The sequence below is a fragment of the Dreissena polymorpha genome, chromosome 7 (genome assembly GCF_020536995.1).
Source record: "Dreissena polymorpha isolate Duluth1 chromosome 7, UMN_Dpol_1.0, whole genome shotgun sequence".
Classification (NCBI taxonomy): domain Eukaryota; kingdom Metazoa; phylum Mollusca; class Bivalvia; order Myida; family Dreissenidae; genus Dreissena; species Dreissena polymorpha.
The window spans coordinates 102529822-102594909 of record NC_068361.1 but is presented as its reverse complement, the minus strand read 5'-3'; the positions used below and the strand labels follow the sequence as shown (position 1 = coordinate 102594909).

At 35.5% G+C, this 65088-nt stretch overlaps 2 protein-coding genes across 4 annotated transcripts; one reads left to right on the top strand and one right to left on the bottom strand.

The window, feature by feature from the left end:
- Positions 1-22467: 22467 nt before the first annotated feature.
- LOC127839987 (uncharacterized) lies at positions 22468-45934 on the top strand. The gene is made up of 11 exons (XM_052368377.1): positions 22468-22482; positions 24206-24319; positions 24661-24768; positions 33617-33851; positions 34060-34229; positions 39396-39549; positions 42022-42135; positions 43441-43460; positions 43596-43917; positions 44045-44587; positions 44794-45934. The coding sequence occupies exons 1-11, from the start codon at positions 22468-22470 to the stop codon at positions 45075-45077; spliced, it is 2079 nt and encodes a 692-aa protein (XP_052224337.1). The 3' UTR covers positions 45078-45934.
- A 3367-nt stretch (positions 45935-49301) lies between these two features.
- On the bottom strand, positions 49302-64050 carry LOC127837099 (zeta-crystallin-like). Of its 3 annotated transcripts, none has more exons than XM_052363940.1 (9): positions 63968-64050; positions 62609-62725; positions 60956-61108; positions 60152-60315; positions 58483-58540; positions 57730-57879; positions 53547-53648; positions 53056-53151; positions 49302-51181 (listed from the first exon to the last, which is right to left on the bottom strand). In XM_052363940.1, exons 2-9 carry the CDS (start codon positions 62714-62716, stop codon positions 51020-51022), a joined length of 993 nt encoding a protein of 330 aa, XP_052219900.1. In that variant the 5' UTR covers positions 62717-62725; positions 63968-64050; the 3' UTR covers positions 49302-51019. The 3 variants fall into 3 exon arrangements, with proteins under 3 accessions (XP_052219900.1, XP_052219901.1, XP_052219902.1); XM_052363941.1 differs by lacking the exon at positions 63968-64050 and adding an exon at positions 63631-63961; XM_052363942.1 differs by lacking the exon at positions 62609-62725 and having other exon boundaries at positions 63968-64021.
- Positions 64051-65088: the final 1038 nt, after the last annotated feature.

Below are 65088 nucleotides of genomic sequence, written 5' to 3'. Positions count from 1 at the left end.
GACACCTTAAAAAGAAAACATCAATTATTTAATAAAGTTTGGTGTCTTACTCTTTATACAATGGAATATATTGCAATGGGTATAAACTGTTTATTGAAGTCTGATCCCCCCCCCTCCCTTCTCTGGTCAAACTCCCATTGGAGTTCTTTATAAATTGGAGTTAAACGGGGATCCCCCGTCAAACTCCCATTGGGGTTTAATTTAAATGGGGGATTGACGGGGTCCCCCGTGAAAACTCCGTTGGAGTTTAATGGATATGGGAGATAGACGGGATCCCCCGTCAAAACCCCACGGGCGAAGAAAATCTACAAACACTTTATTTTCTTATTAAAGTACATATTTCTTACAATTATAACTTAAACATGTGTATTTGTAAACATTGAAACAGAAAACAAAGCATAATATTTAAATTACATTTTTTGTAAAATATAGGTAAAATTCTCCCGTCTGGAAAAAACACCCGTTGGAGAATTGCAATTCTTAACGGGGGAGCCAAAACCCCGTTGGGATCCAACGGGGGATGGGGATCCAACGGGGGATGGCAACTTTATCATCAAATAACTCTACTTTCCAAAAACATTTTAACTCTTTTTTTTCAATTATATGTATTTACTCAATGCCCCCTACAAATATGCAAATTTTCATAACACTTGTTCAATTAATAAAAAAAATAAGTTTGCAAATAATCTGGATTTGCAAACTTAATCTGGATACTGTTCTGTGTTAGTCTCACATTCTTTAACATATCCTTGTTATGGAAAGGCCTAGAGTGAAAAAGAAGGGGGCAGCATAGCACTCTCTTATTGGTTCATCCCTCCTGCCCCCCATGGTTGGTCAAAACCAATAATACGAAACAAATGCTGAAATTTTATACATTTTTAGCTCACCTCAGCACTACGAGCACATGTTGAGCTATTTATTCCCCCGGTAGGGTGGCATATAGCAGTTGAACTGTCCGTCAGTGTGTCAGTCAGTATGTCCGTCCGTCCGAAAAAAAATTAACGTTTTCCAAAACTTTTGCAATATTGAAGATAGCAACTTGATATTTGACATGCATGTGTATCTCATGAAGCTGCACATTTTGAGTGGTGAAACGTCAGGTCATCCTTCAAGGTCAAAGGTCAAAAAAAATAATTCAAGGGAAATAACAAGGTTTTAAGGGAGATAATTTCTATTTTATATCTTTTGGTCTGTACAGATCAATTTCACAAGGGAAGTAATATTTTTTTAAAGGATATAATAAAACCAAATTTTAAGGTCACAGTCTTACTTAAAAGTAAAAAAAATACAATCCAAGGAAAGTAATAAGCTATACAAGGGAGATAATTTCTAAATCTGCCTTATGATATATTTAAATTTTATTTCAAAACGCAATAGGGGGCATTGTGTTTCTGACGAATACATCTCTTGTTCAATCACCTTTTGTTTGTCGTTGGTAATGCGTCATCATAATTACCTCGTGAACCTTCCCTTTCAGGCCACATTTATTGTCCAATCTTCCTGAAACTTGGTAAAAAAATGTGTCCCTATTATATTTTTACCAAGTTTGAAACTAAGTTGCCAGAGGTCAAGATTTAAGTCACTAGGTAAAATTAAAGAAAAGGTTTGTGAACTCCTTAGTTTCATGGCTTAATCTTTAAGAAACTTGGTTAGAATCTTGACAATATCTAGGCCGAGTTCAAATCTGGGTCAGCGAGTCGAAAAACCGGGTCAACTGTTTAAATTTTACCAAAATCTTGTGACTACTATAGTGGCCACATTTATGACCCAATCTTGATGAAATATTATTTTTGAAAATACCTAGTCCAAATCATGTGTATATCCAAAAACTGGGTCACTAGGTCCAGTTTTGATTATTTGGTTACCTCAAACTCAGGTGAGCAATTCAGGGCCATACTTGTTAAACAACGAGTATATTTCTTGATCACCACCTAAATTATAAGTGTTTAGAATAAGGAATTCCCTAGAAATATTTAATAATTACGTCAACTTTTATGTTGTATGTTCAATTTATGTGCTTTTTCTTTTACAACGATATATTTCTTGTTCTGTCTACATAATAAGTTATATCTTTTCTCAAAAATTCATCAACTACACTTATGAATAAACACTCACTTTGGAAACAAAAAATGGACACAAAAATTATGTTTTATGTTTTGTCAAACTGAAAGAAAAACAATTCTGAATATTGACATATAATGGACTATTTTCTCCTTCTTAAATGAAGTACTGGTATGTTTCATTCGAAATAAAGAAGTATATTTGTTAAGAAATGTTCTTTAGAAGAGTAAATAGACTTTTGTTTGTTACACAAATGTAATATTAATCACAGGCAGCAGTATCATAAATTTGCCCCCCCCCTGGGGACCCTACCCCCCCCCCCCACTTTAATTTTAATATTCAATTAAATCTGACTTTCTCGCTATATGTCACTTGGTGTTTCATCTACACATGTACACCATTTTAATTTTATAACGCGTCATCTGGTTGGTTGTTCTCAATGTGTTGGCCAATGATATGGCCTTTTAGAATCGAGCATTCGATCGACAAAATATGACAGCAAAACACAGTCATGTAGCAAGAAAGTCGAATTTAATTGAATATTAAAGTTATTAGCCGAGCAGGTGATCGGTTAGAAGTGTAATCTCGTTGCTTTTACTGTCTTTAACGAATCCAGTTGCATTTTGTCGGCAACTGCATTGGGAACATGTGTGTTTTCGGTGAAAAAGGTCACGTCCAGTGTTCCACAATCTTTCAGCAATAGGCATATAGTACGTTTCATACCTTGAGTATATATAATACATATACGAGGGTTATTTTTTCATTCTGTGTATTTTTGTCAATATTCGTTGTTGAAAGTCAAACCATACACAATAGGTGTACATTTAACAATCTGGAACACCTGGGGTAAGCTCGGGGTGGGGGGGGGGTAGGGTCCCGGGGGGGGGGGGAATATTTATGATACTGCTGCCTGAGATATTAATCAGCAAAAGCAAAAGAATCATGAACAATACTTGTTCCTTTTTTGGGTGGATTATTTTATGATGTGCATTTGTCTTTTTTTCATCAGGACATAATAGGTGTATTGTCCGACCCAGACATGATTGAAAAATAATCCAGTGTGAGAAAGCAACAAACAGAAACCGCAGGAAAAGTTGTACTGGGCAATATGTCTAAAGCCAAAAAGACTTAATTCAAGCCAACAACAAAAAAAGAAATTTAATCAAATACATGTTGGGGCTAGGGTGTTAAAGTTCAATGCTTTGAGGGCGGCGAGAAACGCCAAAGGAAATCTTGAAAGTAATTACACTGGACCATATGTTGTAGACAATATTAAAGGGAATATTGCAACACTAAAAACAATGAGTGGACAGGTTTTGAAGTCTGGAGTGTCCCTCAATAACTTAAAAATATTTGTGGAATCAGCAGTGGAATCAGCAGAAAAATGCTTAAAGCTTCAAACAGGAGTCGGCAGAGTAAATACAATACAATGTATTTGCAGTTTTACAGAAAAGCTAAGTGTTTGTCCAGTCAGCTCCTTCATTAATGAGGCTTTAAAACTAAATCAAGGTCAAATACACTTAATACTAAAAAGTAAAGATGGGCACTAAAATTTTGTGTGTAGATGGTTTACCTGCATAAATAATTTGGAATTGCATATTTATTAAAATTATAGAACAACAAAGTAAATGTTGAAAATGGTTCATGATAGTTCTATGTATATTGTTAAATCACTCATTTTAGGGCAATTATAATTTTTTGTTTAAAAAGGCAATCTTACTCAACATTTGCGGATTTTAGGTGATATTGATACTGATTTTAAGGTGATGCCATGTTTTATAGTTAACTTGAATGTACAGATATTTTTCAATTCATTGCTTTGTAACTGAATTTATGTATTTTTTACCACCTTCCTGTAACTTTTAATTTAGTGTTTTGTTGGAAATAGAGATTTTCATGTTAAAAGGTATGCATTATTCAAGATAGATTAAATCAAAGACAAATGTTGATAAGTGCACATTGATAATATTTCATTCACAATGTGTGTTGTTTCCTATCCTTCACACGAATCAGTAATTATGTAAGAAACAAAAATTTGTTTGCAGCTGGTTGTAACTGCATGTGTAATTTCTATTCAAAATGATGGTTTTAATAACATGTGATTCAATTAGAAATGCATTTCTCATTTTGACCAGTTAATAATGGATAATCAGAGGATATAAAAAAAATCATCAATTTACATAATGAAGTATTAATAACACCATGTTATTCGGGTACAGACAACATTTATTAATTTATATGAATCCAGGTTTTTTTTTTTAAGTTGTGGGGGAAGGGGCCTTTAGCCCTTATGTGGGGAAAATTTTACGCGGGATTTTCCACTTTGGGGAAAAATTGTGCGCGTGGGAATTTTCGCGGCGTTCACCTTTTTGGGGGATTTGTTTACTTACTCTCTCATTATTACAATACATTTGTACATGTTTGCACTATATTCATTGTTTTTTATGCCCCCCTTCGAAGAAGAGGGAGTATATTGCTTTGCTCATGTCGGTCTGTCGGTCGGTCGGTCTGTCGGTCCGTCCACCAGGTGGTTGTCAGACGATAACTCAAGAACACTTGGGCCTAGGATCATGAAACTTTATAGGTACATTGATCATGACTCGCAGATGACCCCTATTGATTTTGAGGTCACTAGGTCAAAGGTAAAGGTCACGGTGGCATGAATTAGTAAAATGGTTTTTGAATGATAACTCAAGAACGCGTAGGCCTAGGATCATGAAACTTCATGGGTAGATTGATCATGACTTGCAGATGACCCCTATTGATTTTGAGGTCACTAGGTCAAAGGTCAAGGTCACGGTGACCCGAAATAGTAAAATAGTTTCCGGATGATAACTCAAGAACGCATACGCATAGGATCATGAACCTTCATGGGTAGATTGATCATGACTTGCAGATGACCCCTATTGATTTTGAGGTCACTAGGTCAAAGGTCAAGGTCACGGTGACCCGAAATAGTAAAATGATTTTCGGATGATAACTCAAGAACGCTTTTGCCTAGGATCATGACACTTCATAGGTTCATTGATCATGACCCGCAGATGACCCCTATTGATTTTCAGGTCACTAGGTCAAAGGTCAAGGACACAGTGACAAAAATCGTATTCACACAATGGCTGCCACTACAACGGACAGCCCATATGGGGGGCATGCATGTTTTACAAACAGCCCTTGTTCATAATTTATTACGTTTTGTAAGATTAAATTGAAATAGAATTGAGATATTATAATCATGAGACTCATCTTTCTATTAAAAAAAATAAAAAATTTTTTTTTTTTTTGTAGGGGGAATTTTTGGTTCTGAAAGGGGAAAAAAACAGCCTAGTTTGGTGGGGGAAGACGCCGATATTTGGCGTCTGTTATATAAGGTAAAAAAAAACTGGAATCATAATTACTATATGTGCTCATGCATACATGTTGATTATTGTTGATGTCTTAATAAACCAATAGTATATTATCAATATGTGTTGTTGCTCGAAAATATGTTTTTGTAGCAGGAAGTGCTTTGGGCTCGATTAATGTGAGAACTCCACAAAATATTAATAAAATCCTTCTGTGCCTTTTATTTCTGAAAACAGAAGTAGCCAGTTGGTATTACACATCTAAACAAGTACAGCACAATGAAACTTAAAGGTTCTATAAATAAATCCTAATTTTTTTATAACATCTTATCCACACACAAAATATTGATGATTGTGGTGCTCAAATCGCAAAACCAACTGTTTGGCAAAAATAATGCACATGGTTAGATTATGATAAGTGCCAGAAAAAAAATTCTGGAGATAATAATTGATATGATAATCATAGCTTGACAGAATCACAATTGACCTAAATATTTATTTATGTGGTGATGTATTTTTCAATGAGTGCCTTAAGATTCCAAGAACATATTGACTTAAAATAAATAATACCGATGGTGGAAATGACTTATTATTTCATGTTCATGAACCGGTTTTAAAATACTTTTTAGACTTATCTACTAGGCGGTTAGGACTTTTAGACCACCTCAAAAGGTGATAAACTTCAACTATATTTGACCTAGGTCAGTAACCGACTTAAGAATATTATGCATACATAATACTGATGACTGATGAGTCTGTTGTGTCTTATATTATCAATGCTGCTATTTAAAATGTTAAGTCCATTTCAACCTTAATAATAACAAGCAAATTCATTAAATTGATATCCCCCGCAAAATAAATTTTGATTATTGATGGATGCAGAACTTACAGAAAGGTTTATTTGAAGGGTTGTACCCTTTCTCACTTATTTAAAAACTACAACATAAAAAAACAATGGGCAATAAATCTTATTTAATAAAGTGAAGGGTTATGGTTCTATTTATGAGATATAGCCCTGAAAAGTTACATCATACAAAAACAATAACAAGAAAGGGCAATAACTGTTATGTAAGAAAGTATACGGTTATGGCTATTGTGCATTGATAATTATACATCCATGAAGTTTCATGTTAAAATTTTGTATAGTATCTGAAATATAGCCCTAGTAACATCATACTGTAATATGTAATAGTTATGATATTATCAATTAAATCTACTTACATATGTTTTATTAACTCCAGATACTTGCTTACAATCCATTGTTTATCACAATTCAGTAATTCCAATTCAAAAATACGCTCCATGTTTGTTTACTATGACGCTGTCAGCCAGCTGTGTAGGAATACGACCTACATTTTCAATTGCACAATATAATTAGTTTTTCCTAACTATTGTTCTCCAAACTTAATGGCTTTCACTTGTATTATTAATCTAAGGATGCATTTGTGTATTGCATTTTGTTAAAGTTATGTTCCAGTTGCAAATGCTTTGGAACTATTTTGTTACGCGTAGAAAGCCTATGCATCATATAGTTTCAAGTTTCGATTGTATTATTAAAATGTTTAACAGAATTTAAATGTAGAACATTTCTGCCTGATATTATGTATTAATGTAATGTGTTTTAATACAAATTGCTTTTTATAATGTAACAACTCATATTATTGACTTACTTTGTTGATTTAGGATTCCGAAATGCTGTTTAGGAAAATGGCTCTTTGTAAACTTGTTTTATTGGTTAAGGAATTCCTAAGTGCACGTTGATTGGTTGGGACGCCTAAGTTTCGGAATCCTTAAGCATCTTCACTATAAATAGCGCGCAGCATCACGGATTCTTCACCTCGGTCAATGACTCAAAATCCACGTCATTTAAAAGTCGGAAACCTACCACTTTAAGCTAAAGCCATCATAATGGTAGGGAATAGTTCTGTAAACTCTTAAGTATTCTTTTAAGTTATTTAAAATATTAATCAAGTAACGGTGATGCTGCGCACCTTCATCATACTTATAGTAATTTATTCGTAAACCAAACTTCTTAAGTCGCGTTCTACGATTTGAATTTATTTGTTAAACCTTAACTCGGTCGTTTGTTCTATCCTGACAACTTAGAAGTGTCTAAGTATTACAATACCAAACCAACAAAAAAATAACTCTTATTTCAGAAAGCGACGGGTTATGGTTCTTGTGCATGGCACCTCTCCTCAGCAATATTTATACACACATAAAGTTTCATGTTGAAAACTTATATTGAGTTTCTGAGAAGCCCTGAAAAGTTTGTGAGGGACTGCACTGACAGACAGGCAGACGGTACATTTTAGTATACTTAGTGTACCCAAGGTACAGTTAAGTATACGGAAGAGTACCCGGGGTACTTTTAAGCAGTACCCGAGCAAAACCACCAATGTCCAATGGAGCTTATTGACTAAACAAATGATGATAGTGGTAACTTTGATTGTATGAAATATATTATAATACAATAATTTTCTGGAATTGAGTGTACATGTGAATTAGCTAAAATAATGATAAAAACAGCGTTTAGGATTATACATTTCTGGAATTGAATTTTGTTTATAATCAGTTTTTAACATTTTTTATCCGACAAAAAAGATGTCCGAAAATAACTGCAAGGTTTTAAAACGCGAAATGAAGTTGAATATAAACAACCATTCGTAAAATATTATTTTTCATCAATCTCACATTTTTCACGGCGACTGATCTGAGCAATCTCACGGGGGTACTGTGAGAATCGTCAGGTTTCCGGTTTAAGACCAGTTCATTGTTATTGTTTTGATTCCTGATTTTCTTGCATGCGCAATGCACTGGTAGTCAAAAGCATTGCTTACAGCTTACGCAAAGCATATGGATAACGAGACTTGTTTAGTCAATAAATCGAAAAGAAACTAAAAAAACAACACCTAAATAATATTTTAAAAAATATTATATTTAGTGCCAAAAGAATGCATTAACACATTTATTTGCATTTTAAAAGAAAGCGTTATAAGCATCAAAGTAATTAAGATTGTCTGAAGACTGAACGACAGACAATTCGACACAACAAAGAGCTCTATGCATTAGCCGTATAATTATTTGCAAAAAAGCTCCAATACAAATAATGATACATCTAATTATAAAATTTTAGTTATCAATTGCATGCGTAAACTAGAGTAATAAAAAATTAGTGAAAGCTAGAATGTGTCAGTGTTTCATTGAAAATAAACGTACTACAAAGCCCTATTATAAGCGAAGTTCATGACGGTATTTACATGTAATTTTAATTTGGATGGGTGTTGTTCAGAGAATGACTTGAGGAATATTAACATTCAACTGAAAAACACAACCTCACATGATGCAAATTGAACTGTTTTTTCATGTATTTTGTAAACTCGTTACTAGTGATCGGGCATGAGTAACAACTATCAAACATTTAACACACAAACACACACACACACAACATAATATATATACATATATAATATAATATATACATATTCTTTCATTATTATTTACCCCCATTGATGTCAAACGTAATTTCTTGTTTCTATGAGGTATTTCGTGCATTGCCGTAGCATTACATCTTCATACGGAATGACGTATTTATAATTAACCGACGCCCGCTAAATACGTTAAACATTTTTTATTTACATTTTATTAGTCATAAATACTTTATTTTTAATAAAAAGGGCTTGTATCTTTACCGTGTTCAATTTCCGATAATCTATAGACTTCAAATTTGTACAATATGTAACATATCTAATTTAAGCAACTGTTAAGTATGTCGGCGGTAAATTTATTCAACCGAATGCCTAGTTACTTAATACTACCAGAATGAAGACATGGTGGCATCATCAATTGCGTTTAATGACCAGACTGTCATCTGCCACCTAGTGTGATTTATGACACCATGTTGTTAGTTAGGTCTGGGCAATATCTGATCAAAACGAGATAATCGGATTAGACAGAACAAAGGGGGGCAAATAAACACCGGAATACAAAGGCTTAAACGATTTTAAGGTTGATGCAAACAATCAAATGAAAACTATTGCATTTAATTTAATTCAATGTATATTTAATTTGTCAACATGTTAGTTTTCCCGGACCAGGGTAAAGGTCCCTGCCCAGACAAATACCATTATGGTTAATTTGTAAATGTTTTTTTTTGGAATTGATCTATTTATTCATTTTGTTCGATCTTATTTGTTTCAGTAACGTAGAACAAGTTGGTATGTTGAAAAATAAAATCTAAATATAATCGTTTAAATTTAACCGATCACGCTCTATTTCTCCCCATTGATTGTATCTTTCTTTTGACTACCAATATAGCCCGGATGTAAACACGCAGGTGCGCGTGACGTCACGCGTGAACTGGTCTATTCACGCTACACCGGAAGTATATTCGAAAAATATTTCGTTTAAAAATCGATCATTTATAAATTATTCACGATCCGTTTGTTCTAAAATTTGTATAATTTGTTTATGAGGTAATTTCATGTCATGTTATAAAGTAAATATTTAATATAAACAATATTTAACAAATTCGCAAATACGAATCAATACACATTTCTGACCAAGATGGACGACCGATGAAATTAAATCGGGAGGAGAGTCAATTATATCAAGATCCTTTTGAAATAGTGCGTTTCAAGTAAGTGTCATTGTTATGGAGATATTATGAAAATGATATATTTTCATTAATTTTATTTTATAAGATCATAACTCTTATTGATCGCATGCTATGCGCGTGGAAAGTTAGTATTTTTCCAAAATCTATAAATAGCGACTGGGTGCATACAAACACCGAAAAGCACTCAATTTCTCTCTATATATGTGCAATATATCGTTTCTAGTGTGTGTTAACGGGTTTAATTAGTTATTAATTGTTATATGATTGTATGTCTATACTACATTTTGCCCCAAGTGGTAAATATCGGCAATATACCGACCGAAAAGCACTTCATGTGAAGACCGAAAAGCACTCAATATCTCTCTCTATACTAGTATATGAAAAATTGCGTTTCTGTTGTGTGTAAACATATTAAATTAGTTATAAATGGTTATATTTCATGCATATTTATACTACCTTGTGTTTATTATGAGGTATTAATGCCCAAAATTGGATAAATATCGGTAATATACCGACCGAAAAGCACTTCATGTGAAGACCGAAAAGCGCTCAATTTCTCTCTCTCTATATATATACTAGTATATGAATATTTGCGTTTCTATTGTGTGTAAACGGATTAAATTAGTTATAAATGGTTATATTTCATTGATATTTATACTACCTTTTGTTTATTATGATGTATTGATGCCCACAATTGGATAAATATCGGCAATATAACGACCGAAAAGCACTTCATGTGAAGACCGAAAAGCACTCAATTTCTCTCTCTATATATGAAAACTTGCGTTTCTATTGTGTGTAAACAGATTAAATTAGTTATAAATGGTTATATTTCATGCATATTTATACTACCTTTTGTTTATTATGAGGTATTAATGCCCAAAATTGGATAAATATCGGTAATATACCGACCGAAAAGCACTTCATGTGAAGACCTTAAAGCACTCAATTTCTCTCTCTCTATATATATGAATATTTGCGTTTCTATTGTGTGTAAACGGATTAAATAAGTTATAAATGGTTATATTTCATGCATATTTATACTACCTTTTGTTTATTATGATGTATTGATGCCCACAATTGGATAAATATCGGCAATATACCGACCGAAAAGCACTCCCGCGACAGCAGAGAATCACCGAAAAACACCCAAGTTCTCTATATATACATAAAAGTTAACTATAAGGGCCGATTTTAATGGATTGAAAAAATGTAAATATTTATTAAGTCAATAATGACTTCATGGGCCACCGAAAAGCACTCCCGCGACAGCACAGAATCATCGAAAAGCACTCAATTTCTCTATACATGTATATACATGAAACTAAGCTATAAGTGCCGTTTATAATGGATTGAAAAGATGTACATATTTATTTAGTCAATAATGACTTCGTTAAATATTGATTTAAGTGTAAAGATAAAGCACAAACACTCAATTTCTCTCTATATTTAATATAGTCAATGATGACTTCGTTAAATATTGATTTAAGTTTAAAAATAAAGCACTATATATATGAGCCGCGTTCTGAGAAAAATGGGCTTAATGCATGTGCGTAAAGTGTCGTCCCAGATTAGCCTGTGCAGTCCGCACAGCTAATCAGGGACGACACTTTTCGCCTAAACTTGATTTTCGGTGAGGAGTGACTTTCGTGAAACTAAAAATACCATAAACGCGGAAAGTGTCGTCCCTGATTAGCCTGTGCGGACTGCGTAGGCTAATCTGGGATGTCATTTTACGCACATGCATTAAGCCCCGTTTTCTCAGAACACGACTCATATATACATGAGGTAGTTTGCCAACATAATGAATGTTGCACAGCTCTTGCCACGTGGAGGCCACCTCTTGTAAGAGCCAAATTTTGAAGAAAAAAAAGGCCGAAATAGTCCCAAATATTTAAGCAAGAAACAAATAATAATAACCCGAACGGCTGAGGCGGATAGTACGACTCAATGCATTTTTTTATTACTGCGCTTACCACAAAGATTAGCTCGATGCATGAAAAACTGTTCCTAACTATAACATCATGCAACAAATTTGAGTATTCTGTCATCGGCGAGGAACTGATCAGATTTGAAGTAACTTTTGTTTTCAATAAGTTCAAGAGCAGATAACAATCTCAACAAAATATGTTGCTCTTCACTACCATTCAAACTTTTTTAAATAGATCTAAACAGACAGTTGACGTCACCGATTGTTTTTTATAGGTGTGTAATGCCCTAGCTATCATTGCAGGATGAAATTTTTGCAGAATATTGATCGCCATCTTGTCCGCGTCTGAAGACGGGAACATAACATTCGTCTGCTTACACATAATTAAAAACTGATACTATTCCGTCAGGTTGATTTATAAATCATGTTTCATCGCGACAATATGTTCATTGTTTCATTTTTTTAAATTTAAATGATTGAACAATTATGTCAGAAAACCAGCTTTTCGCATTAAATGACCTTTAACATAACGCCATCAGACCCGAATGAATACACATCATTTATTCCAAGCAGGTAATAACAAATACTATAATAAAACAGGGGAAGTCTACACTGTGTATTAGCAACCTGCTGTGGTGATCTTATCAACTCAATACACAGGAACATGGCTACTGTACTGGACAAATTGGATTTACAGCCAAAATAACTTATTTCATTTCAGTCTACACTGTGTATTAGCAACCTGCTGTGGCGATCTTATCAGCTCAATACACAGGGACATGGCTACTGTACTGGAAAAATCGGATTTACAGCCAAAATAACTGATTTCATTTATTGCTGAAGTGGTGTGTACTTTAACAATTAACAACGCGAATTGATCAACCTCACCGTTGCACATTTTTCATTAAATTAATAAATTTACTGAGTTAATTAAAGACGGCGCTAATAAAGTGTGAAGGTGGAAATTAAGAAATAAGATCTATTTTCGCATGACACTGAATACACATGATACATGGATAAAATATAAATAAGACACATTTGAATCTTTCATTTCTCCAAAAAATTAGCACGTAGTCACTTATATATAAGATAGATTAAAGACCAGAAAACAAAATAAGTAAGACACATTTGCATCTTTCATATCTTAAAAAAACAACATGTGAATCTAAAGCAATACATTTATTACTGACACTGCCTATAATTCTAAAAGTCGGCGGACAACATAAGTTCAATGAAGGAACCACAATTAAATAAGATACATTTTCGAATGATACTGATTGTATAGCAAGTAGTCACATATTAATTCTAGCTTGTATTAGTTAAAATAATTTTGTTAATTAAGTTCACATTAATCTGTTCTTTAAATAGAGGTAGAACAGATTAAAGACGGCGCTAATAAAGTGTTTTTTGCATCATTGATTTAGGTGGGTTGGGGAGGGGAAATATACGGGTTTCACGTTGACACGTTGTTTTTTTTCTGCACTTATTGGGGGAGTTATTGAATTTCAAGTGTACATGTTGATTTTTTGTATCTTCAATAATCCATTGTATTTGATTTAACGCACACGCGCCTTTTTAAATTTGTGTTTGCCTTTCAAATAATAGTCATAATAAAATGCTTGTTCAGGTACCAGCGTTCACTCGATGCTCGCACAATAAATGGTTTTAATTGGAACGATTACAATCGCTATTATTAATACAAAGCAAATTAACTAAAAGTCATGCTGCAATTTCTATTTTTGAGTTTCAAGTCATTTAGAAATACTTAAAACATATACATCAATTTACGTATAAGATGATAAACATCATGAAGTGCTTTTCGGTTGGTATATGGCCGATATATTTATAACTTGCTACCAGTTGTTTATAAAAATATATATTATATTCGAAATTTTACATGACTGTCTCAGTCCTCTAAACCGAAATGATCCATAAAATAAAATAGTGTCTTTGTGTCGTATGAACGAATCTGCACTAAAACTAAGTTTAGATTCACATCGTACATCGAATAATGATGAATTCAGGCTTGTTTTCTTTCTTTTTGTCTTTGTCTTCTTAATTAGGATCGGAGTTTGTGTTCGTGTGTCGTATGGATAGAATAGATAACTAATTAAACCCGTTAACACACACTAGAAACGATATATTTCATGTATATAGAGAGAAATTTAGTGTTTTTCGGTGCTTTTCGGTGCTATTCGGTGCTTTTCGGTGCTTTTCGGTGATTGTATGGACCGATAGCGACTCATGGCATTGACATGTTCATTTTGAAATACGCATAGTGTCGTTGTTGGGCTGTATTGACGCAATTCAATGCTCGGAGTACCTTACATATAACTTAAATATACTGTTGGTGTTTTTATTTGGTGCATTTGTGTTTTTTTAATGAAATTGAGAATTTGCCATACATTGCAATATTTTTGCTAATAATTACATTATTACTAACATTTGTGAGTGTTTCTTTTTTAATTGTATACATATATGGAATAAAAATGTGATTATTGCAACCATATGTAAATTTCATTAACTTATTTTGGGTATTACTGATCATTTTTATATTTTAAAATTTCTTCTATGTGGGGTTATTTTGGGACTTTACATGAACCTTAAATAGTTTCATTTTTACCCAATTATCAAATCAATTGATGTATCTGAATTGTTGGAACTAAACAAAAACAACAGCACAAATTAAGATATGGAGCATGTTATTGAATATACTTATGATAAAAGTTAACAATGAACACAACCTGTGTTAATTTCAATCGGAATGTTGTTGCCAGTGTTATTACAATAAACAGAACCATCAAGTCTGACCTTTGTTCGAAGTTCAAGCTCACCATTCTGCTTAGACCAGAGAATCAGTCCTCTCATCGAAAATCTCCTTCCGAATACTATGTATTTCACAAATGAACACCTAAACTACTTTATCACCCCTTCTTTTTCCTTTTCCATTACTTTTGCCTGTCAAATACACCCTCGAATGGCGACTCAATAGATTTGCAAATCATATATACCCAAACACGAAACACTTGTGCGCTTTCGCGCTAAATCTTAAACACAAAACCCGTGCAATTTTCGCGCTAAACCATGACCATAATCTCTCTTCTAAATAACATGTATAACACCATACTATACCGTATTTATCAAACCGAGAATAATTTCATTTCTTCTTTGCGTATATAAACAGGTCCGTTATTTTGAATAGTGCCCGGTAAAGATGCGCGCGCATCTATTCAGCGGGCGCTATTCAGAATAGCACCCGCTAACTAGATGCGCGCGCATGTTATAGTGCTCGCTAGAATGGTTATTTGTAACATATGTGCAATTGTTACATTGTGTGTTTCAGAGTTTATTTACAGGTCCTACTGGCCTCTTCACGAGGTTACGGTAGCCCGACCTGAACAACCTGCAATTGTTACATTTTTTTTTTTTTTTGAATCAGAGTTTATTTACAGGTCCTACCGGCCTCTTCACGAGGTCTTTGAGGTTCGACCTGTGCAATTGTTACATTACAAGATTTTTGTTTTATATACTTGGGGTAAACGCACGATTCGTTTGGCAGGTCACAAGTGTGTGTTTTTTAAAATTATAAATCACATCTCAAAAATAAAAAAAATAAATGCTATATTTTTATTAATGTTTTTCAACATTTTTTCTGTAATAAAAGCAGATATTTTTTTTTACACAAAATGTATCTCAATATGTGAAATTCTTTACAATAAAAATGATTTTTGTATAAAGAAGTGACTTTTTTTCCAACTTTTGCAGGGAGACAACTCACGCACACCAATAATACCGTACATACTATTAATAGTAACGATTCGTTTGGCAGGTCACGGGTGTGTGTTTTCTATTATCAATCACATCTTAAAAAGTACAAACATTAAATGCTATATTTTGGAATAATGTTTTGCAACATGTTGTCTGTGATATACGTAGTTATCTATATAAAATGTATCTCAATATGTGAAATGCTTTACAATAAAAATGAATTTTGTATAAAGAAGCAAATTTTTCCGTGTCCAACTTTCGCAGGGAGGCAACTCGGGCACAACAATAAGACGGTATATATCATTAAACTTAACTGATAAATATTTATGGAATTTGAACTGTGTTATTTATTTTTATTATGCCCCCCTTCGAAGAAGAGGGGGTATATTGCTTTGCACATGTCGGTCGGTCGGTCTGTCGGTCCGTCCACCAGGTGGTTTCCGAATGATAACTTAAGAACGCTTGAGCCTAGGATCATGAAACTTAATAGGAACATTGATCATGATTCGCAGATGACTCCTATTGATTCTGAGGTCACTAGGTCAAAGGTCACGGTGACTCGAAATGGTAAAATGTTTTTTGGAAGATAACTCAAGAACGCATACGCGGCCAACAGGGCGAACTCTGAACAATATAACTGATGCAACTGTTCTGTTATCCTAAATCTATAATTATCAGTCCAATGAAACATCATCATTTGAGTAAAATAAAGTGGATCAGTAAAAAATATCATCAGAATATGATATTTTTTGTATATTTTGTATATTAAATATTGTGTTAATGTTTAATTTTGTTGATTAATATAAATATAAGCAGGACAGGGGAGGTAATACACTAAATTGTAAACAGACAATTGCAGCGACTGACACTTAATTTGACCTAATATACAGGGCAATACGTTTTCCGACTTCCGACGACGAATTCAATTACGCGCAGAACGTGTTTTTTTATATAATGTGTGTGATCAGATGCATCAATGGCGTCCATGTTAAAATGATTTTCCCGAGAACAGGGAACGACAAAAATACAAAAAAGCAAAACACGTTCGAACTAGTACCTTACCCTTAATTATCCTTTAAAATCCATCTAATAATCCATTTAACTCGATAATTGACGATTTTGCATCTAGGGTCTTTAATGATTATTTTAGCATAGTTAAATAAAGACCTTTATGCCATCCTATCACTATATTCAAATGAGTTTACGAACTCAATAAACTTTCTTCTTTGTTACACGCTACTTCATGTACTCTACATTACTGCTGTTAAAATGAACCGGAGCAGTTTATCAAATAAAAGCCGTTGGTAAACTCGGTTGCATTTGCAGTTTTCTGCATACAAACATAATTATGTTAAAACTTGCACACTTTTTTTGTCTATGGTAAATGCGCTCATTGTACAAGGAAATAATTTAATATATAAATACACAAAGAATGAAAACATTCCATTACACAACAAATAAATGAGTGGATAATACCCGTGTACAATATGGGACGTTCCGAATTCCAGTGTGGTGCTATTTTTACCATCTTATACTTTACACAGCTCTATGCCTAACGTGAATTAAATCGGAAAGCAAATATTGCAGATTATTTATGAATTGTGCGATATTTGTATGGCTTGTTGCACATTCTTAAATCTCAAAAGCATATGCATGGGTTATAAACAATGCACATTACACGAAATAAGGAAAATGTGATAAATTGACAATTCAAATATGTCGAAATACAGTACATGTGCATGTGAAATAAGTTGCGTTTATAATAAACCGTCAATTTTATTTTTTTTAGGGGGGGGGGGGGGAAATGATGCAATAAGTGTCATTTTCAGCTGATTCATCATTATACGGATGGCGAAAAATTACATCTACATCTACGGTATACTCCCGAACAATCAATCATGATAATAATTGGGAGGGGCGTTGTCAGGGAAACCTGTGTTAAGTCAGTTAAAAAGTGCATCTAAAAGAGAAAGTATTTGATATATATATAATAAAGTAAGAATATTCAAGAAGTGCAGTGTTAGGTTAAAAATAAGATAAAATCAGGGGCTACTACAAACTTTGAATTTAACCTCCCAGAGTCTCGTTTTGAAGGTATCGAGATTGGGGCTTGATTTGACCATGTATGGAAGACCGTTCCAATACCTTATAGTTCGGGGAAAGAAGGAGGTCATGTGATACTGGGTGCGTGATTGGGGTATTAAAAAGTTTACATTTCTTGTAGGGGTAAGGTGACAGTGATCCACGTTGACTAGCTGGTGTTGGATTTTATATAACATGGTGAGGGAGTTGGTCATGCGACGTTGGGCAAGGGTGTTCCAATGAAGGGTCTGTAGCATAAGGGTGACACTACTTGTGTATGAATAGTCATTCATGACATACCGGGCTTCTGCGCGTTGGACCCCTTCTAGTTTATTTGCCAAGTAGTTTTGCCAGGGATGCCACACAACTGAACAATATTCAAGTTGTGGGCGTACGTACGTGGTATAGGCAGCTTCCTTAACCTTGATATTTTGAGTCCTAACGTTTCTCTTAATGAAATGGAGGGAGTTTTTGGCCTTAAGGGATATGTTATTAATGTGCTTTGACCAGTTTAAGTCCTTAGTTAGTGTTACCCCAAGTTAATTGGCATTGACAGTTGACTTTAGTTCGATATTATGGAGGGTGTAGGGGGATATGATGGGGTTTCTTTTTCTAGTTACACGTAACACCTCGCACTTATCAGGGTAAAAATTCCATTACCCAATCTTTTTCCCATTGTTCTTGTTGGTAGAGGTCATTTTAGAGTTGTACTGAATCGGACTGGGACTTGATTGTCATGTAGACTACAGTGTCGTCAGCAAATAACCTAGCATTACTTTTTGTGCTGTCAGGGAGGTCATTTATATATGTCAGGAAGAGGCAGGGACCTATGACTGACCCTTGTGGGACACCAGACATAATTGGGAGTTCATCCGAGATATGACCATCAATCGCAACTCTCTGTGTACGGTTACTGAGGAAGGATCTAATCCAGGATGTGACCTCTAAGTTCACCCCAAGTTTGGATAATTTGTGGATGAGCTTGTGGTGATCGACCTTATCGAATGCTTTGGAGAAATCCATTACGATTACGTAAGTTTGTTGACCATTTTCTAGCGAGTCAAATAGTTCTTGGGAAAAACTAATCAGCTGTGTCTCGCAGCTATGTTTTGACCTAAATCCATGTTGAAAAGGGGAAAGGAGCTGGTGCTTATCAAAGTGGGACATTAAGTTTGAGACAATAATGTGTTCAATCAGTTTAGAGAAAATACATGTAAGTTATATGGGTCTGTAATTACTTGGTTTTGACCTTGATCCGTTCTTGAACACATGGGCTATGGTTGCTTTCTTCCAGTCTGATGGAACAATACATGAGCTAAGGGATAATTGGAATATCCTACAAATGATGGGTGAAATCTCTCTGTGAAGTTCTTTTAGGATCCGTTGTGAAATCTGGTCTGGGCCGGATGCTTTTAATACTGGGGCAGAGACCACTTAAGAATTTATCCACACCTTCTTCTGTTATAGTTATTGAGGGCATTTGAGACTTCACCTTGTTAATAAGGGTGCTGCAGGCCTGCTTTAGGCTGAGGGGCTGGGGCCGAGAGAATACAGATTCAAACTGTCTAATCAGGATGTTGGCCTTGTCAGTAGGTTTTGTGTGGGTGATACCTTCTGACTTGAGTGGTGACACTCCGAAGTTTTCGGACTTGTCATAAAATTATTGCCCCTTTTATACTTAGAATATGCATATATTTGATAAATCTATGTTAAAGTTTGCGTACTACCCCGAATATTTCCTATATCCTTTGACATATTGCTTTTGTATGTTGCATAGTTGTTTACCAACATGACCCCCAACCTATAAACAAGAGCAGACCACTGTATCAAGCATTTTGAAATAATTCTGGCACCTTTTACGCTTAGATAATTGAACAATTTGCTTAAATTGCCATAACTTCTTTATTTATCCACATTTTATTATTACTTTGACTAAACAACATTTACCTGAATACCACAATGGATTCCACCCAAACAATACCCCATGCCCCTACCAGAATCCCCCCCCCAAACCTCACCACCAAAAAACATTATTATGCCCCCCTTCGAAGAAGAAGGGGTATATTGCTTTGCTCATGTCGATCTGTCGGTCGGTAGGTCGGTCGGTCGGTAGGTTGGTCGGTCGGTCGGTCCGTCCACCAGGTGGTTGCCAGACGATAACTCAAGAACGCTTGGGCCTAGGATCATGAAACGTCATAGGTACATTGATCATGACTTGCAGATGACCCCTATCGATTTTGAGGTCACTAGGTCAAAGGTCAAGGGCAAGGTGACCCGAAATAGTAAAATGGTTTCCGGATGATAACTCAAGAACGCATACGCCTAGGATCATGAAACTTCATGTGTAGATTGGTCATGACTCGCAGATGAGCCCTATTGATTTTGAGGTCACTAGGTCAAAGGTCAAGGTCACGGTGACCCGAAATAGTAAAATGGTTTCCGGATGATAACTCAAGAACGCATACGCCTAGTATCATGAAACTTCATGGGTAGATTGATCATGACTCGCAGATGACCCCTATTGATTTTGAGGTCACTAGGTCAAAGGTCAAGGTTACGGTGACCCGTGATAGTAAAATGATTTTCGGATGATAATTCAAGAAGGCATATGCCTAGGATCATGAAACTTTATAGGTAGATTGATCATGGCTCGCAGATGACCCCTTTTGAATTTCAGGTCACTAGGTCAAAGGTCAAGGTCACGGTGACCCGAAATAGTAAAATTATTTTCGGATGATAACTCAAGAACGCATATGCCTAGGATCATGAAACTTCATAGGTAGATTGATCATGACTCGCAGATGACCCTTATTGAGGTCTCAAGGTCAAAGGTCAAGGTCACGGTGACCCGAAATAGTAAAATTATTTTCGGATGATAACTCAAGAACGCTTTTGCCTAGGATCATGACACTTCATAGGTACATTGATCGTGACTTGCAGATGACCCCTATTGATTTTCAGGTCACTAGGTCAAAGGTCAAGGTCACAGTGACAAAAGTCGTATTCACACAATGGCTGCCAGTACAACGGACAGCCCATATGGGGGGCATGCATGTTTTACAAACAGTCTTGGTTTTTTTTTTAAACATCATCTAATAAATTACCACACCCCACATTATACCCCCCATTCAGCCCCCCCCCCTACCCCCCACCCCACCCCCCCAAAAAAAAAATTGTTTTTTTTAACATCTAATAAATTACCCCACCCCACATTATACTCCCCTTTCACTCCCCCTACCCCCCACCCCGGCCCCCCAATTATTTTTAAACATCTAATAAATTACCACACCCCACATTATACCCCCCTCTAACCCCCCTACCCCCCTACCCCCCATTTTTTTTTCCTTTTTTTATTTTCGAAAGATCGTCTAATAAATTATTGAATATGAACAATTTCCCCATGATGGCTTACGTTATACTGTCAAGCACTCGAATAGTCGAGCGCGCTGTCCTCTGACAGCTCTTGTTAGGTCACAAGGTCAAAGGTCAAGGTCACAGTGACTCGAAATAGTAAAATGGTTTCCGGATGATAACTCAAGAATGCTTACGCCTAGGATCATGAAACTTCATAGGTACATTGATAATGTATGGCAGATGACCCCTATTGATTTTCAGGTCACTAGGTCAAAGGTCAAGATCACAGTGACAAAAACGTATTCACACAATGGCTGCCACTACAACTGACAGCCCATATAGGGGGCATGCATGTTTTACAAACAGCCCTTGTTTATTTTGACATTTATCTGCACAAAACTGTTCGGTATAATATAAGAAATAGAAGACCCCACTTCAGACCCAATGGCATAATAGTGACAAGCCAGGCAGCCCCAAATAGTATATGGACCTCAGCCTTCGGCTTCGGTCCGTATGCTATTCGGGGCTGCCTGGCTGGTCACTATTCTGTCTTTCTTTATGGAGTTTTTTGGTGTTCACATCAAACTAAACAGTTGTTTTGTAGCGATATTGAGTATACTGGAAGTTGTCCAATTTATTCGAGAAAAATCCACGACGAAATCACACAAAAAGCGTTCTATAACATATATAGCTATAAAGTGTTATCCTCAAGTAGACATGTACCAGCATCAGGGCCTATTTAATTATATTATGGGCCGTGCTCCGTGAAATGGGGGTTTAATTCATGTGCGTTAAGTGCCGTCCCAGATTAGCATTTGCAGTCCACTCATGCTAATCAGGGACGAAACTTTCCGCTTTAATTGAAATTTTTGTTTAAAGAAAGACGCTTCTTGAACAAATCTTGTAAAGGCGACAAGTGTCTTCCCTGATTAGCTTGTGCACAGGACTGCACAGGCCAATCTGGGAGGACACTTAACGCACATGCATTAAACTCCTTTTTCACATGGCTCATTTTATTGTTATTATTATTCATTTTGAAACGGATGAGTCTGTTGAATAAGCGAAACGATTTTCATGTATATGTTCGAATAAAAGTGTTGTATAGTAGATTTATATGTTCGTCTTCACTCTTGACATTGATCAACGCAGAACTAATGTCGCGCACTGCTAGTTATCTTCAATATATGACTTGAAAGGTTTCATGTTGATCCATCAATAATTAAAACAATTGTGATTACTAATGTCAAAGACAACCATTCATGCTAACTAAGAATAATAACAAATTAAGTTTCTCGCTACTACTTCTGTTGAATATGGAGTATGACGCGGTACATGTAAATAGAACATCGAATGAAGTAGCGTAATGCTCAAGTGTTTATCCAAGATGGCTGTCAATTAGTAATTGTATGTTAATTCTAGACAAGTTTTTAAGCACCAAATAAACAACGGACAATGGCGAATAGTTTGAACAACTGATTGAAATCGATGTATTCCTCCCATTATTATACACGTCCTCTTGAAGTAACAGCTGTAAATATTGAATTTATACTGACATCATCATGTCCAAACACAAACATTCAAAAAATGCAATTACTTTTCACGAATTATGAAGAAGGACAATGTATCATAACAGACTAACGGCCGACCGCCAGACATGCCAGTTAATATAGTTCAAACTTAGTTATAAATTGGTAAATCCGATAATAAAACATTATTATTAATATTTAAAATTTACTTTCAACTTTAATTCTTATTTAGTCAGGTAACAAATTGGTATGAACTTGCTCTTAAAACTCAACGAACGTTTTCTCAAGTATGCAAATCGTTTAAAAGCCTATATCCTGCATTATTGCGCTACTTTTTAATTCTCAAAACAACAAGAATAAATAAATTAACGGTAATTTAAAGTATTATCCATTTAACAATATAACTTGCATTTATGTGCTTGTGGTCAAGTGTCTTTATTTGTACAACCCTTAGACAATATTGCTTTTCAATGTTTCTGCCCCGTATTTTTTCCAGGTATGCTCATCGCCTAATATACGCACTTGAGAAAACTTACAAGCAGCCGTTGATATGAAACTTCTACTTTTTATCGGGATAGCGATAACGTTTCATTGTATACGTAAGTAATCTAACGGGGCCATTTCTGTTTTACCAGATGGCGACGGTTAAAACAAAAAAACTTGAATTAATTAGAAAATACTATTATCTTACTTGTAATTGATGCTAGAACCCGATGTCTAACATTTAGTACCCAATTAGTGGATATGATAGGCTTCGATAAGATGTGATGTGAAACGAAACTATAATATTCCATAATATATTATTATACACTCTGCTTATCTACGCTATGATGTGTTATGCTCAGCTATGTAACGCATACCGCACAACTCTTAAAAACACCACACTACACCCTACAAAACAACACTACACTTCAAGAAACTTCATTTGTGCCGTACTTTTTGGGTTACAAGTGCCTAAACGCTCCGAAGCTAAACATAGATATGACCGCAGTCATTCAATTCGTATTGCTGTTACGGTAGAGCATATCGCTAGCTAACTTTAAGCTACACTACGTTACGCTACACTATATAACACTGTACTTCACTTCCCGAAACCACACTACATTACACTACACCGCACTTAGCTTCACAACACTACGCTACATTACAACATACTACACTACACTAAATTACACTACACTTCACTTGAGTAAACCACACTACACTACACCACACCACGCTTCATTGCACTACGCTACATTACAACATACCTCTGCACTACACTGCACTATACTGCACCACACTGCACTACACTGCATTGCACTTTACTGCACTACACTTCACTACACTGCACTACACTGCACTTTACTGCACTACACTTCACTACACTGCACTACACGGCACTAAACTACACTACACTACATAAAGCTGAACTTCACTACACTGCACTGAACTGCACTGCACTACACTGAACTTCACTACACTGCACTTTATTGAACTACATAAGACTACACTACACTACAATACACTATATTACATTCTATAGATTCGTGGTCTGGATCGTCTTTGGGAGGTTCTACTGTTTGTGAGTCCTGGTCAGCATGCTCAAAAAGCTGCGGAGGTGGGACAAGATGCAAAGAGTGCAATTCCTTTGCGGCCGGTGATGAAAAATTCTGCGAAAACTGCCATTCGTTTTGTATACATGGTTCTTTTTCTAACGGAAAATGTCAATGTCCAAAATGGCGCACGGGAGATTGTTGTGAGAGTACGTACATATTTCTACTTTCTGTAGTTTATCTTTCTGTTATAAATAGCTAACATTTAAAGGCAGATTAAAGTTAATTCTCATAAGGAGCTTGCGACAATATGCCGTCATAATTGGGCATGTATATCGAGTTGCATGGATTGTCTGATACCAGTATTACCTTTTTGTTTAAAAGACAGACGTCAAAACGTTGAACCATATGCTTTTTTTCGTAGCTTGCCGCGCCATACACATAGCGCATTGTGTTCCTGGCCAACAAACATGCAGTGATAGTCCAGACGGCATTAGATGCACTCAGTGTGAAGATCCGTACTATGCTGGGAATGAGTACCAGAAATGCTCAGGTAATATGTGAAACCTGTTAACTAGAGATTATTATAAAACATGAATGAGCAACACCTTAAGTCAATTAGTCAATATTTGGATTTTTTTATGTTTTCACTTCTTTATATTGTTATGAATGACCATAGGTAAAAGCTCTTTCCAGATGCCGTACGAAAACATAATGGTCTACAGACCTCTACTCTTAACCCTGTTAACCTCTGAATCAATGAAAGTCTTCCTTTCCTTTTACTAACGTGGTTGATCGTGGTCAAATCGTTCCGGAGGTATCGTACGGAAATGCATTCCGTATAAATCGACCATAAGACCTTGATCTTCAACTTGTTAATCTAAAAGTATACAGTAATCTTCCGTTTCTTTATGTAAGTAGCATACACATTTGAACGATCGTTGGTAAAAACATTAACTTAAAATCCTTCGACGAATTTAGTTTAAGTTGTGTTCTTATAACATTGAGATGTGTTTGGGATGACTAGGAGATGATCTTCTAATATATATATATATACATGTATAAACAAACCTAATAATTAAACAACTCCTTTTGATTGTCACATCTAATCAGACAATTTTTTATAGTTTTTTGTTATTGGCGTTCATGGCATTTCTGTCATCTATACGGCTTTTTGTCTTAAATAAATTGTGTATGAAAATTCCATAAAAGTGTGAATGTTGTGATGTGTGTATCGTGTCTCGTAATGATTGGTTTCGCACTGATCAGCAGTTGGTATTCTGCAATAACTAAAGGACTTTTCACTGTGATTATATTTTTAAAACTCCGTCGCGGAACAACGATTACAATGCCATAATTTCATTGAGAAGTTTTGAACATTTTAAGGTGGATATACTTCTATTTAAAGTAACATAAATACTCAAAACCAACGGTTATTCTTAAAATATTCCGTTAAATAAAGTTAACCTATAACAAATCAGTGTTCCTTATAGCAATAGCCAAAATGTCAACGCTAGATGTGATAGGTAACATAGATTTAACGAGATATGAAATGCTCGTTTTTATTTTTTGTGGCACAATATATTCCATTTTAAAAATCCTGCAGATATTCATTCATACGACACACGAGCAATAACTTTGTACATGAGCATGTGTTAAATATACTGTCCAACAAAAAAGAAAAAAAGAGCATTTTGTGTCGTGTTATATCTATGTTACCAGACCATATCTAGCGTTGCAATTTTGGCTAATGCTATATGGAAAATTGATGTTTATGTTTAACTTTATTTTCCGAAATATTGTACGCAATATTCGTTGACTTTGAGTGTGTATTGGCTTTTTTAAGAATGGAATATTTAAACAAATTTATTGCATGTTAAGGTATTATAACTCGTATTATTTGGTATCTTCCGTTACGACGAACAGTCTCCGAGCATGTGCGTATTTACGATAATTTGGTCAAAATCAACGCAATAAATTTGCAGTAATATTCGACTCAAGGAACGAATGAACGTAAGTCGATTTGTGATTGTCGGTCTGATTTGCAGTTTTGACCGAGGATCTATCCGTTTATGCTTAGGCATGTGTATAACGAGATACTTCATTAACATTATGGATGTGTACATTGAGCTTGTTAGCCTTGACAATTAGATCATCTTCAAATGTCTGGACCGATCAATTCTATATCATGTTGATCGTGATGCGGAAATGACTAGGGTACCATGCGTAGATTATGTATTTGTTTTTCAATAGTTGTCCGCGGTATCGAGCTTCTTGAGACGGTTCTTAAAAAATGTGTATACTAAGTGCTTTTTTTTGCTTTTTTTTGTTACAGCCTGTGCCATTTGGATTGGGAAAATTAGCGCGATAAACCATGGTTTTTGGAAAAATAGAGCGATAAACTATGAAATTGGGAAACATTATAAACATAATTATAATTACAGAATTAAAATTATTAAAGTATGTTTGACAGCATTTTTATATTATAAAGTGCTAATTTAATGTGTTCTTACAATGAAGACAATGTTAAGTTAATATCCTTCCACATGCATATTGAACTTGCAATAATCTATATAAATTCTTAAATATACCATTTAATCATAACCTCTTTAACAGTAAGAATTTAATTCAGTATTAAAAAAATATATCATACGGTGAAAACATAAACAAATATTTAAAAAAACGCTTTAGTGGTCTTGCTATGTCAATGATGTATGAAATCGAGTTAAAATAATTTATTTCATTTCTTTACCTTTCAACATCTTGCACTTGACATCCTCCGTTCAATGCTATTTCAGTAAACTGTAATGCGTGACAAACATAATAAAGCAGAATATGCATATGAATCTGATTATACACAGATCCACTAACATATAAATCATATCATGTTTGTCTCTTTCCATTTTCGAAAGATACTCATCTTAAATGCATTAACTTTGTGAGTACCGGTAGACTAACGCCAATTTCCCAACACTGATTTCTGTGATGCACATTCACTGTGAAGATTTCAAATAAATATTTGTTGTTTTTATCGCAAACGTTGTATTTTGCGTTCATGGACACACGCATTAAATTATTCCGTAATAACCATATGATATCCGTTGTTAATTTGAATGTAGTTTATCATTTTCGCCGCTCATCGCAAATTTCTCGTATGCTTTCCGCCATTTTGGACGTGTGTAAAAACTTGCGTTTACAACCGGGATACATTGACTATCGTCGGTATCCTCCGCAATATTGAGAGAGATGTGGATAGCAACGTAAAATCCTATTCGGCTAAATTCGCGAACAATACGTAAGTCAGCTGTCGTTCGGCGACGACTCGACAATCTCGATCGGCACTCGTTCAAAATTATTGCTAAATTACATTGTAATCTTATTGGCTTTATTGGGAAAATTTTTGTCTTTTTTGGGGAATTTTTTATCAAATTTTTGGGAAAAAACGTCATTTTTTGCAATTGGGAAGCAGCCGAATATCGTCTGTAATTGTTTGCAAAAATAAATCACTGATACTATATTATACTTCACAAAGGAAAACTTCAGTTTTGGTGCAACTATTAGTATGTAAATATTCTAGCATGAAATTTACAGGTTGTGGTTTGCTACGAGAATTGCCCTTATTTAATGATGAACAAAACAGAAACACGAATAATTTATATTCTAAATACATTGTTTTGCAACAAATGCTCAATATGAGATCCAGAAAGTGAGTTTACTTGTCGTTTTTCTAAGCGTCGTTTAAGTATCTCCCATATACCGAAATCCATTGGGGCCGCATCTGGAGACTTTGGCATTCATTCTTCGGGTGTTATGACCTTAATGTTTTGATCTTTTAGAACGTTCACTGTGTGTTTGGAAGTGTGGCTAGATGCACTGTCCTGATGGAAGGTCATGACGTGTTTACCTTCCGGAAAGAGTCTCGGGACTTCTTTCATATAAATGGTTTCAGAACTTTATTTATGTAGTTTTACTAGAGTTTACCTTTGTCCCTTTGGGAATTATTCTGATCTCTGATTTACCTCTGGACGATACAGCAGCCAACGCCATGAATCCACGGGCAAACGCATAACGTTTTACAAACTTCAGTTTATCGCCAACGTTTTCTCCCATTCTGACATAACCGACTCTTCTTCCATAACTTCCACCAAGATAAAATATCGCATCGTCAGATGTAACAAAATCTCTCCACTTTCCACATTTAAGCTTTAGATAAAGCTTCCAAGACCTGGCCCTGCGTTTCTGAATCTGTGCAATTTTGAGCTGATGAACATTTCACTTCTCTCGAAATTTTACTTATAAAACATTCCTGATGATGTATATACTGTTCCCTTGTACATTCATGTGGCAAATGCCATTTTTGTCTCTCGGTCGGCGGATTGATTTCAATAGATCAATCGACTTTTTTGCATACGACGTCAGGTGTGACTTTATATGGGCGTCTTCTTGAATTTGAAGCGCCACCAAGCGTTGTACTGCGCTGTAAAGTAGCGTCAAGTCGAATAGTCTGTATACTTCCCAAGGAAATAGCATGGTCCATCTTTTGCAGCTCATTTTGAATTCTTCTGTAACTGCATTTGAATCTCAAAAGACCTAATACGATGCCCTTCACAGTTTCACTAATTTTATTCTTAGTCATGTTGAATATAATTGACAAATGACATGTACATTAAGAATAGTATATTACACAACTGCTAAAACAACAATGATTCGAGAAAATCGTGCATGTACTTGGACAAACACGGATTCCCTCTAACCCGAACGTCTTCTCTCGAATGAAAACAACACATATGAAAAATACAGCTTACATTTTGGATAAGCCTGCGTACTACCGGTGACACAATGCAATTCATAATGCGTTTATATATCGTACAAATATGTACATAATTATATACATTCGATGTTATTTTACAAATATGCAACATTGTAATCATCTATATATTCATAGCAAAACTTGTCATTTATAGCCCTTTACCTAAACTTTAGGAAAATCAATGTGTAAAACCGGCCAGTATCGCAAAGCTGAATGACAATTCCTCGTGCGTTCACCCGCATATGCCTTTCTACAATGCTCTGTAGCGGCTACTTATCTTATGAAAGGGAAATTAATTTTCCTCTAATTCACTTTGTTCAAACTAGGAAAATTATATTTCATTTTGTTCATTTTGATATTTGGAAACTTTGATAGGTCATGGTGTAAATCAAGAATATTGTTGCAGCCTATCAATATTTACTTTACATACACATACTAAGAATATAATGACATCACATGGGTCCAATATAATGTGTTATAATGTAATCATTATGATTTTAAATTGAGTTTGCGTATGGCCTCTTTAAACAAAGTTCTATACTTGGTCAGTATTGAACATTAAAACGTTCAGTGCATGCATAGCATTTAAGAAAGAAACCTTTCTTACCTACAATGTATCGAATTTATTGTATTGCCTTTATTTGATGTGTTTTGGTGTGTTTTTTCACATTTATGCACATATTAAAAACTAATTCATTCCCTGTGCAATACATTATTGAAGATAAAATATGTCAACAATTCGATTTTTTTGTATTACTCGCATGGTTGAAAGTATTTAAAAGTAAACACATAAATATTCTTCAATTTATTTATAATTTAAGATTGCCCCTGATCATATACTGAGACTATCTTCAAGAAATGTTTTCACCAAGAAACATATGATATCAGTAGTAACTACGCCATGGTATTGACGTCATCTGCAAACAGTAGCTAAATTTAAGTTTAGGCTACCGGTATGTTTTTGATAGTTGACACATTTTAGTATTAAACATTTAAGAAAATCCCCAGAGAAAAACATATTCACGCGAACATTTATTTATCTATTTGAAATCGTGACATATATATGACAATATCTTAACAGTTGTGTGTGCCTCTCTTAAATGTAAGTAGACATTTAAACAGCAGAAACACCAAGGTAAGATCAATGATTTGTATAGTGGTTGACATGTTTCAAGATTGTAGACAGTTTATTATCATTCAAATGAGTAAGTAATCCGCATTGATAAAACCCACCCAGTTTGCAATGTCAATTCGAAATAAAGTTTAAAGTCACCAAACAAAAAATCGAACTATTGAACAGTCGACAGTTTATTATGCTTTCTTTGGTGGTTTAAAACTCAGCGAGTTTTTTGTTGAAAAGCCGTGTCCACGTTAACGTACGAACAGGATTGTAGTAGATGAATTATAAAAATGCACCTACTTATTTCTTTTTCGATGTATTCACCTTGCTTTTATTGTCATATTTTTATTATTTGGATTGCAAGAGAACTTCTGCGACCGAAAAAACGTGTTAATAAGCATTAAAACATCCGACACAAAACATTGAAGCGTGGACATGTGTTCGATAAAATCAGTATTATTATGTTCAGTATAACAACTAACCACGGTTGCAGTACATCGTAATGCTAACTTAATTATGTGGTTGTCGATTTTGTATCAAAGAGAATGTATTTATGTACAAGTTGCGATGAATTCATGTAACCATCAAACTTAAGTTCGAAATAATGTAGACTGAGATTTGCAATTAAGGAACTCTAAATCCCGGCCCCTCTCCATATTCACTGCATAGTGTTACGGTTTCTTCTTTCCGTTTTTTTGGTTTCAGAATGCAAACAAGCCATCACCCAGTGTAAGCGCCGAAGCTGCACAAGTGCTTACAACACAGTGTGCAAGGAATGTTATGAAAACAATGCAATATTCAAGAAATGGAATGGAGATAGAGAATGTCAACGTAAGAAGTATAAAACACACACACACACGCACGCACGCACGCATCGACAAACACACACACACGCACACACACACACACACACACACACACACACACACACACACACACACACACACACACACACACACACACACACACACACACACACACACACACACACGCACGCACGCACGCACGCACGCACGCACGCACGCACGCACGCACGTACGCACGCACGCACGCACGCACGCACATACGTATATAAATATATATATTTGTCGAAGACTTTCTTTTGAAAAAAACAACCAACGAATTAGAATTAATATCCAACGGAACATTCCAGGCAGAACCGTGTTATATTACTCGTATATGTAAAAATTGTAATATATAAATAAATAAATAAATACATAAATAAATATATAAATATATATATTGAATTAAACAGTAAGACACGTTGAATTTAATTGCGGAAACCTTCATATTTAAGGTATGTGCGCGTGGAACAATCACTATTGCTGGCCCGGAACGTGCAGCACAACCGGACTGACCAAGGACTGTCAGTGTGCAAAGGGCTTTGTAAAAAGATTAATTGTTGATGAGGGTTGGATAAATGCCGGAGAAACAACGTGCCAGCCAAACACACTTCCTGAAATTTTGAAATGCGATACTGTGGCAGTTGGACCTAACGAAGAAAAGAAACGAGCGATGAGCACTAGGAATTTAACGGCATGTCAATACCTAGATGATATGTACGGCAACTTCCAACCGAAAATTATGGAGTTTCGAATGTCGTCGGAGTTTTCAACAAATATTTCAACTAGCAGACCATCTTTTATCGCAGAAGAAAAATTTGGCATCAGCGATACAACAATAACATTAAAGGTCCAGGCAGTGACAGGTAATTGTTTCGTTACACCATTTAATTTACACTATAGTCTGCGTGCTCATAACTTATATAGCAAGCATATTTGTCCATATTATATATTATGAAAATTCATAAGTATGTTGACTTTATGAAGGTTCCTATCAAGCAAAATCCACCCATACAAAATTGGTTGATACATCAAACAGCACAAGCGTGACAAATACACAACACGACTCGGATCATATACGTGTCGATCAGGCAAAGTATAATCTACAAAACGGAGAAGCGTAAGACAGTTGGAATGATAGCATTTACTTCGAAATGAACATATATTTCCATTAGAAACAGAAATGAAACTGAACAAACATTTATGTTTAAATTGACTTGTAATGCTTAACAATTCATATCTTTGAAAATTTATTTTATACTGCAGACTTTGTTTGGAATTTGAAGCAAAGGCGGGAGGCTACTTGAAAAGCATTGATACAAGGGCAGCCACGCATATAACATCTGGACCAGTTCCTTACACAAAGGTCTCAAAACAAAGGACAGTGTGTTACAGATACGATAACGCACCACCGGAGCATTGTTCCATGTTGGGATCATGCTCATCAGAACCGATAAAGCTTCAGAAGCGAGTTACACGATCTACAGTGTCGTTAATTCAATTCAACGGTTGGGTGGATCCAGTTCCTAATGGAGGAAAAAGTAAAACAGCATCGACAATTGAAAGTTACCAAATAACTGTCAACGAAGTACCTCCGTCCAACGGATCTTTGAAAGTTGATTATACAAAGAACGTGTATACCAGAAAAGTACTTTCATCAAATGTCCATGAAATGGAGCTGAATCTAACATCCAATTCACCTCGATTGTATTGTATAAAACTAGAGGTCAAAGATATTGCAGATAACGTTCGCCACAGTAGAAGGTTTATGTTGTACGACAACACGAGCTTCATTGAGGCATGGAAAGAAAATCCCTTTCAATTTGATTCAGCATCGCCAAAGACAAACTTCACTTGGCAAACACATCACAATGAAATATGTCTGATTTGGAAAAACTATTTCATAAACATGTTCTATTTACAAAATAAACTTTTTAATCCAATAGAGTCCGAGCCCCATGGTCATATTACCGGCGTATATGAACAAACAACTGGCCTTCTTCCCGTAGGTGGTACACCGAATGTACATGGAATAGTACAATATTTCGTGTCATGGAAACTCAACAATGACGCGTTTTCGGTAGAACAACTCGTACCTGACTTTCTGAATCAACGGTTTTGTACCAATTTGAGTGTTGCTGATGGACAGACCTATACATTCAACATTCGTCCAGTAGATATTGTCGACAACACTTTCAATGAGTCTAGAACTGTGTACATAGATCGCTCGCCACCCCTTATAAATAACATTTGGTTAAAGAAAGACGGTTATGAAATGTTATATGTTCACAACAGCACCGATTTGTCGAAGATGCAGATGACGTTTGACGCATTGGACCCACATAGCGGACTGCACAACATTATATGGGAGTTCGGAATCGCCGATACGTATACTGTGTTAACAAGTGGTGTTTCACCTGTAGGAAATATGCAAAACGTACGTTTCATATGGCAATATTGATGTCTGTTTGTTCAATAAGTCGATTATTTTACGTACACATACTAACGTGCATTTGGTTTATGGAATAAAAAGTGTTTCCATTATCAATATCAAAACGTGAACTGATGTATTACTTTTTATTTGAAGTGCATACATCTTCATATTATAAAGGTCTTTACTTTATTTCAGGCAACTTGCCATTCTAGAAATTTAGAGTGCTATTGTTCGGATATAGGAAAGTGTGAACTTTTCAATTACTCAATCTCGCTGAATAAGCTCGTTGAAGCAGATAAGCATACCGGGAACCACAACAGGAACTACTTCTTCACAATTACGGTCACTAACAATGCCTTGCTGACAACGACAGAGCACATCGATGTACTTGTTGACGAATCCCCACCAGAAGAAGGAGTAATTTATGAAGGTATTGGACCAAATTCGAGCTTTGAAACTATACAGTGTTATCGTCCCAGCGAAATAAATAATGTGACGTTCATTAATTAATCATGCAATAATATAATAATCTTCATTAATATTTTTGACAACACTCGCTGAAAGTCCTTGATAACATATTCCTTTCAGAATTTCCAGTATATATAATTTGTTATTTTTTTTTACATGTTTCGTTATAGGTCCTGTGGACTACAAAGATATAGACTACACAAGTGAGGATTCCTTTGTTGTACACTGGCATGGCTTTATCGACCATGAAAGTGGAATCAAACTCTACAGGTTAGGGCTTGCCACCAGATGCTTGACTAAAGAGGAACTCTACAACTTTACAGGTGTCACTGAAATAATGGTATATAAAGAGCTTACTGGGACATCAGTGCGTCTTCCAGCAAATTTCACAGGTAAACGATTCTTGACCATTATTGCTCTTAACCATGCCATGGAATCATCAAAGCCTGTTTGTTCGGATGGAATCACACGAGATATCTCAGCTGCTCTTATCCGCAACGTAACACTTGAGCATGCAGCATGGACCGAAACCGTTATCTGCCAAAAAGGACTACCGTATTTATTACAATCGAACCTTCAAAAGGTCCCTCTGTACAATAGCACAACATGTTTAAGCAAATGCAATTTAATAGCGGAAACAACGTTAGCTGACTATTTTCCTGCAACTCATATTTCGGGAAGCAAAGACCATGATATTTCGGATTTCATTTGTCAATTCCTACCTTTGTACACTAACGAAACGCTTGTCTATTTGCCCAACGATCATATCGTGCTAAATTGGGAAGTGGAAGAATCAGGGAGTCAAGTCGATGACTTTTATGTTGGGCTTGGTCTGGATGCGACCGAAAAGGATTCGCCAAGTTTGGTGGACTATATTTCTACCGATAGAAAACCATACTTCAAGCATCGACATGAAGCAATTGGATCCAATGAGCTGTTCTATATTTTCATCAAAACAGTTAACAAAGCAGGATTGTCCAACATCGCAATCCTGGGTCCTTTTTTGATCGACCAAACACCACCACAGTATAAATATATTCCACGAGTGAAAATCTCGGAAGAATCTATCCTGTTTGCCTGGGAATCAGATACATTCTATGATGATGAACAGACAGCCGAAATAAACCAACTGGCATTTCAATTTGGTAGGTTATCGTGTGTTTAAATTTGGGAATGCATGTCAATGTTCGAACATAATATATAAATACATAAACATAAATGCTTTTTATATCCTTTAGGTCATGACGAAAGTGTTTCAAGTCCACTTCTTTCCTGGCGATTAGACTCGGCGATCGCTTGTACCTCTTATACAGGACGCTGCTTTATATATCCCCTAAATCGTCTCCAGAATCAAGACACGGGAGATGGACTTATGTTCTATCTCAATGTTCACATATACAACAATGCCGGTCACTTTACGTCGATCAGAACAAATACGTTCCGATTGCCTTCTCGATATGCACCAGGACAGGGATACGTGTTGGATTTGGATCCAGAAAGGATTGACATTTCAACAGATATTAATGTCCATTTTACTGAACACATGATGTGTGCTGGTTGGATGGGATTTAAACATCATGAAAATATTTCTTTTGAAGTGGGCATAGGATTAGATCGAACAAAAGCAGATGTAGTTCCATTCCATCGTACGCCAGAAACGAACACAATCTGCCTAAATTCAAGTAAAATTGTTAACGACAAAGTATGCGTTTTCATTGTAAAAGCAACCTGTAGCGGAGGTACTACAATATCTGCGTCTAACGGAGTCCGAATATATGATGAACATTCTCTGAAAAATAAACTAGAAATAAAAATCGGCAAAGATTGCTTCTCCACGTATGTTTTTGACGTGAACGTTTCAACTGCAAACGACATTTCGTTCATCAAACTTCCATTTATGTTCATTGTCGGACAGCGATATGTTTTGTTCGCCGAAAGCAGTATATGGCAAACTATTCTGAGCATGAATACAAGTGACGCTCTTGTTCGGCCCGACGGTAACAAGTATGTTCTGATCCCTTATGCTGAGAAACTTACGCTGCAAGTAAAGCAAAACATCTCAAATGAAGTTATACTGCGTTTGAAAATCAATAAATGCCCTGCAGAGAATATCCTTCCGAACAACAATCAACTGACTGTTAGCTGGATCTTTCGTAATGCCGAAACGATTGAGGATCTTTTATTTTCAGTTTCTTTACTAAAATACATGTCTGTCAATGGCTCAGATTTGGAAACTATGTTTACACTACCTAGACCCCATGTTGGTTCATCTGACATTACGTTCCATAATATGAATTTTGAAGAACAAACGCCGTATATGGCCAGCGTTCAGTTGTGCAACAATGTAAGATGTCTCAGTCAAATTTACTCGAGGGCATTTACAATCGAACTTGAAGCTCCTGATATTTCCTTGATAAAAACTGAACTTATAGACGCAAAGTCTGGGGAGTGCGCTAATATTACAGCGGTATGGGAAATAATCGGACAGAACGACAACATTGCGTTCTACCAATGGTCTGTAAGTCGTGACGAAACAGCTGGTCAACTATTGTCTGTTTGGGAGAATGTGCTTCCCCATGGCACACATGTTAAGGTAGTCTTTATCCTGTTATTGAATTGACGGTTAGATTTTTTTACGTGCAATAAGACGCATTTTTATTGAAGTTGACAACAAACAAATATGTGTGAATGTATGCTTATTTGGGAATATTGTTCAATCTAGATCGAACACTGCTTCTTACAGGTTGCGAAGTGCATTCTTCTGTCTGCACACGGACATTTGACATCTTTCCTGTGCGTCCGGATATTTTCAGTGAGTGGTTTAGCAAAGACATCTTGTAAGAAAATGAATAAAATTGAGAGTGGGTCCAATTCCAAAACTGCTGTGTACGACTTTGATTCGTCATCGGACAGTTGGGTCTTCATCAAAAAGGTAAACTAGATGCGATATTAAGTGAAAATACACCTTATATAATCATAACTCTTAAAACGATTCTATATTAATATTTCTGTATTCATTTTTCAGATATTGTCAAGTTCTGAAATCGGTCAGCACTATGCCCTTCTTCACGAGTCAGAAATGAACATATGTAATGCCAATTCGTCCGTGACCGGTGCTCTAATGTATGGCTCAGAACGTTCAGTTACATGGTACCTTATGAAGTTGCAGTACGTGCCACTAACGTGTCATTCCGACATAAACTGCGTTGTTAAGTACGAAACAGACCATGGATACATTGAATTGGACAAAAAGTATATAGCATTCAATGAATTATATTTCATATGCGCTTACTCAAATTACACTGTGATTAAACGTGAGTATTCCACTGAAATTCAAGAAGAAATATCGTCGTGCAGCAATGGATTTATATTGGACAATTCTCCGCCCACGGAAGGTGAAGTGCATGTTCAAAACCACAAAGGGTTTATTACAAATCCACAACACGTCATTGTAACATGGACTGGATTTGATGACAATACTGATGCCACCGTATTTGGGTACCCACACAAACTGCATTATTTCTCTATTGGAACAGGCAAGATATGTGATATAGTAATAGTAATGTAGTTCATGTATCACTTAGTGTTTGTGTATATAATTTATTTTATATTCGTTGGGGATTTTATTTAATTAAGATTTATTTAAACAGTTCATTAATATAGTTTTAAAAAACATATCTTTGTTTAGGCACAAAAGCCGGTTGGAGCAATATTATGGACATAGTTGCAAATGGAATGGAAACATCTGCAATATTTAATCTGTCAACCCTGTCTGATGGAAGTCAAATTTTCTTCACAGTCAATGGTACGCTTTAATTAACACCTGTTGAGATATGCATGTAAAGCTATGCTTTATAATCTTTCTTTTAAATACATCCCTTACATAGACGTAAAACTGTTTCATGGACGCATAATATAATTCTGTGTTTCTATGCCTCTAAACCGCGCATGATAAAGCGTTGTATGTGTCGAACACTCATTTTAAAGTCTTTATGTATACGTCTCATAAAATTAGGAAACAAGAGTGTATAGCATATCTTTAAAGGGCAAAACGTATTTGTAAGAAGCGAAATGTTTTTTCCAGCAACGGATTATGCCGGTTTGTCTACCAGCTCGGAGTCCTTGGAGTTGGTCATAGATACATCACCCCCTTTGAGTGGCAGAGTTACGATTTTAAACAACCTTCAGAGAAATATATTTATCAACCAAGAACTGACAACGGTTCGTTTCGAAGGATTTTCAGATCCGCACAGTGGTTTGGACTATTTCAATGTTGGCATTGGTACAATCGAAGGGATTACAGATATCAAGTCGGAAACTAAAGTTTTCATCGACTTCTTTGAATTGAATTTAGCGCAAATGATTGATGGTCATCTTTATTTCATAATTGTTCAGGTATGTTATCAGCTTCATTTCAATCCGTTTGTTACATTTCCCTATATGTAATATACATGTACTTTATGAAACGAACTTTTACTGTTAAATTTTCACATTAATTACTTCAAATTCAAAATTATAATAACTAATTCATTCGCATATATAAATTGTATTCTTTTAGGCGATCAATCGAGCAGGGCTTGTTTCACAAACTGTATCAAAAAGATTTGTATTGGACCGAACCGCTCCCACCGGAGGACACGTTCTCGATGGGATCATAGGATCTGCGGTATTGATTATATTACCCGTATTCAACCAATTCTTATACTGAACACTTGATGAAATGCATACCGGATACATCGTACTAAAGTTTGAATATATGCAAGCTACCAAAGGTGCTGATCACAATGTTCTAAATGACAAAAATGTAATAAACGCAGATAAATGACAGCGTGTGTCCAATCTTAATGTATTTGAATAAAAGTACAGCTCGAATGGAAGTCTTCATTGTAAGTCTAGCATTGAAAACAGTTTATATTGACTTAGGGTCCAAACTCCGTTTCCTCCTTGCAAAATCACATGCAGCATCTCTTACCCATAAATAGTACACTGCGTTGTATTATTCTCACCGTCATTGATTCGACTAGCGATGTAAGCCTTCGTTTTGGATAAGATCCGATCTTTTCGAACTTAAAGGTTCATATTTTGAAATCAAATATCAAACAATGAAACTCCAAAACTTCTATCCGAATTGAATTTTTCGTTTTTTCACTACTTTAATAACTGATCACCAACTACAGACCCTCACTGCTTAAAGCTCGTATCACCGTCTCAAAACGGTATATGCTAAGCATTAAGGTGTAAACCGGTTTGAAGGCTAGCAAAATCTATACGTAGTCCAGAATTTATTTTGAGCATAAACACGTATCTAAAACGATATCAAATAAATGCACCTATCGCAAGAGAAAATAAAAACATGAAAGCCAAAACGGTATGCGAGGACCGAATACTACAAACATAACTTTTGTGTATTGAATATGTTAAGAAATACAAACTTATCAAACGGCAATAATTCAGTTTCTTCCCCATCTAGCCATAACTAAAATAAGAAGCTTGTGACCACTTTCAGGAGATTGATTACCAAAGTCACATCTGCGTTATCAACGCATATTGGAAAGATTTTTACGACCCAGAGAGTGGCTTAGCATTCTTCAGAGTTGGTCTTGGAACCGATCCATATCAGACCGATGAACGACCACTGAAAGATGTTGAAATGATGACAGGTAATGCGGATTTTAGGATTCTGCTTAATATAACAACACAAGCTATAAACACATTACGCGTTTCAGATCGTTATTGAACTTATTTTACCGTGTAGATTATAAATATTATCGGAAGTGATAAGTTTAGCAACATATATGTTTTACATTAAAAGACATAAGTCTTTCCTCTTAAACATTCTTACTTATTCATGAATACATACTTATTTGCAGAGGTTTCATGGAATGGCCCGTTTGTTCCTGGCCAAAAATATTTTGTGACCGTGGAAGCGTGTAACAATGCAAACCTTTGCACCAGACGTGTATCGGACGGCCTTATTGTGGACAACTCACCTCCAATACGCGGTCTTGTACATGTTGGACCAGGAGAAGGTCATGATAAATATTTGGGACATCGGTAAGTTAATCCACAACGGTTCTTTTCAATATTTATTTTTGTTTTGTATTAAAGCCACACACCTTAGAATGAAATACATGACATAGTAAATTTAAGTATAAATAAGAAACATATTTTATATATGCCAATTAGAATATATCTGGTGGTTGCAAGGTAGAAATCCGTTTCTTTTGCGCTTTAAAACTTAAAAATAATCCCGTTTGTTGAAATGGACGTATACGTCTAGAAATCCTACTTTCGGTTTTAAAAGCGGTACCGTTTGAAAAATAATAAATTACTTGCTAACTAGGCTATATATTTAATTTTATTTATGCCAATTAGAATATATATGGTGGTTACACGGTAGAAATTCGTCTTTTTGCGCTTTAAAAGTTAAAAATAATTGCGTTTGCGTATAGAAATCCTAGTTTCGGTTTGAAAATTTAGAAAACAAATACTTGCTAACTAGGCTATAGATTTAATGACAATTTTGCACACTTTTAAATTGCATCTATATTAATACATTTACATGTATTCCATTTCAAGGTGTGTAACTTTAATGTTATGTAAGACTAACAATAATATTTTTTGCAGATCATCTATTCGAATAAATTGGCAAGGTTTCGAAGATCCGCAATCAGATATAGATCATTTTGAAGTATGTGTGTCAACCCCTAAGGGCGATTGTGACGTTGTTGCGCTATCAAATCGACTGCTCCACTCTTCAATTATAATCTCAAATATAAGGCTCCCGATAAATATTTCACTTATTGCAACAGTTTGGGCGTTGAATGGAGTCGGCATGAATGCATCAAAATCGTCTGATATGTTCATTATTGATGACACACCGCCAGTTGTATTTAAAGCTCCGAATTTCGTATTAAAATACAACTCTGCAAATGGTAAACCTTTCCAATGGGAAAAATCCATATTACACCTCGAATGGGAATTTAAGGACGACATCAGTCCTATTGTTCGACATGAGATTTCTTTGAAAACGCATCACGAAGGTCACACGCCTGTTGAGAGGCTTGTCTTAGGATCGGAACGCCATGTGACTGTCAGATTAGATGGGAAGAATTGGCTAAATGACGGTGACAAATACTATGCTATTGTAACATCGTGCAATGCCGCCGGACTTTGCTCTTCTGAACAAACTAGTGACGTTTTACTTGATTCTACCCCACCCCACCTCGGTGGATTTAAACAACCTTTGACGTGGACGAACAACAATAATGCACATGGAAATAACTTCACAAATGTAACCCTCACATGGTACGGATTCCACGACCAAGAGTCCGGAATTGAAAACTACTACGTGACGGTCTCGCGTTCCTACAGTTTCAGTGAACTTTCAAATGGAGTAATTATAATTAAAAATTCTAATCAAAGCGAAAGCGTTCATACTTCATTCGTACTGACTGAAAGTATGTCTCCTGACGAATCCATTATTCTTTCGATATGGGCGCAGAACAATGTCGGGCTAAATAGTTCGGTTGCAAGGGTTACTGTGAATGTTTTATCTGAGGCATCTAGAAATGTAATGGGAATTTTAGAAGTCGAAAAACATTCATGCGACATACATTTTTGTAACAAGGATTGTACGTGCGCAGTTATAGATCGCCCTTGTGCAGAAGTAAACGCAAACGTAACATGCATTGATATCTCAAGCACAGATACGCAGAATCAAACTATCCCAACATGTGATGTTTATTGGGGACTACCGCATGAAATTCTTAATTTTTCGGCTTCATCAGCATGCTTGAGTGGGCACTGGTCACAAACAAATGAAGGAAGTTCTTTCGAAAATATTCATCGATTTGAATGGAGCCTCGGCGTACATGGACACGCTGTTGGCGAAGGGGTTTACGATCTGAAACTAGAAAACCCATGGACTGATGTTGGTCAAAGATTAGAATTTATTTATTGCCTACCAGTGAATCGTTCATTGGTTCATGGGGAACGTTATGTCATATATGTGAGGGCTTGGTATAGTAAAAATACATACGCTGTTTTTAAGTCGTCTCCAATCATGATAGACCAATCCCCACCAAATGTCAGACGTGGTCGTTATATCAGAGAAGGAAATTGTCTTCAAGATTTGGACTTTATTGACTGGACGGACAAAATCATGGCCTGTTGGGACGGGGTGTTTGCTGAACCGCAGAGCTTCATTGATCATTTCAGCGTCAGCCTTGGGACATCACCTCACAGTAAGAACGATTTTTCAATTCATAATTCATAACGCTATACGTTGAACAATTTCACGATCGTTTAAAAAGGACCACTTAACCAGTATTACGGAAGCCTCGTATGAAATCTTAATACTTCTGTTCATTTGTTTCTGATAATGATGTTTGACAGTTCAGTAAATTTCTGTTGAAAAGCGACTTGCATTTAATGCATTTCAGATGATGACATACTTCAACAAATTGATGTCGGACTGTCAACGAACATAAGTCTTCATAACATTTATCTCAATCCAGGCACGCGCTATTACTTTACAGTTATTGCTGTTAATAGTGTTGGACTACACACTGGCTTAGCATCGGATGGATTCATTATTGATACAGATAATCCAATCGACGGGGTTGTGTTTAATACAATTGGACACAAGAGCTCAGCTTTCCAGAAATCGACTGCAACCTTCGAACTGTCTTGGCACGGATTCCAAGATCATTTCTCTGGCATAAAGCATTATCTAGTTGCGTTTGCCAAAGACGCTGAATCCAATGAATTAAATAATTTCTTTACAAATGTTGGTTTATCAAACACATTTTCCTTCACAAAGTTGAACCTCCTTCACGGCGAGTCTTATTTTGGATTAGTGAAAGCTGTTGACGCAGCAGGTCATGAAAGTGCAACTGTAAGATCCCCCAAACAAACTGTCGATACGACTCCACCAAATGGTGTTTTCTGTGGATCCACTAAATCTATTCAAATTGATGTTTCTCACACAGTGACTGATGAAAGTCTGTCTGTGCGGTTCAACGCAAACCTCACAAAAGACAACATGTATGTTATTCACGGAAAGATTCAAAACGCTACGTATGAGCTTTACTCAATTCTCAAAATGGACAAATATAGTTTGCCCTTACAATTACAGAAACGTCATGATGGATGGTTCGGATATAATTACATGTTTTTATCGTCGTTAGAAGGGTTGCAAACCATAACAATTGAATTAGAAACAACGCTTGCCGAGCACATAATTCAGATTGTTGATTTTGAAGAGTGTATACTAGTAGAAAATAATTCAGCTGCTATTTCTGTTAACCAAATAGGCCCCTTTTCGCTTACTGTGTCCTTGGGGATACTGGATTCGGAAAGCGAGTTAAAGACGGTGAGTAAATGTTTGTTTGTTACTTGGTTTATTTGTTTCTTTGTGTTTGCAGTACTTTATTTACATGATTATTTAATATGTTCCCAATTTGACTGGGCATGATTGTCTTATCAAGGCAAATTTACAAATACTTGAAATATTATCTTCAATTCTCACTCACGATCCCCTCGGATAGACAGTCACATGCTCTTTCAGGTGGGTTAGACGAGTCTAGCTTAGAGAGCCGCTCGCATAAAATTATTCACTATTATTTCATTTTCTGTCTCAGTGTGTATAGGATTCTTAAATGTCTGGAATGTGGTGTATTAAATCATTATTTGTATTTCTTAGGTGTCTATTGGAGCCGGTACAACTGAAGGGGGTTTTCAGATCAAATCCTTGTTTGAGGTACACAATCGCAATAACTTCGCAGTAATTACCGCGCCATTTGTGCATGGGACACCAATATATATAACTGTAATAGCCGAGAACCACGCTAGCCTCACGTCGGTTTTCCATTCTGGTAAAGCGCTAATAATAGATCACACTCCTCCAATCGTAAGCGATATTGATGTTGCCGTTTCCGTTATAACAGGTAATTCTACAAAAATGCTTACAACATGGAAAGTGCTAGATGACGAATCTGATGTTCAATTGTGCAGTTGTTTAATTGGTGAGTACTCGATTAGTCCTTGAAGATTTTTTCCTACACATATTATAAAACGTTCATCTTATTAAATGCGTAAAAATCATTATTCATATCATTGATTGTGATTGATTTTGAAAACAATATTTCCTAGGATCTACACCTCTGTCAGCTGATATACAGGAGGAAAGGGATTCGGATACATCGCAGTATTGTCAGTCAGACATACTGAACCTTTCTAATGGCGACAGAGTCTTTGTTACGGTCAAATGTGTGAACAAGGTCGAAATCACCACGACCTTAGTTTCGAGACCAGTGATCATCTATCTTGAACCACCCAACAACTCGCAAGCCTTCGTTCGGTTTGTGCCAATTAGTAAGGACTCTTTTTCAATGACTGCTCCATTGTCCGCCCAGTCTTCTGCGCAGTCTAATGCAAGCATATTGCAGATGGAATGGAACAACTTCAAAGATCCTTCAGAGATAACATCATACAGGTATCGTATCCAAAGCAATGGTGATATTGTTGTGGACTGGACTGATGCTGGCCTAAAGGACATGTGCTCCAATGAGCATCTTAAGTTGACATCAGGCGAGACATACACGGCAGAAATTCAGGCAGTAAATGGCGGAGGATTCGCCAGTTCTGTTGTCAAGTCTTCGCTGATTGTAGCTTCAGAACCACCGGCGCTCACAGGTGTGCTTTATCGAATCTCAAGTTTTTAAATTCTTAGTCCCTTGTATTAAAAACTATCCACATTAGTCGTCACTTTTATTTGATGTAGCGTAAAGGATCTGAACAAATATTTATTAATCTTGTTGATCTTATCGGATAAATTGAAAGCGTTGTTATAACCCTTCCCTTTGGAATACGTTACAATATAAGCACTTTTCGATTTTCAGGATCCCATCTATCTGCTGTTTTCTCAAATGGCAAATTAACTCTCGATTGGGAAAATGTCTTCGACACAGTCACAGGAGTACCAACTCACTACAGCCTCGTTGTTGGGTCACGTGACGGATTTTCTGATATCGCTGACGTAACCTACACACGTGACCACGTGTATGACGTCATCGTTCCATCATCAACGCTTGTTTCTTCCAATCTGACCGAGCTGTACATAAAAGTGAGTTGTACATACACCACGGGGATGTTTACAACATACAGTACATCGCACAAACTGTGAAGTTAACATGTTTGTTTGAAATCGGCGATAAGTGTTGTAATCTTTCCAACTCTTTTTTTTGTTTCCATTACCTTACATGCATTTAATGTCTCGCAAAAATCGTAAGGCTTAAAACCGTACATAGAAACATCATAAAATATTACGTAAATCATTCTTCGTCAGAGAAACCCGCAAATACAAATGTTTGCTTTATACTTTCAATACTTTGTACATGTGTATACCCACGTTTTTAGTATGTATTTTTCCATAACAAATAATCGGATTTTAATATTTGTCATTCAATCAATATATTATTTTAGTGTATGTATTGTGCTATTTTACTAATGGTCAATAGCAAACAGTTGCAAGTATCATTTAAAGATCAGTGTGTTTCAGATAAATTAATAACCAGAAATAATATATATTTATAGGTATTCGAATACTTCAGTTGTATTTTTCGCTTGGATATATTCGCTACTCTATAATTCTGCTTGATTGTGTATAAAGATAGCTTTTAAGTTTGCAAACGTTACTAGAACCTGCATGAATGGGACCGGTTAATAGATTTACGAATTCACAAACTTTAAATAAAAAAGAACAATTTTAACAAGGCAGCGAAATAGACTACATACAAATAAAAAATTGCTTATAGTATAATTCTGTGCATGAAGCTTAGTTTTTGTTGTTCGATTTTAAAATTGTGGACATTGTTCAATTCCATTACAAAAAGTAACATCCGGTGAAAACGAACATCAGTTATGACGACTTTATGGTCAACAGATAAAATGTAACCAAATTATTATTATTTAACCTACATCAATTCATAGTTATTTTTATCTTTTCAGTTTTTAAATATCAATAAACTGATGCCTAATTTTGCCTTTCGTTTTTACTCATACCTTATTTGTTTATCTTATTTTGTAAGCGCACAATGTCACATCTAATTTATGGGAACATTGCCTTTAAGGGAGGTTTTAAGGTTTAATGTTCATATAATACAACAGATGGTCAGATACAATAAATTTGATATATTTGGGAAAATGTTTTAGTAGTCTGTACATTATATTTAGCATTATGCGTTGGTTTCGTTTAGTCAATTTTATTCAATACATTTTAGTCGGAATTGTGAATGACCGACGAATCTTAACAAAGCACACCAAAAAAATATTTCCAGCCCATAAAAATAAGCTTAAGATGTGTTGCTGTGTATAAATTATATAACAGAAAACCACATACCAATTACGAAAACAAGAGATTAAAGGGTTCCGGTTTCTATCTAAATACATATATATATTCACCATTAACCTCATTTTAACTTTATAACATTAATATTTTTTTCTTGAAAAAGTGCTCATTTTAAAACAGTTTAAATTTTGTTAAACTACATGTGTATTACGATTGTATAGTGAAAAGGGGCGACGAACTGTTATTTGAAATATCCCCATAAAGCGAGTTTATATGATTTTAATGTCAACATTTCATGCTCGAAATCTTGTTCTTGCATAAGAACGAGAATTGTTATATAGTTGATTGATAATCTATACACGCCGACAACGATCATATATTGTTTACTTCCATGATACCGAAAATTGTATCTTTATGTCGTATGAAGAATAAGCACAGATGAATGGGATTTCAAAACAGTGCACATGTCTTACGTGCATGAAGAAATGTTTTGCTGTACAGCAGGAAAGCATTTGCTATCAAATAAAACTGAACTTTCGTCATTGTTCTATAATTTCTTCCGAGCTTTCATAATAGTTTTTGTTTATTCATCAGCGTGTATCCATTTTGTAACAAATAGTGTATCAAGTGGCTTTTAACAGTGGAATGTAGTTTACTAAATTTGAGAAACGTGTAAATAAGTTTTAGTGTTATCAAGTGAAACGCTGCATAATAGATCTATAACATGCGGCCAAATTGAACTGATTACCATGGTTGTTATGTGTGTATGTTGTGCTTTGCAATAAATAATCATATATATTGTCTTTTTCTTTACTACATGACGGTATTTTGAATATAGGATTTTTCCCCGAGATATAATTGTTTTATTATAAATAACTGTTAGTCCTTTTTGTTGAAACATGTAATATATTGATTTGGCAGAATGAGCATACTGACACTGTTTCAGCGTTGGATTGTGTGTTTTGGTGGTATATAAAATAAACATCAAATGTGTATTTCTCTAAGAACCAAACCTAATGTTTAAAATACATAAACATCTTAAAACTGTTAGCACTGTTTCATTTAACTTAAACTATGATAACTGATCCTTATTCAACATAAACATATTCGATAAAAGCCCTTAAAGATAAATTATACCATTAATTCTAAAGAAAATCAAAACAAAACCAAGCATACTTTAATTCATTAATTAATTTACGAATAAGGGGTAAGAAACCAATTCCTTATTTCTTATTCAAGCCGAATTAGGAATTTGCATTTTCTTCCTTAAATATATGTGTAATTGAACCAAAGTATATCACATGTTCATGAAAATCAATGCATAATAATGTAGGTCGGATAATAAATATTTATTAAAATGCATTTCAAATAAGGTTTACCGGCATGACACGCTGCATTTTTCGCGACAGAATAAGGAAAATATTTGTCTTGTTCTGAGAAAACTGGGCATAATGCATGTGCGTAAAGTGTCGTGTCAGATTAGATTGTGCAGTCCGCACAGGCTAATCAGGGACGACACTTTCCGTATTTATGGTACTTTTCGTTAAAGGAATTCCTTCGTACCGAAAATCTTGTTAAGGCGAAAAGTAACTATTCGTGTTTCTTCTTCGCGTTTGAATATGATTACTTAGTGACCGTTCAGTCAGTGAAATTTTAAAAGTCGCTGTTTGGTGAACTGTTACATCATTTGCCAGATGATATTGTAAGCTTTTGGACGGTGTTCACGATGTTACATTACGCAATTGGTTATGTTTCGCTAAATTGTTTGATATTTATTAAAATGGTTTGTTTTCACTTATATCGAAAAAACACCCATTACATTATATATTCATACGAAAGGCATGTAGTTAAACAGGCGCCTTGGTATTTTCGTGACAGAACCCTCTTAATAAGCTCTACAAATGTTTACATTTCTTTGCGATATTTAATCGCATTTTCCGTATAACCGATTTGTTTTAAGTATTTATACATACATTCATTATTATGAAAACAATAATCTTACAGATGCCGCACGATCGTAAAAGATTGCAATTTTGGGCGTGTAAGAATTGGCCTCTTTGAAAACAATACCCATTTCAGATTTACCGCTAGGGCGGTAATTTAGCGGATCAAATCTCACGTTGAGTGCTAGCCTAGACTGACGTCACATACTTTTTTTTTATTACTTTATCCTCCCAAAATGTGATTTATTAATTATGAACAATACATGTTAATGTAATACTGCATTAATGCTTACAAAGTCTCAATGAAATTGCATTATCATACAATTTAACCGACTGAAATGATGTTAATAGAATTGCGCATTAATAATGCGTCAACGAGATAGTAACATTTTAGTGTTGCTTGGCAAATATTTAAATTTGAAATTCATCCTGGAGGTTACTTAACCTCATGAATTTTAAAATGGCGACTGTGTGATAATGTCACTGCATCGCAGTTAATCGTGTTTATAACATGACCTACAGTACGCTCCAGAAGTGAAATAACGTAATGCTCAATTTTGTTTATTACATGGGTGTTATTACACTAGTTATATAACTGTGAAATGACGTCATTTTTGTGACGAAATGACGTCATTATTCCAGCAAATTTCTTTAGTTAAACTCTTTTACACTGTAATAAAAAGGTGAAAAGAGCATAAAATAAAGAGAAAATGTGTTGGTCATGTTATAAATAGAATCTTAAATTCGTGGTCATTTTGTATTAAATTTATTAAACTCGTCATTTAAATAAAGATAAAAACTCGGCAAGCCTCGTTTTATCTTTATTTAGACGACTCGTTTAATAAATTCAATACAAAACCACCACTCATGCAAGATCCTATATGTATATATAACTGGTGGTTAGGTAGCCATACGAACATTGCGCATGTTGTTCTCCGCATCAAAACGTTCAAAATCCCCATATATTTCGTAAGTACTAAAAACGCTGGACCCGTTTAAAGAATACCATTACTGCGTTGTTATTGAGGACTATGGTTTCATAAGAAACTTCATAATCGCACATGAAGCAAGATTGCTCAAGACAAACAATCTAAGTGTTTTGAGAAAATAACACAACTAAACATGTACTTTCTTCTTCTGAGTATCAACAAAATTATTACGCATGAAAAGCACCCAATTAATGTTTGCAAAGACAAAATATCAAAAGTCACATAAACAATAAATACCAGGGACATATACAAGCAATATTTGTTTGTATAGGTCCCTGTAAATACATAGCAAAAACTTGAATACATTATGAAAATGTGTATGTGCACAATGGAAATATGAGAGCTTGTACAGTGTTCTCCGGATGCAAAGGCAGCCTGCGATTTTACCGGTTACTAAAAATCTTTGCGCCGGCTACTTTTCCTCAAAATATGTATATCCATTCAAAACGGGGGAAAAAAGGCCCAATGCAGTTCTTTGTCCCTGGAACTTGGTTACCTTGAAAATATAACTGGCTACTTAGATATTTATGGAGAACACTGTAGTATTTCGAATGAAACCCTTGGGATGTAATGATCGAGTTCTGTTGACTTTGGAATAAGAAATTTTGCTCACCACCTACCATTATTCTATACAATGTACACATATGGAACTATCACATTAAAAACAAATCTTTGGACCACACAGATCATGTCAATCTGTACAAAAAAGAATCATGAAGTTTTAGCATATGTCACTTGATTATAGATGAAGTACTTTGTACACTTCAATAATGAGAAAGTGTATTCATATTGTCCCAATTATGTTGCTATTTGTTACAAACATATATGAAACCATAATAAAGCTCAAGTCACACAAAATAAAATAACCCAAATTCAATTTATCTCTACACAAGCTTTTTTGCTGATATCAAAATAATACTTGCATACTAATAATCAATACATGTAAGGATATGAAGAAATTGACAATTGAATGAATATTTGCAATTTCCTCAAAATGAATGTTAGATTTGAATAAGCAATAGGAATCTACCAGGTCATAAAGACCTGAATAACAATTATCAAATCACATCGTGAAAAGTTCTAGGTCATTTTTAGAAGGGCCTTTTTCCAAACAGTAAGATATCATTTGTATTATCATTTGACTATTCAGTGCTGCCATTTTATGACAGTAAGGTATTCTTTAGGTTGCAAACAAATGTTTTGGCCTGACTTATATTTGCCTCACAATCAGTGAGGTAGTACCTATAATATTGACAGATAAACATGAGGGTGAAAGGGGGGTGATTTGTGTCAAGCTCCCATTATGGTAAAATAACAAAATACATAACATACAATTTCAATACGTATACAAAGTTCTTTTCCTTTGAAAGGCACATGCAAATGATAAAAAAGCTCCATTCCTCAGGAAAAAATAGACTACATAAATTGGTATATGCTATAGAATTTCAATTTAACACAAATCTGAGAATACTGGTACATAGCAGATAAACTATCATTGACAACAATTTTTCAATTTCAAGGAATTAGGAAAAAAAAAGAGGAATCTATTCACACCGAATTAGAGTGTTCATATGCTATGATCACTATTATAACACATTTCTATTTGAAGGCGATGAATAAAAGTACACAATCTTTGGTATCATGATGAGACAATGTGAAAAGAAAACATAGTTTCCTACATACAAATCTTTCACAATCAGATTTTACAATAGTAACTTTTGTAAACATTTTTTGTATTTACAAGTACAAAATGCCCAAATATAGACTAATAGCATAACTTAACAAAGAATTTGTTTGAAATATGAGCTAAATTCCAATCCAAATTTTCAAATATGATCACTTTAAGTTACATCACTATGACCCTCTTGCCCGTTGTGCCAGAATTGTTGATAACTTCTTCATGCGCTAACCCAGCCTCTTCCAGCTTATACTCCTTTTGGACGTTTGGTTGGAGCCAGCCTGCATTAAGTCCATCTGATATCCCTTGATGCATTTCCAACCATTCTTCCTGAAAAGATTAATGACAGAAAGATGGATTTGGTCCAAATGAGTCGTGTTCTGAGAAAACTGGGAATAATGCATGTGCGTAAAGTGTCGTCCCACATTAGCCTGTGCAGTCTGCCTAAATTGGATTTTTGCTAGGAGACTTCATTTTAACGAAAAATGTCATAAAAGCGGAAAGTGTCTACCCTGATTAGCCTGTGCGGACTGTAAGGCTAATCTGTGATGACACTTTACGCACATGCATTATGCCCAGTTTTCTCAGAACGCTACTCAACTGCTAATAGTGAAGTTTTGATTTTGGTAGCAAGTGGAACAAGTTGGTCACAAGTGACCTAGACTGCTCAGATGTGTAAGTTTTAAAGGCCAGTTTCAAACCCAGCAGAATGAGTTCAACAATCCTTGTTGAGGGTTACTCTATAATGTTTCACACCTTACTCTATAATGTTTCACACCTTATCGACAGATGCAAATGAGGTCAGACCTAAGATTATTCTGATAAAAATGGCAGGGGTCTAAATTCCGCCAGTTTTTACCCCAGGGGACAATTTGTCAGAGGACCCTATTTGATGCTACACACCAAATATAAAATCCCTGACCCTTCCAGTTTCTGAGATTTTTTAATTTTTCATTATTAACATCTATTTTTTGCTCTGGTTACCAATATTTGCACTAGACCTTAACGATTTGAAAAATCTTGAAAGAGGGTCACCCTATGATTATTCCTTTAAAGTTTTGGTAAAATCTGGTTTTTGCTTTGTTCCTCACAAGTAACAGAAATAAAACATAACAACACCTAAAACATGCATTTACCAAAAAAGCTTTATCGTTAATAAAATTCATTATAAATATTTTTTAAAAGATCACAGCAACTTTGTGGTGGTTGAAATTGGATGACTTAAAACTACGCCCAAAACCTTGTCAATATGCATTTTATATTATGCTGTTTTTTTTATTGCACATTGTACTTAGCTTTCTTGCGATACTTATTGCATATGTATAGAAGACAATGCTTTTAAAGTCTGGAAGATTTTTTAATTAAATCATTTAGGCTGCTGATACATGTGAACAAGAAATATTATTGTATTACACATATATACCTATTTATATCAACCAATCAGTTGTCATATTTTATGCCAAGTGATTGTCCCATATATTACTGTATTGGCATTGTGATAATTTCCAAGCCACCTTTGAACAAATCCTTAACAATATTCGATATAATCTACATGCTTTGAAACTGCACCTATTGCAGATATTCAAAAAGGTGGTTCAATAATATGTCCCGAATTTAAATATGCTTGAACTAATTTTTTTAATATTCTCTAAAAATGTATGTCTTGAGTAACATGTTTATAGCTTACATCACAAATCGTTAATGAGTAACGCAAAAGCTCACATTCTTTCGCAGGGTTTTAATAAATATAAAGGACGTGAGTAATGAAATTAACTTGTTATAAGTATATAATAAAAAAATATGGGCCGTGCTCTGTGAAAAGGGGGTTTAATGCATGTGCGCGAAGTGTTGTCCCAGTTTAGCCTGTGCAGTACGCACAGGCTAATCAGGAACGACATTTTTTGCCTGTATGATATTTTTCGTTTAAAGAAAGTCACTGCATAGCAAAAATCCAGTTAAGCCAGAAAGTGTCGTCCCTGATAAGCCTGTGCAGACTGCACAGGCTAATCTGGGACGACACTTTACGCACATGCATTAAACCCCCTTTTCACAGAGCGATTTGGACTGGTGCACAGCTGGAATACTAGCATCGGACTAGCATTTCAACTGGTCTAATATGGTATGTCAGCTCCGTACTAGCACACATAACCTAAAATAAGAACATTATAGCATAGGGTATTGTAACAGTGTTACCATCTACTTACTGGTGGAGAATTCCACAGTGCCATTCCAGTGACAATGGCCTCTTTATGCATGAAGAAACGTGGGGTGACCTCTATATTGCCCCTGCTTCCAACGACCTAGTATGCAACAAGAAACAGGAGTTCCTGGATAAATGATACCAATAACTGGTTTTCTTTGAAAACCTACTCAAGAGTTTATATACGACCATCAAGCTTTCACAGCCATCTATTTTCATCAAAAAGCAATCAATATGAAGAGTTGATCCACAGCTTAAATCATTTTTTATATTAAAGTCCTGTAGTATGTCTTGGTCTGTATTGTATATACAGTTGATAACTTGCCATTAATTGATTGTCGTTTTGGGAAAACTGGGCTTAATGCATGTGCCTAAATTTTGCACAGGCTTATCAGGAATGACACTGTTCGCCTACCCTATATGTTCGTTTAGTTTTCCAAGTACAAAGCTCAATTTAAGACAAGCTGGTATTCATTCATCCAATATTCCACCTACCACAATGATGCCTCCCTTGTTGATGATCTCCAAGTCTGTCTCCAGATTCACGTTGGCCAACATCTCAAGGATGATGTCTGGTCCCGCGCCATTGGTGGCTGCCTGGAAATAGGCAAAAATTGCTTTTGTAGCCAGAATGTACTTAAAACAAGAAATGTGTTTGTCAGAAACACTATGTCCCCTTCTGCGTCGCTATGATTTTTTATTACTTCCCTTGGATTTGTTTTTTTTTACCTTTGACCTTGAAGGATGACCTTGACCTTGACCTTTCACCACTCAAAATGTGCAGCTCCATGAGATACACATGCATGCCAAATATGAAGTTGCTATCTTCAATATTGCAAAAGTTATGGCAAAATGTTAAAGTTTGACGCAAACAAACAAACCAACAAAGCAACAGACAGGGCGAAAACAATATGTCCCCCACTATAGTGGTGGGGGACATTAAAAGATTCAACAAATACCAGTGTTGATTCATTACATATCATAAATTAATCACAATTATAGAATGGCAGAGCACCAGTGAGTTTTTGTAGATGACAAAAATGAAAACTATCTTATGGCTTTAAGCCACTATATGGTAATGATGCATTTTCTGTGCATTGTCAATGTATTCCGATATAAACCAACAAAGTCTATTAATGTTCCAATTTTGTTTGATTAATTTTTTATTAAAATAATTAAAAGAAACCAGTGAAGATGGTTAAGAATTTACTATAAACATATCATTGGAACAAATGTTTTGAGCAAGTGTGGTGATGATTGCACAAAAACATGTGATTTCTAGAGTGTTCAAATTGTTTCATTAAATCCATATAAAGAAAACTGCCCTGTCCCCTGACTGCCTTTTTTTAACAGACTGGAACCTATTTTAGACTTTGACAAATTATCATTAGCACAAAATGTTCTAAGTAAGTTTCATGCATATTGGCTGATAAATGTGACTTATAAAGTATTCATAAGGTTTCATAATAGCCATATAAGGAAAAATGCCCCATCAACTGGCTGCAGTTCAATTGAAAAAAATATCAAACTTGGTTTTTTCATGGGGTTTTATGAACAAAAAGATGTATCCAAATTGTAATTTCTTGAACCAAATTTGCTTATTTCTAACCTTTGGCTAATGTTGCAAATGGCAGATTAAGCCCTGGACCAAGTTTTGAACTCGTCAACTATATCATTTTGACAAATGTTCTGACATAAGTGTCACAAGGTAAACGTTGACGATACATGATGGAAGTGAGAAAATGAATGATTGACACAAGGTTATCTCAAAAACTCACCATCAGCATGTTGTGATCAGTTTAACTAAATTATATGACGACCCCCGGTGCATGGACAATTTTGATCACAGACGCATGTTTTAAACCAACCATGACACATTGCATATCAAAAATCAAGGCTCTGAGCTTAGTAATTTCAAAAAAGATCGTTTCCAACATATACAGGTTTATCTAAAAGTCAAAATAAACTATGTGACGCTCAGTTTCCATCGCAGTTGCATGATTTGAACAACTTAAGACAAGACCATAACAAGAGCACTGCCTTGCAGGTGCAGACCGCTCATCTATTTTTCTTTTTAAAGGTGCAGGGACCTATCTAAATTTCAATCACAAAGGATGGAGAGGTGGAGTGGAGAATGGTGTATAGTGTGGGGGTGTGGTCATTTATTACATTATCTTCCAAAAATGCAAAAAAAAATATTTTTTGGGGAGGGGGGGGGGCGGGGGTTCTTGGGTGGGATGGTTGGACAATATTTCAAAAATAAAATAATAAAAATAAATATTTGTGTTTTTTAACCATGTTTGAAAAAAACAAGAGATGTGTTTGTCAGAAACACAATGCCCCCTATTGCGCCGCTTTGAAATTATTATTATTTATTATTTTTTTACCTTTGACCTTGAAGGATGACCTTGACCTAGAACTTCCCACACTCAAAATGTGCAGCTTTATAAGAAGGCCGCTTTGAAATATTTATTTTTTTACCTTTGACCTTAAAAGATGACCTTGACCTTGAAGGATGACCTTGAACTTCCACCACTAAAAATGTGCAATTTTATGATAACGCTGCTTTGAAATTATTATTTTTTTGACCTTTGACCTTGAAGGATGACCTTGACCTTGAAGAATGACCTTGACCTTGAACTTCCATCATTCAAAATGTGCAGCTTCATGAGAACGCCGCTTTTAATTTTTTAATCTTTTTTACCTTTGACCTTGAAGGATGACCTTGACCTTGAAGGATGACCTTGAACTTCCAACACTCAAAATGTGCAGCTTCATGAGAACGCCGCTTTGAATTTATTTTTTTTACCTTGAAGGATGCCCTTGACCTTGAACTTCCACCACTCAAAATGTGCAGCTTCATGATAACGCCGCCTTGTTTTTTTATATTTTGTTTGACCTTTGACCTTGAAGGATGACCTTGACCTTGAAGGATGACCTTGACCTTGAACCTACACCACTCAAAATGTGCAGCTTCATGATAACGCCGCTTTGATTTTTTTTTTACCTTTGACCTTAAAGGATGAACTTGACCTTGAAGAATAACCTTGACCTTGAACTTCCACCACTCAAAATGTGCAGCTTCATGATAATGCCGCTTTGAAATTTTTTATTTGTTTTTTATCTTTGACCTTGAAGGATGACCTTGACCTTAAAGGATGACCTTGAACTTCCACTACTCAAAATGTGCAGCTTCATGAGAACACCGCTTTTAGTTTTTTTATTTTGTTTTCCTTGAAGGATGACCTTGACCTTGAACTTCACCACTCAAAATGTGCAGCTTCATGAGATACACATGCATGCCAAATATCAAGTTGCTATCTTCAATATTTAAATAGTTATGGCCAATGTTAAAGTTTTCGGACGGACAGACGCCATATATTTGACATTTGACCTTGAAGGATTACCTTCACCTTCACCTTTCACCACTCAAAATGTTCAGCTCTATGAGATACACATGCATGCCAAATATCAAGTTGCTATCTTCAATATTGAAAAAGTTATGGCCAATGTTAAAGTTTTCGGACGGACAGACACCATAAATTTGACATTTGACCTTGAAGGATGACTAGACCTTGACCTTTCACCACTCAAAATGTGCAGCTCTATGAGATACACATGCATGCTATATATCAAGTTGCTACCTCAAAAAGTGAAAAAGTTATGGCCAATGTTAAAGTTTTTTTCAGACTGACAGACAGACTGACTGACATACTGACATACAGTTCAACTGCTATATCCCACCCTACTGGGGGAATAATTTTTTTTTGGGGGTGGGGGTGAGGAGGGGGTATACTGTGAGGGTGTGGTGGTCATTTATTACATGATCTTTAATTTAAAAAAAATGGGGGGGAATTGGGGGGGGGGCGTGGGGGATGGTTTGGACAGAGTCAATTGTGGTATGTCAGGTAAGAGTTGTTTTGTCAAAGTATGAATAGAATCTCATCATAAATAAAGAAGTTATGGCAATTTTAGCAAAATTTAATAATTTGATCTTGAGAGTCAAGGTCATTCAAAGGTCAAGGTAAAATTCAACTTGCCAGGTACAGTACCCTCATGATAGCATAATAGTTTTAAAGTTTAAAAGCAATAGCCTTGATGCTTTAGAAGTAAAGTGAATCTAAACACAAAATGTAACCATATATTCAAAGTTACTAAGTCAAAAAGGGCCATATTTCGGTAAAAATGAAAAAAACAGAGTTATGCAACTTATCCTTTACTGTCCCCTTTTGATAGTTTGCGAGTGTTCCAAGTATGAAAGCAATATTTATGATACTTTAGGGGTAAAGTGGACCAAAACACAAAACTTAACCAAATTTTCAATTTTCTAAGTATAAAAAGGGCACATAATTCTGTCAAAATGCCAGTCCGAGTTACATAACTTTGCCTGTACAGTCCCCTTACAATAGTTAGTAAGTGTTGCAAGTATGAAAGCAATGGCTTTGATACTTTATGAGAAAAGTGTACCTAAACACAAAACTTAACCAGACGCCGACGCCAAGGTGATGACAATAGCTCATAATTTTTTTTCAAAAAATAGATGAGCTAATAAAATGTTACATACAAAACATTACTCTTTAGAGTTATAGCCAATATAATTATAGATATTTTGAGAGTATCATGTACAACTGAAAAAAAACAAATAGTATAAATAAGATGTGGTTATTTCATCACCTACCAGTATTTTGTCAGTGTAGCCCTGTTCCTTATGGTTGAAAGCCCCTGCTGCTCCGTTTTTAAGTACCAAGTCCAGCCCTTCTGGGGTCCCTGCCGTCCCAAGCACTCTCAGGCCCTTGGCAACACCTATCTGGACACATGCCAGACCCACCTAAAACAGTAGAATAACTGTACAAAATTACTGCAAACTCATTCTTCAAGAGAATTGAAATGAGCCGTGCTCTGTGAAAAGGGGGTTTAATGCATGTGTATAAAGTGTCGTCCCAGATTAGCCTGTGTAGTCTGCACAGGCTAATCAGGGAGGACACTTTTTTGCTTTAATGGTATATTTCGTTTAAAGACAGTCTCTTCTTAGCAAAAATCTTGTTTACGCGGAAAGTGTTGTCCATGATTAGCCTGTGCAGACTGCACAGGCTTATTTGGGATGACACTTAACGCACATGTATTAAACTACCTTTTCACAGGGCACGACTAAAATTATTTTTGTTGATTTTGTGGGCAGACCAATCCTACCATCCCAAGGAATAATTATGCCCAATATTTAAAATTTGTAAGACCGAATTACCATTATTTGGAAAGAGTTTTTTTTTGTTAAAGTAACTGACCTTTATCAACATAACCCAAATACAATTCTATCCTAGGTCTGCATGAACGCTGCTAAAACACAAACATTTAAAACAAAATGTGCACTTAGATTTGAATGCGCCTGTATGAAAATTTGGCAAAACAAACTAAGAGTATGGGTTGGCCTTACAGCTCCACTGGCTCCATGCACTAGCACAGTGTTTCCTGGCTTCATCTTATCTTTAGCTCTGAAAAATTAAATGGAAAGTTTTCCCATGAAAACTACAAATGGTTGCTTAGATCTAAAAGTGTGGAATAGACTCAAATGGTATAATTAAGAAATGTGACTGGTGTTTAAATAATAAGTTCTAGATAAAGTAATGATGATTATAGAAACAACACAAAATAAAAAATATCCAGTCTCATTATACATATATAATACAAAATTATACATAAAGTGACTTTTTTAATATGGTTTTGTATCAAGTTGTTTGTTATCGTGAAATAGCTGAATAAATCTAGGCAACAGCAAAAATGATGCAACATAACAGAACATGACTGTGTATGAAATAAAGCCACCGCATTGATAACAATTATTGCATAACCATAATTATTCTATATGTTTGGACACTTCAAATGTTGGGCAACAACTAAACAAAGGGAAATAACAGTATAGAACAAGAGCACCGCATAACGGGTGCCACACTCAGCTGCGAGTGCAGTTTTGCATAAATGAAAGCTTGACAGAATTTTTTTTCTAAGAGGTCACAGTGACCTTGACCTTTGACCTAGTGATCCAAAAATGGGCGTGGCATGTAAAACTCATCAAGGTGCAGCTACAGATGAAGTTTCAAAGTTGTAGGTTGAAGAACTATGATTTTAGAGCCAATGTTCAAAACCTTGACAAAATGTTAAGGTTTTAGCACGACGCAGACGGCGGAAACGGCGACGGACACGACACGACGAGCTGGCTATGACAATACCTCGGGTTCTCTCCAAAAAACAGCCAAGCTAAAAATGATGATTCTTGCTTTTTGTATCTGACTCAAAAAACCGTATGTCTCTGAGAAAGTATCTTTATCCTCTAGTCACTATACAAATAAAGGAAAGCCACATTTAAGGACAAAAATCTATACATCCTGGTATATCCTTTTATGGCAGATATTAAGTGTTACAACTTTAATTCAAAAGGAAAATCACAGGTCTTAAAAGAAGATGTGTATTTGAAGACCAAGTTAAAACAAGACTATTGTCAAGCAATAAAAGTCCCCTACCTACGCAGGATCCACCATTTTCACCAATATTTGTAGTTTATCTGTTGCCATAGCAAACAGAATTCTTGATGTAGGAACAAAATGAAATGACGTGCATAATCTCCATATTGCCATCAGTCCATGTTTCAAGTTTCATGAAAAAATATGAAGAACTTTTTAAGGTATTCCAGGATCCAGAAAAGTGTGACAGACTGACAGACACATAGAGCGCAAACCATAAGTCCCTCTCCGGTTTCACCGGTAGGGGACTAAAAAGCAATTGCTGAAAGTGTCAATCTAATTAAAATCAAATCCTAAGGGTGGCTTCATTTGATGTTACTGGAGAGTAAAGAAGAAGCTTGTCATATTAATGAGATTGTACAAAGTGTAGTCCTGAGTAACAGCTTATCGTGGAAGACACTTTCCACTGTTATTGTATTTTTCTATTTAAAGGAATAAATAAATTTAAATAAAATTAACTTACTATACATTGTAACGAATAAGCCAGTGCGGGACCACATTCTACATAAAATACAAATTATAAGTATCTTTTTTAACTAACAATTTTCCCCAAATACACCTTATACTTAAATACTCTATTCTTACTTTATGCATAATGCACGATACGCTGTATAGCAAGGTACTCCCAGACCGGCACCCTGGGAAAAACTCAGGCGGTCAGGTAACTTCCCGACCATAGCTTCCTCAGCGACTGTATATTCTGCATACCCGCCAGACACAGTCCTTATTAGGAACACTTTATCACCTTCCTGTGGAAACCCAAAAGAACATGTCATGACTGTTAAAACTTTAAGGGATTCAGTACGAAAGTTCTGTACTGGACTTGTATTCATAAAGCTGTTAAAAGTCAATATTGCTTCAACTATTAATATTGCATCATTTGTAGTAAAAAATATTGTAGTTTGAAAAGAAAATTAGATTTGAAGTTATCAATACCAACTCAGGATCTCTCCTCACGAACGAGGCGAGTGCTCTACCGAGTGAGCTAACTCGGCTGCTTACACATCTTTTCCACCTTAATACATCTTTTTACCGTGACACTTAGCACAACTTAAGTTAAGAGAAAGACTTCCCTATTGAGTGTTTCACCTGTAAGTTTTGCATATACGAGCCCAGTGTTATAAAGAAATATTCCTCTATGGAGTTTTGCCAACACCAGCCCAGTGTAATACAGAAACATTCCCAATGAATTTTTGCCAAAATTAGAACAGGATAATACAACCAGATTACCCATATGATTTTTGCCAATACAACTACAGTGTAATATGTACTTATTATAACACCTAAAAACATCAGGCAAGTTTTTCAATGAAAAAGTAAACCAGGCTAAAACAAAAATACATGTATTACACAGCTGTTATGGAAATTACACACTAATATTTTACATACCTTAAACTTTGTGACACTGGCCCCAATCTGTGACACAATTCCAGCCCCGTCAGCTCCTGGCGTGTATGGCAGAGGGGGTTTAACAGCGTAGGTGCCATTACGGATGTACGTGTCCACAGGATTCACGCCCGCTGCTTTTACTTCTACCAATACCTGAAGAATGTCAGACATTAACAATATCAGATACTGATGAGCAGCAAGCAACATTAAACCTGAACTAACTGTGAGTTACTTGCAGGCTGTTCTCGTTTAATGCTGAGTGCACATAGCTATTTTCACTTTTGCCTATGAGAGTGAAAGGATTAAAAAGAAAATGTCATTTGTCCCCAAAATTGTGTGTTCATAGTCTTATTTAATTTCAACTTTTAACCCTTTCAGTGCAGGAACCAAATTTTGAAGGCCTTTGCAAACAGTTTGGATCCAGATGAGACGCCACAGAACGTGGCGTCTCATCAGGATCCAAACTGTTTGCTATTCTGATAATATTTTTTGAAAAAAATCGAAGAAAATGCTAATTTTAGAAATTAAGCAGACAACATTTTAGCAGACGACAAATTTCCCAGCATGCAAAGGGTTAAATAAGGGTGCATTTGCTTTACACACAAAAGCTGCCGCTGATCACCTATTTTACAGAGTCCAAAAATGTAGACACACTGATACACCTCATTCATTCAATGTTCACATATTCCTGTGCCTATTGTAACCAATAAATGATAGCATGTGCTTGTAAATACCACACTGTTAAATATCAATTTCTACAGGATATGTTTCAATGAATTTTTAATAATGTCATAGTGTATAATTTTGTTTAACAAATTGATGTTCCAAGCTTGTTCTTTAAGTTAACCAAAGTGCACAATTATTTGCATTTGATAATTATACTGTAGTATAAATCTTAAATTTGCAATCAATTTAACATTGCAAATCATGAATTCTTTGTCATTAAAAAACATTAAAATAACTTATAAGGCATAAAATTGGATCCTTTCTGCCACACTTAAGCTAAGGAATATTTCTGTAGATACATGTAATTGCAGGAGATTTGTCACTTCAACACCAATTTCAATGAGCAATCAGATAAACATTTTTAGTACAAATAGACATCATACGTTTGTTCCCCCAAAAAAACACACCAAAAAACACAAATACATTCAGCAGAATTTATTGTTGCCTTACTATTGATCACTTCATTAAATATCAGGTTAAGCCATTTCTCAAATAAGGCAAATGTAACAGTCCAGTGATTTATCCCATTCATCTACCAGCTATGACTGTTATCAATTTGTAAAACATGTGTAATGAATCAATTGATCAATACAAATAGGTTGAAATATTATAAAAAGCAGCTGACCTAAAATGTTGAGTCATAAATTATATTTTAAAATCTGGATGTCCGATAAATTGGAGTCACACACAAAAAATTGTTTTGCTGAAAAAGGGAAAGCAAGTGAAAACTAAGAGTAATTACGGTACTTATTATGATATCATTAAGTGACAAACTTTGGCTATGCCACAAGAAACCAGAACTGTTTTCCCCTTAATTCAAAACATTCAAAATCAAATTATGGAGTCCCATTTTAATGTGTAACTTATTTCATATATAAAAAATGTATATATTTGTGTTAGTTGTGTGGACTGTTATTACTGGTATACCTGTGTATCTGTAGGGACAGGTACAGGAACTTGGAAATCGATCTTTAACACCTCTGGCCCACCAAACTGGGCAACACGGATGGCTCGCATCAATCCACGTCCAGACATTGTTTATAGCTAATCAAAAGAATATTTTTTAAAGAAAGGTACTTTTTCTACGAGAAATACGATGGTGACATGTCTGCATATGTGTCCAGGGCTCAGCCTACATTCAAATTTAGGGGATTGAAGTGACTTCTCACTGGTGATGAAATTAGGGATAAGTGAGGCTACGCAAAGTAGAAGTGGTTTATGTTTAGCGTTTAATCAACTTCACTTATTTCATTCATGTAGTGGTTGTGTGGGTGGGGGCACATCATTCAATCAACGCCGTGGAGGTTTAGTTGTATTTATTGACGCTGACCAATATAGCCATGACGGAAAAGACCAGGTTGGAATAAAACAACGACTATGGACTTGCGTCCACTAGACGGTCTTGGCAAACGCAAGCGTGATCAGTAATTTCATAATGAAATCAACAGGTACATTTGAATGACCAATGAAAATCTTGCATCGGATCAATTCTAAATAACGATTTGACATGACCACAATTGCACGAGCTTTCATGGGTGAACGAACACTGGCGAGAGGACGAAACTCCCACAAAAAAGTAAACGTATGTTATGTAAAAAGGGAGATAAGAAATTGACTTTACTACATTCAAATCATGATTAATCAGAAACAACTCACATTTAGCAGTTTAGGAAAAACATTAAGAAATATAAACAAACACACTATTTACAGTCTTAATGTTGTTTTATTATTGCATTTGACTCAATTTAAATAATATATTATTGGTCAATATTTGGCTCAAAGTAAATAATCAAAAGGATGAGAAGTCATCTCTCCTTCATGTAATTAGAGGGAGAAGTTTATATGCATGAGAAAATAGTGTTTTGCACATTTACACTTCATGCTGGCACATTTCTATTATCAATTCAATAGCTTGACAAATGTAGAAGTACATGCGAGTTTTCTTTTACATTTAGGGCAAGTTGTCTTTTGATGTGGGCAATTTTTTAACAAATTCGGGGTGAGTTGATCAGATTTTGGGGCGAATTGGCTTTGGGGCGAGTTGTCTGACAACCGTCTTGCAGATCTACTGAATTTCGTCCGAGAAATATGGCGAATTGGCTTTGGGGCGAGTTGTCTGACAACCGTCTTGCAGATCTACTGAATTTCGTCCGAGAAATATCGCTGACTAGTAGCGGAAAATGCTTTAAGTTCAGGTATGATATAAAAGTTCATCGAACAAACGGGTATCACTATTACTATTATTTGAAACGTAATGCAATTAACGAAACGTGACCGTTTACAAACCGAAAGTAGAATGATCTCTGGATGATTCATTGCGCATCCCATTCGCGCATCGAAATTAACAACGGTTACACACTACTTGTATATCCAAATTCTATTCAAATGCAGTATGGTCACCGGACATGTTTTTTAATCGTTCGTTATCAACAATGGTTGGACTTTTCACAGTATAAATAGTGACCTACAAATCTAACAGTGGTTGCTTACGATAAAAAAATTCACGGCATCGCAAATGAACTCCACATTTGCGGACTCTAAAAAATACAGTAACTGTAAGGATAAAAAACCTAACAGCTCTTTGTGATAGTTCAATTATATATATTATATATACTATATAATGGAAAAAAGTTGCACAACGTGATAAGAGCTTCACATTGATAAGGAATTATTTTGGAATCTTCTAATACTGAACACCATTTGCATGCCATCTGCTTTGCTTAATTTAATGGGAGGGCTGATGTCTGGATGAGTATATATTTGTCTAGATTCCATTCGGGCATGAAATACTGTGGTTTCTCGTCCGTTTAGTTACTCCCATTAAGAAACACTTTTAATTGTTAGATTCAGTATTACAACCACTACAACTCCATTAAAAGCATTCTATATATATGGACTTTTTTCCAGCAAACTTAACAAACGGTTTATAAATGGTGCTCCTTGAAAAAAAATTGTTGAACATTAGACATCCATTAATACGTTTGACGATGTGAATGCATTTATTGAGAAGATTTTATTTGGTAGATATCCCGAGATGCCCAATGCGATTGTACCGGTACATATTTGTATGCAGTATCTAGACTTATTTCCGTGTCCGGTATCATTTGCTATCTATCTTAAATGACGATATTTCATGAAAACAGCAAGACAATTTCATCATGCATATCGTGACAACGCCTGCATCCTGTTTATGACTTACCGCACAGTGTATACTTTAAAAAACTGTTTTAACTTGCAATTAGTATACTTACGCGCGAGGCTGTAAAACAATATATAATCACACAAACTTCACAGGTAATGGGAAACTTGGCACGTATGGCGCCCGTGATACACGCGTTGACAAAACTTTGGGTCTTTAAAGAAGCTGTCAATGCAATTTGATATGACGACATTCCATTGCTATGATG

Excerpts from the sequence above, each read along its gene's own strand:
- LOC127839987 (XM_052368377.1), top strand. Across the intron at positions 34,230-39,395 it reads CAGGTGTCACTGAAATAATG|GAGATTGATTACCAAAGTCA; the intron begins GTATATAAAGAG and ends GACCACTTTCAG. Across the intron at positions 39,550-42,021 it reads AGATGTTGAAATGATGACAG|ATTTGGACTTTATTGACTGG; the intron begins GTAATGCGGATT and ends ATTGTCTTCAAG.
- LOC127837099 (XM_052363940.1), bottom strand. The coding sequence starts at position 62,716 with ATGTCTGGACGTGGATTGATGCGAGCCATCCGTGTTGCCCAGTTTGGT. Across the intron at positions 57,880-58,482 it reads TGCATGGAGCCAGTGGAGCT|GTGGGTCTGGCATGTGTCCA; the intron begins GTAAGGCCAACC and ends CTACTGTTTTAG. Across the intron at positions 53,152-53,546 it reads ACAAGGGAGGCATCATTGTG|GTCGTTGGAAGCAGGGGCAA; the intron begins GTAGGTGGAATA and ends GTTGCATACTAG.